The sequence below is a fragment of the Heterodontus francisci genome, chromosome 13, assembly GCF_036365525.1.
Source record: "Heterodontus francisci isolate sHetFra1 chromosome 13, sHetFra1.hap1, whole genome shotgun sequence".
In the NCBI taxonomy this organism is placed as follows: Eukaryota; Metazoa; Chordata; class Chondrichthyes; order Heterodontiformes; family Heterodontidae; genus Heterodontus; species Heterodontus francisci.
In genome coordinates this window covers 41,195,130-41,256,077 of record NC_090383.1, presented here as the reverse complement: position 1 = coordinate 41,256,077, position 60,948 = coordinate 41,195,130, and the positions used below count along the sequence as shown (strand labels likewise).

Sequence of the window (60,948 nt, the reverse complement as noted above, 5' to 3'; positions counted from 1 at the left end):
CGAAAACTCAAACTCACTGAAAATCTCCCAAACTCGACCGAAAACTCAAACTCATTCAAACTCTCTCAAACCCGCCCGAAAACTCAAACTCACTGAAAATCTCTCAAAATCGCCCAAAATCTCAAAATCATTCAAAATCTCCCAAACTTGCCGAAAAACTCAAACTCATTCAAACTCTCTCAAACCCGCCTGAAAACTCAAACCGAATCAAACTCACAGAAAATCTCTCAAAATCGCCGAAAACTTCAAACTCATTCAAACTCACTGAACCTCTCTCAAAATCGCCCAAAAACTCAACTCAATCAAACGCACTCAAAATCACAGCATCGTGATTTAGGATATAGCTTAAGTGGCACAGTGGCGCAGTGGTTAGTACCGCAGCCTCACAGCTCCAGCAACCCGGGTTCATTGCAGCAGCTTTTTCGGGAACAGAGAGTGCGAGCGAGTGAGCAGCTGGGAAGGTCAGCTTAAAGTAAACTTAATTTCTTTTTGTTTTCGGCGGAGACCGGGGGCTGCTGGGTAAGTGAAACCCTATATATTTGGGCCGTTTAAAATAACTTGCCTGTCATTGCAGCAGCTTTTTCGGGAGCAGAGAGTACGAGCGAGTGAGCAGCAGGGAAGGTCAGTTTAAAGTAAACTTAATTTCTTTTTGTTTTCGGCGGAGACCAGGGGGCTGCTGGGTAAGTAAAACCCTATATATTTGGGCCGTTTAAAATAACTTGCCTTTCATTGCAGCAGCTTTTTCGGGAGCAGAGAGTGCGAGCGAGTGAGCAGCTGGGAAGGTCAGTTTAAAGTAAACTTAATTACTTTTTGTTTTCCGCGGAGACCAGGGGTCTGCTGGGTAAGTAAAACCCTATATATTTGGGCCGTTTCTGAACCCGAGACACTACACCTGCAGTGTCTCCCACCCGCCCTCCTCCTCTAACCAAATAAAAAGGACTCGGTGGTGTGTAGATAAGGTAAGGTTTCTTCTATTTCTCTTTTTTTATCGTGTGATTGGTTAAAAACTTTTCGTTCCTTTTTCATTTAACTAAGTTTAAGCTTAAGATTTAAAATGGCAGGAGATCTCAGACCCGTGACATGCTCCTCTTGCTCAATGTGGGAGCTCAAGGACATGGCTGATGTCCCTGACTCCTTCACGTGCAGGAAGTGTGTCCAGCTGCAGCTCTTGTTAGACCGCATGACGCTTCTGGAGCTGCGGATGGACTCACTTTGGAGCATCCGCGATGCTGAGGAGGTAGTGGATAGCACGTTTAGCGAATTGGTCACACCGCAGATTAGGATTGTTGAGGGAGAAAGGGAATGGGTGACCAAAAGGCAGAGAAAGAGCAGGAAGGCAGCGCAGGTGTCCCCTGCGGTCATCTCCCTCCACAACAGGTATACCGTTTTGGATACTGTTGAGGGAGATGGCTCACCAGGGGAAGGCAGCAGCAGCCAGGTTCATGGCACTGTGGCTGGCTCTGCTGTTCAGAAGGGCGGGAAAAAGAGTGGAAGGGCTATAGTCATAGGGGATTCTATTGTAAGGGGAGTAGATAGGCGGTTCTGTGGTCGGAAACGAGACTCCCGAATGGTATGTTGCCTCCCAGGTGCACGGGTCAGGGATGTCTCAGATCGGCTGCAGAACATTCTGAAGGGGGAGGGTGAACAGCCAGTTGTCATTGTGCACATAGGCACCAATGATATAGGTAAAAAACGGGATGAGGTCCTACAAGCAGAATTTAGGGAGTTAGGAGCCAAGTTAAAAAGTAGGACCTCAGAGGTAGTAATCTCAGGATTGCTACCAGTGCCACGTGATAGTCAGAGTAGAAATGAAAGAATAGTCAGGAGGAATGCGTGGCTTGAGAGATGGTGCAGGAGGGAGGGGTTCAGATTTTTGGGACATTGGGACCGGTTCTGGGGGAGGTGGGACTATTACAAATTGGACGGTCTACACCTGGGCCGGACTGGAACCAATGTCCTTGGGGGTGCTTTTGCTAACGCTGTTGGGGAGGGTTTAAACTAATGTGGCAGGGGGATGGGAACCAAATGAGGTCAGTGGAGAGTAATGAGGTAGTAACTAAAGCCTGTAAGGAATTAGATAATGAAGTCAGCGTGACTAAGGGAAAGAATAGGCAGGGAGCAGATGATGAAAGCAAAGGGACTGGTGGTCTGAGGTGTATTTGTTTTAATGCAAGAAGTGTAGTAGGTAAGGCAGATGAACTTAGGGCTTGGATTAGTACCTGGGAGTATGATGTTATTGCTATTACTGAGACTTGGTTGAGGGAAGGGCATGATTGGCAACTAAATATCCCAGGATACCGATGCTTCAGGCGGGATAGAGAGGGAGGTAAAAGGGGTGGAGGAGTTGCATTACTGATCAAAGAGGATATCACAGCTGTGCTGAAGGAAGGCACTATGGAGGACTCGAGCTGTGAGGCAATCTGGGCAGAACTCAGAAATAGGAAGGGTGCGGTAACAATGTTGGGGCTGTACTACAGGCCTCCCAACAGTGAGCGTGAGATAGAGGTACAAATATGTAAACAGATTATGGAAAGATGTCGGAGCAGCAGGGTGGTGGTGATAAGAGATTTTAATTTTCCCAACATTGACTGGGATTCACTTAGTGTTAGAGGTCCAGATGGAGCAGAATTTGTAAGGAGCATCCAGGAGGGTTTTCTCGAGCAGTATGTAAATAGTTCTACTCGGGAAGGGGCCATACTGGACCTGGTGTTGGGGAATGAGCTGGGCCAGGTGGTTGACGTTTCAGTAGGGGACTACTTTGGGAATAGTGATCACAATTCCGTAAGTTTTAGAATACTCATGGACAAAGACAAGAGTGGTCCTAAAGGAAGAGTGCTAAATTGGGGGAAGGCCAACTATACCAAAATTCGGCAGGAGCTGGGGAATGTAGATTGGGAGCAGCTGTTTGAAGGTAAATCCACTTTTGATATGTGGGAGGCTTTTAAAGAGAGGTTGATTAGCGTGCAGGAGAGACATGTTCCTGTGAAAATGAGGGGTAGAAATGGCAAGATTAGGGAACCAAGGATGACAGGTGAAATTGTGAGACTAGCTAAGAGGAAAAAGGAAGCATACATAAGGTCTAGGCGGCTGAAGAAAGACGAAGCTTTGAAAGAATATCGGGATTGTAGGCGCAATCTGAAACTATGAATTAAGAGGGCTAAAAGGGGTCATGAAATATCTTTAGCAAACAGGGTTAAGGAAAATCCCAAAGCCTTTTATTCATATATAAGGAGCAAGAGCGTAACTGGAGAAAGGATTGGCCCACTCAAGGACAAAGGAGGAAAGTTATGCGTGGAGTCAGAGAAAATGGGTGAGATTCTAAACGAGTACTTTGCATCGGTATTCACCGAGGAGAGGGACATGATGGATGTTGAGGTTAGGGACAGATGTTTGATTACTCTCGGTCAAGTCGGAATAAGGAGGGAGGAGGTGTTGGGTATTCTAAAAGGCATTAAGGTGGACAAGTCCCCAGGTCCGGATGGGATCTATCCCAGGTTACTGTGGGAAGCGAGAGAGGAAATAGCTGGGGCCTTAACAGATATCTTTGCAACATCCTTAAACACGGGTGAGGTCCCGGAGGACTGGAGAATTGCTAATGTTGTCCCCTTGTTTAAGAAGGGTAGCAGGGATAATCCAGGTAATTATAGACCGGTGAGCCTGACGTCAGTGGTCGGGAAGCTGCTGGAGAAGATACTGAGGGATAGGATCTATTCCCGTTTGGAAGAAAATGGGCTTATCAGTGATAGGCAACATGGTTTTGTGCAGGGAAGGTCATGTCTTACCAACTTAATAGAATTCTTTGAGGAAGTGACAAAGTTGATTGATGAGGGAAGGGGTGTAGATGTCGTATACATGGACTTCAGTAAGGCGTTTGATAAGGTTCCCCATGGTAGGCTGATGGAGAAAGTGAAGGCGCATGGGGTCCAAGGTGTACTAGCTAGATGGATAAAGAACTGGCTGGGCAACAGAAGACAGAGAGTAGCAGTGGAAGGGAGTTTCTCAAAATGGAGACGTGTGACCAGTGGTGTTCCACAGGGATCCGTGCTGGGACCACTGTTGTTTGTGATATACATAAATGACTTGGAGGAAAGTATAGGTGGTCTGATTAGCAAGTTTGCAGACGACACTAAGATTGGTGGAGTCGCAGATAGTGAAGGGGGCTGTCAAAGAATACAGCAGAATATAGATAGACTGGAGAGTTGGGCAGAGAAATGGCAGATGGAGTTCAATCAGGGCAAATGCGAGGTGATGCATTTTGGAAGATCCAATTCAAGAGTGAACTATACAGTAAATGGAAAAGTCCTGGGGAAAATTGATGTACAGAGAGATTTGGGTGTTCAGGTCCATTGTTCCCTGAAGGTGGCAACGCAGGTCAATAGAGTGGTCAGGAAGACATACGGCATGCTTTCCTTCATCGGATGGGGTATTGAGTACAAGAGTTGGCAGGTCATGTTACAGTTGTATAGGACTTTGGTTCGGCCACATTTGGAATACTGCGTGCAGTTCTGGTCGCCACATTACCAAAAGGATGTGGATGCTTTGGAGAGGGTGCAGAGGAGGTTCACCAGGATGTTGCCTGGTATGGAGGGCGCTGGCTATGAAGATAGGTTGAGTAGATTAGGATTATTTTCATTAGAAAGACGGAGGTTGAGGGGGGACCTGATTGAGGTGTACAAAATCATGAGAGGTATAGACGGTGGATAGCAAGAAGCTTTTTCCCAGAGTGGGGGATTCAATTACAAGGGGACACGAGTTCAAAGTGAAAGGGGAAAAGTTTAGGGGGGATATGCGTGGAAAGTTCTTTACGCAGAGGGTGGTGGGTGCCTGGAACGCATTGCCAGTGGAGGTGGTAGACGCGGGCACGATAGCGTCTTTTAAGATGTATCTAGACAGATACATGAATGCGCCGGAAGTAAAGAGATACAGACCCTTAGAAAATAGGCTACAGGTTTAGATAGATCGGCATAGGCTTGGAGGGCCGAAGGGCCTGTTCCTGTGCTGTAATTGTCTTTGTTCTTTGTTCAATTCTGGGTACTGCCTTTATGGAGTTTGCAAGTTCTCCCCGTGTCTGCGTGGGTTTCCTCCGGGTGCTCCGGTTTCCTCCCACATGCCAAAGACTTGCAGGTTGATAGGTAAATTGGCCATTTAGAAATTGCCCCTAGTTTAGGTAGGTGGTAGGGAAATATAGGGACAGGTGGGGATGTGGGAGGAATATGGAATTCGTGTAGGATTAGTATAAATGGGTGGTTGATGGTCAGCACAGACTTCGTGGCCCGAAGGGCCTGTTTCAGTGCTGTATCTCTAAACTAAACAAAACTAGAGTGCTATTTGCTTTTGGACATACAGTAAGCTTTAGGATATGGAGTAAGCTTACAGTGCATTGTCCTTAAGTATAATGCTGCATCTGTTGGAGCTCAATACTTCAGCATATTGCTGAAGGTTATGGAGCATAGTGCTTTAGGATATTGCGTAAGCTTACATTGCATAGTCCTTCAGTATAATGGTGCATCAGATAGAGCACAATACTTCAGCATATTGCTGAAGGTTATGGAGCATAGTGCTTTAGGATATAGCGTAAGCTTACATTGCATAGTCCTTCAGTATAATGCTGCAGCTGCTAGAGCACAATGCTTCATCATTCAGCTGAAGTTTATAGAGCACAGTGGTTTAGGATATAGGGCCAGCGTAGCCCTTATGCCCAATCGCCCAAAAATTCAAACTCAATCAAATGCACTGAAAATCTCTCAAAATTGCCCAAAAATCAAACACGCTGAAAATCTCACAAAATCGCCGAGAAACCGAAATTTTTTCAAACTCCCTCAATCTCGCCCGAAAACTCAAACTCAATCAAACTCTCTCCAACTCGCCCGAAAACTCAAACTCATTCAAACTTACTGAAAATCTCTCAACTTGCCGAAAAACTCAAACTCAATCAAACTCACTCAAAATCTCTCAAACTCGCCCAAAAACTCAAACTCAATCAAACTCTCAAACTCACCAAAAAATTCAAACTCAGTCAAACTCACTGACAATCTCTCAAAATCGCCCAAAAACTCAAACTCAAGCTTACTGTGCACAGTCGTTCACTGTAATGGTGCAGCTGATAGAGCACAATGCTTCAGCATATTGCTGAAGCTAACAGAGCATCGTGATTTAGGATATAGCTTAAGCTTACAGTGCATTGTCCTTCAGTAAAATGCTACAGTTGATGGGACACAATCCTTCAGCATATTGCTGAAGCTTGTAGTGCTATTTGCTTTTGGACATACAGTAAGCTTACAGTGTATACTGCTTTCGGATTTGGAGTAAGCTTACAGTGCATCGTCCTTCAGTACAATGCTGCATATGTTAGAGCTCAATACTTCAGCATATTGCTGAAGGTTATGGAGCATAGTGCTTTAGGATATACAGTTTGCTTACAATGCATAGTCCTTCGGTATAATGGTGCATCATGTAGAGCACAATACTTCAGCATATTGCTGAAGGTTATGGAGCATAGTGCTTTAGGATATAACGTAAGCTTACATTGCATAGTCCTTCAGTATAATGCTGCAGCTGATAGAGCACAATGCTTCATCATATAGCTGAAGTTTAAAGAGCACAGTGGTTTAGGATATAGGGTCAGCATAGTCCTTATGCCCAATCGCCCAAAAATTCAACCTCAGTCAAACTCACTGAAAATCTCTCAACATCGCCGAAAAACTCAAACTCACTCAAAATATCTCAAGCTCGCCGAAAAACTCAAACTCATTCAAACTCTCTCAAACTCGCCCGAAAACTCAAACTCAATCAAACTCTTTCGAACTCGCCCGAAATGTCAAACTCAGTCATACTCACTCTAAACCTCTCAACTCGCCGAAAAACTCAAACTCATTCAAACTCTCTCAAAATTGCCTGACAACGCAAACACAATCAAACTCTCTCAAACGCGACCGAACACTCAAACTCATTCAAACTTTCTCAAACCCGCCCAAAAACTCAAACTGCATCAAACTCACAGAAAATCTCTCAACATCGCCGAAAAACTCAAACTCATTCAAACACTCTTAAAATCGCCCGAAAACTCAAACTCACTGAAAATCTCTCAAAATCGCCCAAATACTCAGGTGGGGATATGGCAGGAATATGGAATTAGTGTAGTTTACTTTAGTTTTAGAGATACAGCACTGAAACAGGTCCATCGGCCCACCGAATCTGTGCCGACCATCAACCACCCATCTATACTAATCCTACATTCCTACCACATCCCTACCTGTCCCTATATTTACCTACCACCTACCTATACTCGGGGCAATTGCTGAATGGCCAATTTACCTATCTTTGGCATGTGGGAGGAAACCGGAGCACCCGGAGGAAACCCACGCAGACACAGGGAGAACTTGCAAACTCCACACAGGCAGTACCCAGAATTGAACCCGGGTCGCTGGAGCTGTGAGGCTGCTGTATTTATACTGCCGCCCAGTATAAATGGGTGGTTGTTGGTCGGCACAGACTTGGTGGGCCGAAGGGCCTGTTTCAGTGCTGTATCTCTAAACTAAACTAAATTAAAATTGCCCAAAAACTCAAACTCATTCAAACTCTCTCAAAATCGCCCGAAAACTCAAACTCACTGAAAATCTCCCAAACTCGCCGAAAAACTCACTCATTCAAACTCTCTCAAACCCGCCCGAAAACTCAAACCGAATCAAACTCACTTAAAATCTCTCAAAATCGCCCGAAAACTCAAACTCACTGAACCTCTCTCAAAATCGCCCAAAACTCAAACTCATTCAAACTCTCTCAAAATCGCCCAAAATTTCAAAGTCATTCAAACTCACTCAAAATTGCCCAAAAACTCAAACTCAGTCACACTCACTGAAAATCTCTCAAAATCGCCCAAAAACTCAAACTCAATCAAACTCACTGAAAATCTCTCAAAATCGCCCAAAACTCAAACTCACGGAAAATCTCTCAAAATCCCCCAAAAACTCAAAATCACTGAAAATCTCTCAAAATCACCCAAAATTTCAAAGTCATTCAAACTCTCTCAAAATCGCCCAAAAACTCAAACTCAATCAAACTCACTGAACCTCTCTCAAAATCGCCCAAAAATCAAACTCACTGAAAATCACTCAAAATCCACCAAATACTCAGGTGGGGATGTGGCAGGAATATGGAATTAGTGTAGAACAAAGAACAAAGATAATTACAGCACAGTAACAGGCCCTTCGGCCCTCCAAGCCTGCGCCGATCCAGATCCTCTCTCTAAACATGTCGCCTATTTTCTAAGGTTCTGTATCTCTTTTCTTCCTGCCCATTCATGTATCTGTCTAGATACATCTTAAAAGACTCCATCGTGCCCGCATCTACCACCTCCGCTGGCAATGCGTTCCAGGTGCCCACCACCCTCTGCGTAAAGAACTTTCCACGCATATCCCCCCTAAACATTTCCCCTTTCACTTTGAACTCGTGTCCTCTAGTAATTGAAACCCCCACTCTGGGAAAAAGCCTCTTGCTATCCACCCTGTCTATACCTCTCATGATTTTGTACACCTCAATCAGGTCCCCCATCAACCTCCGTCTTTCTAATGAAAATAATCCTAATCTACTCAACCTCTCTTCATAGCTAGCGCCCTCCATACCAGGCAACATCCTGGTGAACCTCCTCTGCACCCTCTCCAAAGCATCCACATCCTTTTGATAATGTGGCGACCAGAACTGTACGCAGTATTCCAAATGTGGCCGAACCAAAGTCCTATACAACTGTAACATGACCTGCCAACTCTTGTACTCAATGCCCCGTCCGATGAAGGAAAGCATGCCGTATGCCTTCTTGACCACTCTATTGACCTGCGTTGCCACCTTCAGGGAACAGTGGACCTGAACACCCAAATCTCTCTGGACATCAATTTTCCCCAGGACTTTTCCATTTACTGTATAGTTCACTCTTGAATTGGATCTTCCAAAATGCATCACCTCGCATTTGCCCTGATTGAACTCCATCTGCCATTTCTCTGCCCAACTCTCCAATCTATCTATTTTCTGCTGTATTCTCTGACAGTCCCCTTCACTATCTGCTACTCCACCAATCTTAGTGTCGTCTGCAAACTTGCTAATCAGTCCACCTATACTTTCCTCCAAATCATTAATGTATATCACAAACAACAGTGGTCCCAGCACGGATCCCCAAAATCCACCAAATACTCAGGTGGGGGATGTGGCAGGAATATGGAATTAGTGTAGGATTAGTATAAATGGGTGGTCGATGGTCGGCACAGACTCAGTGGGCCGCAGGGCCTGTTTCAGTGCTGTATCTCTAAACTAAACTAAACTAAAATCGCCCAAAAACTCAAACTCATTCAAACTCTCTCAAAATCGCCCAAAAGGTCCAGCTCAATCAAACTCAATGAAAATCTCTCAAAATCCACCAAAATACTCAACCTCATTCAAACTCTCTCAATATCGTCCAAACTTCCTGCAAAAAAATCAAACTCACTGAAAATCTCTCAAAATTGCCCCAAAACGCAGTCATTCACACTCTGTCAAGACCGCCCAAAAACTCAATCTCATTCAAACTCTCTCAAACTCGGCCAAAATCGCACAAAAACCCAAACTCACTGAAATTCTTTCAAAATCGCCCGAAAATTCAAACTCATTCAAACACTCTCAAAATCGCCCAAGAAGTCAAACTCAATCAAACTCACTGAACCTCTCTTAAAATCGCCCAAAAATCAAACTCACTGAAAATCTCTCAAAATCGCCCAAAAACTCACTCATTCAAACTCTCTCAAAATCGCCCAAAATCTCAGAGTCATTCAAAATCACTCAAAATCGCCCAAAAACTCAAACTCACTGAAAATCTCTCAAAATCGCCCAAAATCTCAAAGTCATTCAAACTCTCTCAAAATCGCCCAAAAACTCAAACTGAATCAAACTCACTGAACCTCTCTCAAAATCGCCCAAAAATCAAACTCACTGAAAATCTCTCAAAATCCACCAAATACTCAGGTGGGGGATGTGGCAGGAATATGGAATTAGTGTAGGATTAGTATAAATGGGTGGTTGATGGTCGGCACAGACTCGGTGGGCTGAAGGGCCTGTTTCAGTGCTGTATCTCTCAAAAAAACTAAACTAAAATCGCCCAAAAACTCAAACTCATTCAAACACTCTCAAAATCGCCCAAAAGGTCCAGCTCAATCAAACTCAATGAAAATCTCTCAAAATCCACCAAAATACTCAACCTCATTCAAACTCTCTCAATATCGTCCAAAATTCCCGCAAAAAATCAAACTCACTGAAAATCTCTCAAAATTGCCCCAAAACGCAAAGTCATTAAACTCTCTCAAAATCGCCCAAATCTCAAACTCACGGAAAATCTCTCAAAAATGCCCAAAAACTCAAACTCATTCAAACTCTCTCAAAATCGCCCAAAAACTCAAACTCATTCAGAAGGATGTGGAAGCTTTGGAAAGGGTGCAGAGGAGATTTACTAGGATGTTGCCTGGTATGGAAGGAAGGTCTTACGAGGAAAGGCTGAGGGACTTGGGGTTGTTTTCGTTAGAGAGAAGGAGGAGGAGAGGTGACTTAATAGAGACATACAAGATAATCAGAGGGTTAGATAGGGTGGATAGTGAGAGTCTTTTTCCTCGGATGAGGATGGCAAACACGAGGGGACATAGCTTTAAGTTGAGGGGTGAAAGATATAGGACAGATGTCAGAGGTAGTTTCTTTACGCAGAGAGTAGTAGGGGCGTGGAACGCCCTGCCTGCAACAGTAGTAGACTCGCCAACTTTAAGGGCATTTAAGTGGTCATTGGATAGACATATGGATGTAAATGGAATATTGTAGGTCAGATGATCGGCGCAACATCGAGGGCCGAAGGGCCTGTACTGCGCTGTAATATTCTAAAAAAAAAAGTAGATGAGATTTTAATGCTGCAGAATGTATTCGAGTCTAATGATGTAGACTGGATTAGATTATAATCATGCATTGCGGATTGGTTTCCACTGACGGACAGTGGATTAAATTCTATTCATGCAGAACGGATTGGATGCTATTGATGCAGTCTGGATTTGATTGTAATGATGCAGAGAGGATTAGATTCTACTAATCCTAACAATAATTTCACAGTTTAAAAAAAAGTAAAATCCCATTTTGTATTCATGCCATATCCCCCCCCCCCCCCCCTAAATTTATGAACGTGTTGACTTTCACCCCAGGTAGTCAACACTGCCAAAACGAACCATTTTGGGGATTATTTTATGACCTCATGCTGCGAGTACAGAATTTTGCACACTAGTATCATATCAGAAATTATGGTGTGCGCTGATGCGATTTTCTGATCATTTCAATTAATGGTCGAAATCATGTGGATGCCTCCCGAAATATACAGGCAACGCATATTTGTATGCAATGTATCAGTTTGTCACCCCAATATTGTGTTGACTCAGTAGACTTTAGATTTTGACCAAATAACTAACATAATTATTTTTAATGGTTGTTGTTTGTTTCAGCCTGTTCACAGGATGACACGATACATGAAAATTGGTGGATTGGCTTTGGTTGTTCTCCTCGTCGTAGAGCAGGGTTTGCGTTCCATCCCTGAAGTGGAAGCTGCAGCACAGGGTAACTGTCACGTGGGGTCAAGAGGAACCAGCAATTAGTTGAATTTAAGACAACGTTTGAAGTCAAGATATGGTTCAAGATGCCAGGAAAGGAATCAAAAGAAAACGGACACTCATAAAACCCTGTAGCAAAAACAAATGATACTCAAAAGGCAAAATCTTAAACGTTGAATTCTGACCAGTTTCCATCTTCTGGCAATAGCAGCTTTAGGGCAGGTAACTAGCCAGATTTATGGAGGATCTTCTTTCGTGATGCTTACAATGAGCCAGAGGATATGCTTGTGTGTCATGTCTGATGTGTGACATCAACAGTATGACAGCATGCACCCCTTTTATCTATTATACACACAATTCCCATCTCGTACTCGCAGTCTCAGGTGGAATTTTTACCATTATTTTAAAGAGGAGGTATTCTTGTCTCCACACTTATTTTTCCCTGTTTCCTTCCCACAACATATCTTTCTCCGTCACTTCAACTTCCAATCTTACTACTTTTTGCTGATGTGAGGGCACAGTTCAAACTTACAGAACATCCTATTTGATCAAGACGAGGTGGCAAAGGAGCATCTTTGTTGACATGCACAAGGAAGTCTGATGAATGTGTGGACCAGCCTTCATTGGGTAATGGTGGGTCTGTGCCACTTGCCTCAAGTGCAGGAATCCACTGGATATCCTCCTTAACTTCTAGGTCTCACAGGCAAGAGGTAATTCCAAAACATATGGCGACCTTACCAATTGGAGCTGTTGCAAAATCAAAGTGAAACTCTCCTTGCTAGTAGGGGCTAAAAGGGGAATGTGTAAAAAAAGAAGAAAAGGCTAGATTAAACCAAAATGCAAAACAACACACTTAAACAAACGTAGCAGAAGGAAGCCGAAAAAGAAAAACTAAGTGCAAAAAACCCCACTGGACCCAGAAGTTTAAGGTGACAGGAAGAAAATTGTCCTGGCTATAAAGTTGGTAAGATATCATTCAACAGGTGCTGCAATACGGATGTTCCCAGGCTTGAAAACCTATCACCTTATTTCTATTATTTTTGACTGTTAATGAGGCTTGCACACTGTCGTTGCATGAACCTCTAGTTGTCCCAATGCAGCTTAGTTGGAAATTATTGCAGAACTTGGCCTTTATCACATCCCAATGCCTTTCTCCGCCCCCCACTTACCACCCCCAACCTTGACCTGCCTCTTTCCCTAACACACTTGGTACCAGTGCCTAGGAACCAAAAACACACCTTAACAGCTTAACTTGATATAGTTGTGACAGAGTTAGCTGATTTGCTTGAGGGAGAGACCAAGCTATAAATAGAATTACACACAATGTAGAGCACACAAAAAAAAAATCAGCATAACTGCGGCACAGTGGCGCAGTGGTTAGCACCGCAGCCTCACAGCTCCAGCGACCTGGGTTCAATTCTGGGTACTGCTGTGTGGAGTTTGCAAGTTCTCCCTGTGTCTGCGTGGGTTTTCTCCGGGTGCTCCGGTTTCCTCCCACAAGCCAAAAGACTTGCAGGTTGGTAGGTAAATTGGCCATTATAAATTGCCCCTAGTATAGGTAGGTGGTAGGGAAATATAGGGACAGGTGGGGATGTGGTAGGAATATGGGATTAGTGTAGGATTGGGAAAATGGGTGGTTGATGGTCGGCACAGACCCGGTGGGCCGAAGGGCCTGTTTCAGTGCTGTATCTCTAAATCTAAATCAAAAATCTAAACATAACTGGTCTATGTTGGTGTTTATGTTTCACATTGATACCCTCTCACCGTACTTCATCTAACAATATTTGAATATCTTTCTCTTCCTCCTGTTGTTATTCACCTTCCCCTTAAAGACATCGAAGCTATTCGCTTCCACTACTCCACATTGTAGCCACTCTCGAGGTAAAAATGTTCTTTATGGGATTTATTAATACTATTTTACATTGATGCAATTAATTAATTAGTTACTATCAATAGGGATTTTGAAATTCCCAACAAGTGAAAACATCTTATGCACATAAATCCTATCGAAATAGTTCAGAAATAAGAGAGCTCAGATAGGGGACAAATGCAAAGCCATCTAATATGGATTTTGAATGCATGTACTGTGAGTTGCAGGGACAAGTTGCCATGTGAGACTATGGTATTGTGGCAATAACAGATATCAGGCTCAAATAATGGGAGGAGTAGTTGCTTAATATTCTTAGTTACAAGGTATTCAGGTAAGATAGGGAAGGAGAGAAAGTAGGAGGTTGGACATTGGCAATATTGATCAAAGAAACTATTAGAGCAGCGGAGAGGGATGATGCAACTGAGGGGGCCAAAGACAGAGTCTAGTTGGTTAGGATGCATTTAACAAGTTGACAGGCCTCAAAACATAAAAGTCATCCAGTTCATATGGGATTCAGCAGAGCTAACCGTGTGATGTAAGGGTGGAAATTGTGGAGACACTGCCACAATGTTTAAATCATCTTTAGATAGGAGGTGGTGCTAGAGTATTGAATGATTCAAATACTGCACCCCTGTTTGAAAAGAGGTAGAAGGAGAAACCCATTCATTACAGGCCAATTAGCCTGACGTCAGTGGTGGGAAACTTTTAGAGACAATTGTCTGAACAAAGAACAGTACAGCACAGGAACAGGCCATTCAGCCCTCCAAGCCTGTGCCGATCTTGATGCCTGCCTAAACTAAAACCTTCTGCACTTCCGGGGTCCGTATCCCTCTATTCCCATCATATTCATGTATTTGTCAAGATGCCTCTTAAACGTCTCTATGGTACCTGCTTCCACCACCTCCCCCGGCAACAAGTTCCAGGCGCTCACCACCCTCTGTGTAAAGAACTTGCCTCGCACATCCCCTCTAAACTTTCCCCCTCTCACCTTAAACCTATGTCCCCTCGTAACTGACTCTTCCACGCTGGGAAAAAGCTTCTGACTATCCACTCTGTCCATGCCGCTTATAACTTTGTAAACCTCTATCATGTCGCCCCTCCACCTCCGTCGTTCCAGTGAAATCAATCCGAGTTTATCCAACCTCTCCTCATAGCTAATGCCATCCAGACCAGGCAACATCCTGGTAAACCTCTTCTGTACCCTCTCCAAAGCCTCCACGTCCCTCTGGTAGTGTGGCGACCAGAATTGCACACAATATTCTAAGTGTGGCCTAACTAAAGTTCTGTACAGCTGCAGCATGACTTGCCTATTTTTATACTCTATGCCCCGACCGATGAAGGCAAGCATGCGCATTCCTTCTTGACTACCTTATCCACCTGCATTGCCACTTTCAGTGACCTGTGGACCTGTACGCCCAGATCTCTCTGCCTTTCAATACCACGAAGGGTCCTGCCATTTACTGTATACTTCCCACCTGCATTAGACCTTCCAAAATGCATTACCTCACATTTGTCCGGATTAAACTCCATCTGCCATTTCTCCGCCCAAGTCTCCAACCAATCTATATCCTGCTGTATCCTCTGACAATCCTCATCACTGTCCGCAACTCCACCAACCTTTGTGTCGTCCACAAACTTACTAATCAGACCAGCGACATTTTCCTCCAAATCATTTATATATACTACAAACAGCAAAGGTCCCACCACTGATCCCTGCGGAACACCACTAGTCACATCCCTCCATTCAGAAAAGCACCCTTCCACTGCTACCCTCTGTCTTCCATGACCGAGCCAGTTCTGTATCCATCTTGCCAGCTCCCCTCTGATCCCGTGTGACTTCACCTTTTGTACCAGTCTGCCATGAGGGACCTTGTCAAAGGCTTTACTGAAGTCCATATAGATAACATCCACTGCCCTTCCTTCATCAATCATCTTCGTCACTTCCTCAAAAAACTAGATCAAATTAGTGAGACAGGACCTCCCCTTCACAAAACCATGCTGCCTCTTGCTAATAAGTCCATTTGTTTCCAAATGGGAGTAAATCCTGTCCCGAAGAATCCTCTCTAATAATTTCCCTACCACTGACGTTAGGCTCACCGGCCTATAATTTCCTGGATTATCCTTGCTACCTTTCTTAAACAAAGGAACAACATTGGCTATTCTCCAGTCATCTGGGACCTCACCTGTAGCCAATGAGGATGCAAAGATTTCTGTCATGCCTCAGCAATTTCTTCCCTTGCCTCCCTCAGTATTCTGGGGTAGATCCCATCAGGCCCTGGGGACTTATCTACCTTAATGCTTTGCAAGACACCCAACACCTCCTTTTTGATAATGAGATGACTGAGACTATCTACCCTCCCTTACCTAGGCTCATCATCCACCAAGTCCTTCTCCTTGGTGAATACTGATGCAAAGTACTCATTTAGTACCTCGCCCATTTCCTCTGGCTCCACCCATAGATTCCCTTCTCTGTCCTTGAGTGTGCCAACCCTTTCCCTGGTTACCCTCTTGCTCTTTCTATATGTATAAAAAGCCTTGGGATTTTCCTTAATCCTGTTTGCCAATGACTTCTCATAACCCCTTTCAGCCCTCCTGACCCCTTGCTTAAGGTCCGTCCTACTGTCTTCTTTTCCTTAAGGGATTCGTCTGTTCCTAGCCTTCCAGCCCTTATGAATGCTTCCTTTTTTTTTTGACGAGGCTCACAATATCCCGTGTTATCCAAGGTTCCCGAAACTTGCCAAACTTGTCTGTCTTCCTCAAAGGAACATGCTGGTCCTGGATTCTAATCAATTGACGTTTGAAAGACTCCCACTTGTCAGATGTTGATTTACCCTCAAATAGCTGCCCCCAATCTAAATTCTTCAGTTCCTACCTAATATTGTTATCATTAGCCTTCCCCCAATTTAGCACTTTCACCCGAGGACTACTCTTATCCTTATCCACAAGTACCTTAAAACTTATGGAATTATGGTCATTGTTCCCAAAATGCTCCCCTACTGAAACTTCGACCACCTGGCCGGGCTTATTCCCCAATACCAGGTCCAGTACGGCCCCATCCCGAGTTGGACTATCTACGTATTGTTTCAAGAAGCCCTCCTGGATGCTCCTTACAAATTCTGCCCCATCGAAGCCCCTAGCACTAAGTGAGTCCCAGTCAATATAGGGGAAGTTAAAATCACCCACCACTACAACCCTGTTACCTTTTCATCTTTCCAAAATCTGTCTACATATCTGCTCCTTTACCTCCCGCTGGCTGTTGGGAGGCCTGTAGTAAACCCCCAACATCATGACTGCACCTTTCCTATTCCTGAGCTCCACCCATATTGCCTCGCTGCACAACTCCTCCGAGGTGTCCTCCCGCAGTACAGTTGTGATATTCTCCTTAACCAGTAATGCAACTCCCCCACCCCTTTAACATCCCCCTTTATCCCGCCTGAAGCTTCTAAATCCTGGAACATTTAGCTGCCAATCCTGTCCTTCCCTCAACCAAGTCTCTGTAATAGCAACAACAGTGTAGTTCCAAGTACTAATCCAAGCTCTAAGTTCATCTGCCTTACCTGTTATACTCTTCGAATTGAAACAAATGCACTTCAGACCACCAGTCCTGCTGTGCTCTGCAACATCTCCCTGCCTGCCTCTTAGTCTTACTGGCCTTATTTGTTAGTTCCCCCTCATTTATTTCACTTGCTGTCCTACTGCTCTGGTTCCCACCCCCCTGCCACATTAGTTTAAACCCTCCCGAGTGACGCTAGCAAACCTCGCAGTCTGGGACAAAATGAATTGGTATTTAGGAAAGTATGGGCTAATAAATTAAAGTCAGTGCAGATTTGTTAATTTGATTTGGCTTGCTGATGAAGCAACAGAATGTGCTATAATTGATGTTGATGGCAATGCAATTGATGCATATATAGACTTTGAAAAGGCATTTGATAAAGTACCACACAATAGGCTTGTTTGCAAAACTAAAGCCCATTGGATAAAAGGACAGTGACAGCATTGATACAAAATTTATAAAGGGACAGAAGACAGACAGTAGGTTGTTTTTCAGGCTGTAGGTAAGTGTAGAATGGTGTTCCCCGGGGTTGACATTAAGACCTATACTCTTTATGATATATGTTAAGGACCTGGACGTGGGTATATAAAATTCCAAAGTTTGCAACTGATAGGAAACTCAGAAATGTTGTTCGCAGTAAGAAGGATAATAAAAAGCTTCAGGAGGACAGAGACAAATTGGTGAATTACGCAGATACATGGCAGATGAAATGTCATGCAGAAAATGTGAAGTGATACATAATTAGTAGAAATAATGAGCTGCAATATGAACTAAATAGCACAATTTTAAAGATGGTGGAGGAACAGAGAGACTGGGGTACAGGGATGTGTATGCATACATATCTTTGAAGTTGAGAAAGCTTTTTAAAAAAGCAACATACAGGATCCATGGCTTCATTAATAGAGGAATAGATACAAAAGCAAGGAAGTTGTGCTAAACCTATGTAAAACATTGGTTCGGCCTCAGCTGCAGTATCAAAGTCAATGCTGTACACCACACTTTAAGAAGGATGTCACGACCTTGGAGGAGGTTCAGAACAGCTTTATTAGAATGGTGCCAGGGATGAGGGACTTCAGTTATGTTAAGAGTCTGGAGAAGTTGGAGGTAGTTCTCCTTTGAGCAGAGAAGGTTAAACAGGTGTTCAAAAATCATGAAGGATTTGATAGAGTAAGGAAGCAAAAACTGTTTCCAGTGGCAGAAGGATCAGCAACCCGAAGGACACAAATTTAGGGTGCTTGGAAAAAGACCAGAAGCAACATGAGGAAACTTTTTTTTAAACAGCAAATTGTTGTGATCTGGAATGCATTGCCCGAAAGGGTGGTGAAAGCACATTCAATAATAACATTCAAAAGGAAGCTGGAAAAATATTCAAATGGTCAACGATTTACAGGGCTATAGCGAAAGAGCAGGGGAGTGAGATCAACTGAATAGCGCTACCAAAAAGTCGGCACTTTTGGGCCGAATGACCAACTTCTGTGATGGATCATTTTATGATTCTAAACACATTTTTTAATTTTAAAGACTGCTATGACATAATTTCTTTGCCTTTTCTTTCCAGAGAAAAGAACCCCAGCCTGTTCAAGATTTCAGGATAGGTTACAACCTTTCAGTTGTGGTATCAACTCTGTAAATTGCTTTTGCACCTTTTCCCGTACCCCTATATCCTCTTTTTTAGGATGGAGGCCAGAACTTTACACATTAGTCTACCCAAAGTTTAACAGTACTTCTTGCTTATCAATTTCACTGGAAATGAACCCTAATGCCTTGTTTGTATTTTTATGGCCTTGCTAACTTATGTTGCTACTTTTAATGATTGTGATTGTGAACTTCTTGATCCCTTGGCTCCCCTACCCCATTTAGTTTAGAGAGATACAGCACTGAAACAGGCCCTTTGGCCCACCGAGTCTGTGCCGACCCATTTATACTAATCCTACACTAATCCCATATTCCTATCACATCCCCACCTGTCCCTATATTTCCCTACCACCTACCTATACTAGGGGCAATTTATAATGGCCAATTAACCTATCAACCTGCAAGTCTTTGGCATGTGGGAGGAAACCGGAGCACCCGGAGGAAACCCACGCAGACACAGGGAGAAATTGCAAACTCCGCACAGGCAGTACCCAGAATCGAACCCGGGTCCCTGGAGCTGTGAGGCTGCGGTGCTAACCACTGCGTGGTTAGCTTCCTATTTTCCAAGGAGATCATGGCTTCCTTACGCCTACCAAAGTTCTCAACCTCACACTTAAATTCAATTCAAATACAAGTATCATGTGAGATTTGTTCAAGTACATGTGTTCAAATTTGGTCGCCAGCTTTTCCTTTCATAAAACCAAAATATAGGTACAGTGCTCAGCTCACTTTCCTTTTCACCAAAAGGCTTCAAAGAGAGAGAGAGAGAGAAACTATAATTCATAGTGCCTATTGAATGTCTGGAACCAATGCTTTTGGCTGTTGAGATTCATGTGGTTGATGTTCCCCCCCATCATTTTCCTGGGACATGCTTTGCTCCAGCCCTAATTTGACAAGTATAATAGAACAAGAACAAAGAAAATTACAGCACAGGAACAGGCCCTTCGGCCCTCCAAGCCTGCGCCAATCCAGATCCTCTATCTAAACATGTCGCCTATTTTCTAAGGGTCTCTATCTCTTTGCTTCCTGCCCATTCATGTATCTGTTTAGATCAGAATTAGAATTAGAACATTACAGCGCAGTACAGGCCCTTCGGCCCTCGATGTTGCGCCGACCTGTGAAACCATCTGACCTACACTATTCCATTTTCATCCATATGTCTATCCAATGACCACTTAAATGCCCTTAAAGTTGGCGAGTCGACGACTGTTGCAGGCAGGGCGTTCCACGCCCCTACTACTCTCTGAGTAAAGAAACTACCTCTAACATCTGTCCTATATCTATCACCCCTCAACTTAAAGCTATGTCCCCTCGTGTTTGCCATCACCATCCGAGGAAAAAGACTCTCACTATCTAACCCTCTGATTATCTTATATGTCTCTATTAAGTCACCTCTCCTCCTCCTCCTCTCCAACGAAAACAACCTCAAGTCCCTCAGCCTTTCCTCGTAAGACCTTCCCTCCATACCAGGCAACATCCTAGTAAGTCTCCTCTGCACCCTTTCCAAAGCTTCCACATCCTTCCTATAATGCGGTGACCAGAACTGCACGCAATACTCCAGGTGCGGTCTCACCAGAGTTTTGTACAGCTGCAGCATGACCTCGTGGCTCCGGAACGCGATCCCCCTACTAATAAAAGCTAACACACCATATGCCTTCTTAACAGCCCTATTAACCTGGGTAGCAACTTTCAGGGATTTATGTACCTGGACACCAAGATCTCTCTGTTCATCTACACTACCAAGAATCTTCCCATTAGCCCAGTACTCTGCATTCCTGTTACTCCTTCCAAAGTGAATCACCTCACACTTTTCCGCATTAAACTCCATTTGCCATCTCTCAGCCCAGCTCTGCAGCCTATCTATGTCCCTCTGTACCCTACAACATCCTTCGGCACTATCCACAACTCCACCGACCTTAGTGTCATCCGCAAATTTACTAACCCACCCTTCTACACCCTTTTCCAGGTCATTTATAAAAATGACAAACAGCAGTGGCCCAGAAACAGATCCTTGCGGTACACCACTAGTAACTAAACTCCAGGATGAACATTTGCCATCAACCACCACCCTCTGTCTTCTTTCAGCGAGCCAATTTCTGATTCAAAGCTCTAAATCACCTTCAACCCCATACTTCCGTATTTTCTGCAATAGCCTACCGTGGGGAACCTTATCAAACACCTTACTGAAATCCATATACACCACATCCACTGCTTTACCCTCATCCACCTGTTTGGTCACCTTCTCGAAAAACTCAATAAGGTTTGTGAGGCATGACCCACCCTTCACAAAACCATGCTGACTATCGCTAATGAACTTATTCTTTTCAAGATGATTATAAATCCTGTCTCTTATAACCTTTTCCAGCATTTTACCCACAACCGAAGTAAGGCTCACAGGTCTATAATTACCAGGGCTGTCTCTACTCCCCTTCTTGAACAAGGGGACAACATTTGCTATCCTCCAGTCTTCCGGCACTATTCCTGTCAGTATTCTCCTCGACAACATTTTCTTTCTCTACTGTAAATACTGACGGAAAATATTCATTTAACGCTTCCCCTATCTCCTTTGATTCCACACACAACTTCCCACTACTATCCTTGATTGGCCCTAATCTAACTCTAGTCATTCTTTTATTCCTGATATACCTATAGAAAGCCTTAGAGTTTTCCTGATCCTATCCGCCAATGACTTCTCGTGTCCTCTCCTTGCTCTTAGCTCTCCCTTTAGATCCTTCCTGGCTAGCTTGTAACTCTCAAGCGCCCTAACTGAGCCTTCACGTCTCATCCTAACATAAGCCTTCTTCTTCCTCTTGACAAGCGCTTCAACTTCTTCGGTAAACCATGGCTCCCTCGCTCGACAACTTCCTCCCTGCCTGACAGGTACATACTTATCAAGGACACACAGTAGCTGCTCCTTAAATAAGCTCCACATTTCGATTGTTCCCATCCCCTGCAATTTCCTTCCCCATCCTACGCATCCTAAATCTTGCCTAATCGCATCATAATTTCCTTTCCCCCAGCTATAATTCTTGCCCTGCGGTATATACCTGTCCCTGCCCATTGCTAAGGTAAACCTAACCGAATTGTGATCACTATCACCAAAGTGCTCACCTACATCTAAATCTAACACCTGGCCGGGTTCATTACCCAGTACCAAATCCAATGTGGCATCGCCCCTGGTTGCCACACCCCCCCTCTTTTACCATCTTCTCTGTTCTTACTGAAACATCTAAATCCCGGAACCTGCAACATCCATTCCTGCCCCTGCTCTACCCATGTCTCCGAAATGGCCACTACATCGAGATCCCAGGTACCAACCCATGCTGCAACCTCACCCACCTTATTCCGGATGCTCCTGGCGTTGAAGTAGACACACTTTAAAGCAGGTTCTTGCTTGCCAGTGCCCTCTTGCGTCCTTGTAACCTTATCCCTGACCTCGCTACTCTCAACATCCTGTACACTGGAACGACAATTTAGGTTCCCATTCCCCTGCTGAATTAGTTTAAACCCCCCCGAAGAGCACTAGCAAATCTCCCCCCCAGGATATTGGTACCCCTCTGGTTCAGGTGAAGACCATCCTGTTTGTAGAGGTCCCACCGACCCCAGAAAGAGCCCCAATTATCCAGGAAACCAAAACCCTCCCTCCTGCACCATCCCTGCAGCCACGTGTTCAACTCCTCTCTCTCCCTATTCCTCGCTTCGCTATCACATGGCACGGGCAACAACCCAGAGATAACAACTCTGTTTGTTCTCGCTCTAAGTTTCCACCCGAGCTCCCTGAATTTCTGTTTTAAATCCCCATCTCTCTTCCTAACTATGTCGTTGGTGCCTATGCGGACCACGACTTGGGGCTGCTCCCCCTCCCCGCTAAGGATACCAAAAACACGATCCGAGACATCACGAACCCTGGCACCTGGGAGGCAACACACCAACCGTGAGTCTCTCTCGTTCCCACAGAACCTCTTATCTGTTCCCCTAACTATGGAGTCCCCAATGACTAATGCTCTGCTCCTCTTCCCCCTTCCCTTCTGAGCAACAGGGACAGACTCTGTGCCAGATCCCTGTACCCCATTGCTTCCCCCTGGTAAGTCGTCCCCCACAACAGTATCCAAAACGGTATACCTGTTGTTGAGGGAAACGGCCACAGGGGATCCCTGCACTGCCTGCTGGTTCCCTCTCCTTCCCCTGACGGTAACCCATCTACCTACTTCTTTTACCTGAGGTGTGACTACGTCCCCATAACTCCTCTCAATAACCTCCTCCGCCTCCCGAATGATCCGAAGTTCATCCAGCTCCAGCTCCAGTTCCCTAACGCGGTTCTCGAGGAGTTGGAGTTGGGTGCACTTCCCGCAGATGCAGTCAGCAGGGACACTCTTGGCGACCCTTACCTCCCACATTCTGCAGGAGGAACATACATCTTAAAAGACGCTATTGTGTCCGCGTCTACCACCTCCGCTGGCAACGCGTTCCAGGCACCCACCACCCTCTGCGTAAAGAACTTTCCACGCATATCCCCCCTAAACCTTGCCCCTCTCACTTTGAACTCGTGGCCCCTCGTATTTGAATCCCCCACTCTGGGAAAAAGCTTCTTGCTATCCACCCTGTCTATACCTCTCATGATTTTGTACACCTCAATCAGGTCCCCCCTCAACCTCCGTCTTTCTAATGAAAATAATCCTAATCTACTCAACCTCTCTTCATAGCTAGCGCCCTCCAGACCAGGCAACATCCTGGTGAACCTCCTCTGCACCCTCTCCAAAGCATCCACATCCTTTTGGTAATGTGGCGACCAGAACTGCACGCAGTATTCCAAATGTGGCCGAACCAAAGTCTTATACAACTGTAAACATGACCTGCCAACCCTTGTACTCAATACCCCGTCCGATGAAGGAAAGCATGCCGTATGCCTTCTTGACCACTCTATTGACCTGCGTTGCCACCTTCAGGGAACAATGGACCTGAACACCCAAATCTCTCTGTACATCAATTTTCCCCAGGACTTTTCCATTTACTGTATAGTTCACTCTTGAATTGGATCTTCCAAAATGCATCACCTCGCATTTGCCCTGATTGAACTCCATCTGCCATTTCTCCGCCCAACTCTCCAATCTATCTGTATTCTGCTGTATTCTTTGACAGCCCCCTTCACTATCTGCTACTCCACCAATCTTAGTGTCATCTGCAAACTTGCTAATCGGACCACCTATACTTTCCTCCAAATCATTTATGTATGTCACAAACAACAGTGGTCCCAGCACGGATCCCTGTGGAACACCACTGGTCACACGTCTCCATTTTGAGAAACTCCCTTCCACTGCTACTCTCTGTCTCCTCTTGCCCAGCCAGTTCTTTATCCATCTCGCTAGTACACCTTGGACCCCATGCGACTTCACTTTCTTCATCAGCCTACCATGGGGAACCTTATCAAACGCCTTACTGAAGTCCATGTATATGACATCTACTTTGTCACTTCCTCAAAGAATTCTATTATGTTGGTAAGACATGACCTTCCCTGCACAAAACCATGTTGCCTATCACTGATAAGCCCATTTTCTTCCAAATGGGAATAGATCCTATGTCTATGCCACTTTCAGTGTCAATATCTTCCAGCATTTAACATTTTAAAATCATTCCAATCCTTATTGGAAAATCACTTACCTTAATTTCTTATATAATTTCGCAGTGGATGAAGCTTCTCTTCAGGACGAAAAAGTCGGAAAACGGACCCCTATTCCCAACCTGTTATGCCTCCGCTTGCGGGGAATCCAAAACCAGGGATCATAAATATAAGATGGCGAGTAAATCCAATAAGGAATCAAGAGAAACTCCTTTATCCAGAGTGTGGAATTTGCTACCATGTGGAGTATTTGAGGGAGTAGCATAATTGCATTTAAGATAAAGCTGATCAGTTTTTTTCAGGAGAATGGAAAGATGGCTATGCAGATAACGTTAAATGAAAAAGAGACTTGATTGAAGCATAAAAACTGGCTTAAACCAATTGGGCCAAATGACATGTTTCTGCGTTGAAAATGCTATGTAATCTAAGTAATGTATATTTGCAGCTTTACTCATGGCGCTTGGGGTCTGCTACTTAAGCTCAATCATAGGGCCCATTATGGCTCTCTCCATAGTAAAAGTATAACCTGAATTCACTTCTGCGAGGACCCAATGCGAACAAACATGTTCTGCGACTGTGCACTTATTAAGCAATGCTTAACAAACTCTCTTGGGAATGGATGGAAAGACTATAAGATTAAACCAAATGTCATTGACATGACCATAACAGACTTGATGGCACACTTACATAAATGTTTAGAGAGAAACAGATAATTTTCACACTGTCTTTTCATGTAGTCTGTGCCACATCCAATATTTGCAAGAATGACCCAATCTGTTGTTTCTCTGTTTCTCTGTGAAGGATGTCCAGACTGTAGATTGAAGGAGAATACACGTTTCACAAGAACAGGTGTGCCCATCTTCCAGTGTAAAGGCTGTTGTTTCTCCCGTGCTTATCCCACACCAATGCGATCCAAGAAAACGATGCTGGTTCCCAAGAATATCACTTCAGAGGCAACATGCTGCGTAGCTAAATTATTTTCCAGGGTAAGATTTTTGGATGCAGTTTTGGATGATACTAAATAAAATATATTTGAGGGATAGTTTTCCCTAGTATGGACCCTCAATAAACAGAAACACAAAATGGAGATAAGTATTTGCTTTACATGGAGTAATGAAAATGTCTGAGGAATACTTTATTAAATCAAGTACATGAGACAATAAAACATAATCCCATAGATGCAGTATATAGGAGACATGGATATCAATAATTTTTTTTTTATTCAGTCATGGGATGTGGGCGTCACTGGCTGTGCCAGAATTTATTGCCCATCCCTAATTGCCCTTGAGAAGGTGGTGGTGAGCTGCCTTCTTGAACCGCTGCAGTCCATTTGGGGTAGGTAGACCCACAGTGCTGTTAGGAAGGGAGTTCCAGGATTTTGACCCAGCAACAGTGAAGGAACGGATTTATAGTTCCAAGTCAGGATGGTGTGTGACTTGAGGGGAACTTGCAGGTGGTGTTCCCATGTATTTGCTGCCCTTGTCCTAGTTGGTAGAGGTCGCGGGTTTGGAAGGTGCTGTGAGCTTTGGTGCATTGCTGCAGTGCATCTTGTAGATGGTGCACACTGCTGCCAATGTGCATCGGTGGTGGAGGGAGTGAATGTTTGTAGATGGGGTGCCAATCAAGTGGGCTACTTTGTCCTTGATGGTGTCGAGCTTCTTGAGTGTTGTTGGAGCTGCACCCATCCAGGCAAGTGGAGAGTATTCCATCACACTCCTGACTTAGTTTTTTTAGTTTAGTTTAGAGATACAGCACTGAAACAGGCCCTTCGGCCCACAGAGTCTGTGCCGACCATCAACCACCCATTTATACGAATCCTACACTAATCCCATATTCCTACCACATCCCCACCTGTCCCTATATTTCCCTACCACCGACCTATACTAGGGGCAATTTATAATGGCCAATTTACCTACCAATCTGCAAGTCTTTTGGCTTGTGGGAGGAAACCGGAACACCCGGAGAAAACCCACGCAGACACAGGGAGAACTTGCAAACTCCACACAGGCAGTACCCAGAATTGAATCTGGGTCGCTGGAGCTGTGAGGCTGCAGTGCTAACCACTGCGCCACTGTGCCGCCCAAGACTTGTGCCTTGGAGATGGTGGACAGGCTTTGGGGAGTCAGGAGGTGAGTTACTCGCCTCAGGATTCCTAGCCTCTGACCTGCTCTTGTAGCCACAGTAATTATATGGCTACTCCACTTCAGTTTCTGGTCAATGGTAGCCCCTAGGATGTTGATAGTGGGGGATTCAGCGATGATAATGCCGTTGAATGTCAAGGGAGATGGTTCGATTCTCTCTTGTTGGAGATGGTCATTGCCTGGCACTTGTGTGGCGCGAATGTTACTTGCCACTTATCAGTCCAAGCCTGGATATTGTCCAGGTCTTGCTGCATTTCTACACGGACTGCTTCAGTATCTGAGAAGTCACGAATGGTGCTGAACATTGTGCAATCATCAGTGAACATCGCCACTTCTGACCTGATGATTGAAGGAAGGTCATTGATGAAGCAGCTGAAGATGGTTGGGCCTCGGACACTACCCTGAGGAACTCCTGCAGTGATGTCCTGGAGCTCAGATGATTGACCTCCAACAACCACAACCATCTTCCTTTGCGTTAGGTATGACTCCAGCCGGCGGAGGGTTTTCCCCCTGATTCCCATTGACCTCAGTTTTTCTAGGGCTCCTTGATGCCATACTCGGTCAAATGCTGCCTTGATGTCAAGGGCAGTCACTCTCACCTCACCTCTTGAGATCAACTCTTTTGTCCATGTTTCAACCAAGGCTGTAATGAGGTCAGGAGCTGAGTGGCCCTGGTGGAACCCAAACTGAGCATCACTGAGCAGGCTATTGCTAAGCAAGTGCTGCTTGATGGCACTGTTGATGACACCTTCCATCACTTTACTGATGATTGAGAGTAGGCTGATGGGGCGGTAATTGGCCGGGTTGGACTTGTCATGCTTTTTGCGTACAGGACATACCTGGGCAATTTTCCACATTGCAGGGTAGATGCCACTGTTGTAGCTGTACTGGAGCAGCTTGGCGAGGGGTGCGGCATGTTCTGGAGCACAGGTCTTCAGTACGATTGCTGGAATATTGTCAGGGCCCATAGCTTTTGCAGTATCCAGTGCCTTCAGTCGTTCCGTGATATCATGCGATGTGAATCGAATTGGCTGAAGTCTGGCATCTGTGATGCTGGGGCTTCAGGAGGAGGCCGAGATGGATCATCAACTCGGCATTTCTGGTTGAAGATTGTTGCAAATGCTTCAGCCTTATCTTTCGCACAGATGTGCTGGGCTCCCCCATCATTGAGGATGGGGATATTAGTGGAGCCACCTCCTCCAGTTAGCTGTTTAATTGTCCACCACCATTCATGGCTGGATGTGGCAGGACTGCAGAGCTTAGATCTGATCCGTTGGTTGTGGGATCGCTTAGCTCCGTCTATCGCATGCTGTTTACGCAGTTTGGCATGCAAGTATTCCTGGGTTGTTGCTTCACCAGGTTGACACCTCATTTTGAGGTATGCCTGGTGCTGCACCTGGCATGCCCTCCTGCACTCTTCATTGAACCAGGGTTGGTCACCTGGCTTGATGGTAATGGTAGAGTGGGGGATATGCCGGGCCACGAGGTTACAGATTGTAGATGAGTACAATTCTGCTGCTGCTGATGGCCCACAGCGCCTCATGGATGCCCAGTTTTGCATTGCTTGATCTGTTCGAACTCAATCCCATTTAACACGGTGATAGTGCCACACAACATGATGGACGGTATCCTCAATGTGAACATAGAACACAGAACAGTACAGCACAGTACAGGCCCTTCGGCCCACGATGTTGTGCCGAACCTTTAACCTACTCTAAGATCAAACTAACTACCTACCCTTCATTCCACTATCATCCATGTACCTATCCAAGAAGGCGGGACGTTGTCTCCACAAGGACTGTGCGGTGATCAATCCTGCCATTACTGTCATGGACAGAAGCATCTGTGGCAGGCAGATTGGTGAGGACGAGGTCAAGTATGTTTTCCCTCTTGTTGGTTCCCTCACCACCTGCCGCAGACCCAGTCTAGCAGCTATGTCCTTTGGGACTCGGCCAGCTCAGTCAGTAGTGGTGCTACCGAGCCACTTTTGGTGCTGGACATTGAAGTCCCCCACCCAGAGTACATTTTGTGCCGTTGCCACCCTCAGTGCTTCCTCCAAGTGGTGTTCAACATGGTGGAGTACTGAGTCATCAGCTGAGGGAGGGCAATAGGTTTTTTTAGATTAGAGATACAGCACTGAAACAGGCCCTTCGGCTCACCGCGTCTGTGCCGACCATCAACCACCCATTTATACTAATCCTACACTAATCCCATATTCCTACCAAACATCCCCACCTGTCCCTGTATTTCCCTACCACCTACCTATACTAATGACAATTAATCATGGCCAATTTACCTACCAACCTGCAAGTCTTTTGGCTTGTGGGAGGAAACCGGAGCACCCGGAGAAAACCCACGCAGACACAGGGAGAACTTGCAAACTCCACACAGGCAGTACCCAGAATCGAACCCGGGTCCCTGGAGCTGTGAGGCTGCGGTGCTAACCACTGCGCCACTGTGGCGCCCAGGTGGTAATCAGTAGGAGGTTACCTTGCCCATGTTTGACCTGATGCCCTGAGACTTCATGGGGTCCGGAGTCGATGTTGAGGACTCCTAGGGCAACTCCGTCCCTACTGTATACCACTGTGCCACCACCTCTGGTGAGTCTGTCCTGCCGGTGGGACAGGACATACCCGGGGATGGTGATGGCAGTGTCTGGGACATTGTCTGTAAGGTATGATTCCGTGAGTATGACTGTGTCAGGCTGTTGCTTGACTAGTCTGTGGGACAGCTCTCCCAACTTTGGCACAAGCCCCCGGATGTTAGTAAGGAGGACTTTGCAGGGTCAACAGGGCTGGGTTTGCCCTTGCCGTTTCCGGTGGCTAGGTCGATGCCGGGTGGTCCGTCTGGTTTCATTCCTTTTTATAGACTTTGTAGCGGTTAGATACAACTGAGTGGTTTGCTAGGCCATTTCAGAGGGCATGTAAGAGTTAACCACATTGCTGTGGGTCAGGAGTCACACGTAGGCCAGACCAGGTAAGGACAGCAGATTTCTTTCCCTGAAGAACATTAGTGAACCAGATGGGTTTTTACAACAATCGACAATGGTTTCATGGCCATCATTAGACTAGCTTTTAATTCCAGAATTATTAATTACATTGAAATTCCACCTTTTGCTGTGGTGGGATTCGAACCCATGTCCCCAGAGAAATACCCTGGGTCTCTGGGTTACTAGACCAGTGATAATACCACTACGTCACCGCCTACCCATATAATGGTCACATTCTTCATGGTCTGTATTTTCGGCCTATGCTAGTTTCAGAATAGATTGAAGAACTCCCACCTGAGCTTTTGGGTGTTGGATTCTAATACTTTTCATCATCTAAATTTGGTTATAATTCCAGCATTGACCAGCAGCTCCATTAGGACTTCAAGTCATCCAATCCAACATTAGTTCTCTCATGTACGTCGGCTCCATCCCTCTCCCTGGCAACAGCTTGAGATTAAGTCAGTCTATACGGAAGCTTGGTGTCACATTTGACCCCAAGATGAGCTTCCAACCTTATATTCATGCCATCATTAAGACCACCTATTTCCACCTCTGAAACTTCGCTGACATTTGCCCCTGTCTCAGCTCATCTGCTGCTGAAACCCTCATTCATGTCTTGATGTCTCTAGAATTGACTATTCCAATGCACTCTTGGCTGGTCTCCTGCATTCTATGCTCCATAAACTTGAGGTCATCTAAAACTTTGCTGCCTATGTCTTAACTAGTACAAAGTCCCATTCCACGATCAGCCCTGTGCTTGCTGACCTACATTCTCAAGCAATGCCTTGATTTTAAACGTTTCATCCTTGTTTTCAAATCCCTCCATGGCCTCACCCCTTCCTATCTTTGTTATCTCGTCCAGCCCCACAACGCATCCAAATATCTGCATGGCTCTAATTCTGGCTTCTTGTGCATCCCTGATTTTAATCGCTCCACCATTGGTGACTGCACCTTCAGTTGCCCAGGCCTCAAGCTCTGGAATATCCTCACTACACCTCTCTGCCTCTCCACCTCGTTTTCCTCCTTTCAGACACTCCTTAAAACCTACCTCTTTGACCAAGCTTTTGGTCATCTGACCTAATATCTTCTTTTGTGGCTCAGTGTCACACTTTTTTTGTAATACTCCTGTGAAGTGACTTGTAATGTTTAATTATGTTAAAGGCACTATACAAATATAAGTTGTTGTTGTGAAGTAGCACATGTGTGGAGTAGATGTCAGCATTACTACCTTGTGTAGTTCCTATTAATGCAGCTGCTGTTATCCTTTCTTGTGTCTGCTCATTATGTTTTGTCTCTTAGAATCTTTATTGCAAAGGGAATGTAATCACAACTACCTACATTGGCTTTTTCACACTTCCCTCCTTCTTTCTTCTTCTTTAGCCTCCTTGTCCCGAGAGACAATGGGTAAGCGCTTGGAGGTGGTCAGTGGTTTGTGAAGCAGCGCCTGGAGTGGCTATGAAGGCCAATTCTAGAGTGACAGACTCTTCCACAGGTGCTGCAGATAAAATTGGTTGTCGGGGCTGTTACACAGTTGGCTCTCCCCTTGCGCTTGTGTCTTTTTTCCTGCCAACTGCTAAGTCTCTTCGACTCGCCACTCTTTAGCCCTGCTTTTATTGCTGCCCGCCAGCTCTGGCCCGCCAGCTCTGGCGATCGTTGGCAACTGACTCCCATGACTTATGATCAATGTCACAGGACGTCATGTCGCGTTTGCAGACGTCTTTAAAGTGGAGACATGGATGGCCAGTGGGTCTGATACCAGTGAGCTTGCTGTACAATGTGTCCTTGGGGATACTGCCATCTTCCATGCGGCTCACATGGCCAAGCCATCTCAAGCGCCGCTGGCTCAGTAGGGTGTATATGCTGGGGATTATTGCTATTACTGAGACTTGGTTGAGGGATATCCCAGGATATCGATGCTTCCGGTGGGATAGAGAGGGAGGTAAAAGGGGTGGAGGAGTTGCAGTACTGGTCAAAGAGGATATCACAGCTGTGCTGAAGGAGGGCACTATGGAGGACTCGAGCAGTGAGGCAATATGGGCAGAACTCAGAAATAGGAAGGGTGCGGTAACAATGTTGGGGCTGTACTACAGGCCTCCCAACAGCGAGCGTGAGATAGAGGTACAAATATGTAAACAGATTATGGAAAGATGTAGGAGCAACAGGGTGGTGGTGATAGGAGATTTTAATTTTCCCAACATTGACTGGGATTCACTTAGTGTTCGAGGTCCAGATGGAGTAGAATTTGTAAGGAGCATCCAGGAGGGTTTTCTAGAGCAGTATGTAAATAGTCCAACTCGGGAAGGGGCCATACTGGACCTGGTGTTGGGGAATGAGCCCGGCCAGGTGGTTGAAGTTTCAGTCGGGGACTACTTTGGGAATAGTGATCACAATTCCGTAAGTTTTAGAATACTCATGGACAAAGACGAGAGTGGTCCCAAAGGAAGAGTGCTAAATTGGGGGAAGGCCAACTATACCAAAATTCGGCAGGAGCTGGGGAATGTAGATTGGGAGCAGCTGTTTGAAGGTAAATCCACATTTGATATGTGGGAGGCTTTTAAAGAGAGGTTGATTAGCGTGCAGGAGAGACATGTTCCTGTGAAAATGAGGGATAGAAATGGCAAGATTAGGGAACCATGGATGACAGGTGAAATTGTGAGACTAGCTAAGAGGAAAAAGGAAGCATACATAAGGTCTAGGAGGCTGAAGGAAGACGAAGCTTTGAAAGAATATCGGGAATGTAGGACCAATCTGAAACGAGGAATTAAGAGGGCTAAAAGGGGTCATGAAATATCTTTAGCAAACAGGGTTAAGGAAAATCCCAAAGCCTTTTCTTCATCTATAAGGAGCAAGAGGGTAACGAGAGAAAGGATTGGCCCACTCAAGGACAAAGGAGGAAAGTTATGCGTGGAGTCAGAGAAAATGGGTGAGATTCTAAACGAGTACTTTGCATCGGTATTCACCGAGGAGAGGGACTTGACGGATGTTGAGGTTAGGGACAGATGTTTGATTACTCGAGGTCAAGTCGGCATAAGGAGGGAGGAAGTGTTGGGTATTCTAAAAGGCATTAAGGTGGACAAGTCCCCAGGTCCGGATGGGATCTATCCCAGGTTACTGTGGGAAGCGAGAGAGGAAATAGCTGGGGCCTTAACAGATATCTTTGCAGCATCCTTAAACACGGGTGAGGTCCCGGAGGACTGGAGAATTGCTAATGTTGTCCCCTTGTTTAAGAAGGGTAGCAGGGAAAATCCAGGTAATTATAGACCGGTGAGCCTGACGTCAGTGGTCGGGAAGCTGCTGGAGAAGATACTGAGGGATAGGATCTATTCCCATTTGGAAGGAAATGGGCTTATCAGTGATAGGCAACATGGTTTTGTGCAGGGAAGGTCATGTCTTACCAACTTAATAGAATTCTTTGAGGAAGTGACAAAGTTGATTGATGAGGGAAGGGCTGTAGATGTCACATACATGGACTTCAGTAAGGCGTTTGATAAGGTTCCCCATGGTAGGCTGATGAAGAAAGTGAAGTCGCATGGGGTCCAGGGTGTACTAGCTAGATGGATAAAGAACGGGCTGGGCAAGAGGAGACAGAGAGTAGCAGTGGAAGGGAGTTTCTCAAAATGGAGACGTGTAACCAGTGGTGTTCCACAGGGATCCGTGCTGGGACCACTGTTGTTTGTGATATACATAAATGATTTGGAGGAAAGTATAGGTGGTCTGATTAGCAAGTTTGCAGACGACACTAAGATTGGTGGAGTAGCAGATAGTGAAGGGGACTGTCAGAGAATACAGCAGAATATAAATAGATTGGAGAGTTGGGCAGAAAAATGGCAGATGGAGTTCAATCAGGGCAAATGCGAGGTGTTGCATTTTGGAAGATCCAATTCAAGAGTGAATTATACAATAAATGGAAAAGTCCTGGGGAAAATTGATGTACAGAGAGATTTGGGTGTTCAGGTCCATTGTTCCCTGAAGGTGGCAACGCAGGTCAATAGAGTGGTCAAGAAGGCATACGGCATGCTTTCCTTCATCGGATGGGGTATTGAGTACAAGGGTTGGCAGGTCATGTTACAGTTGTATAAGACTTTGGTTCGGCCACATTTGGAATACTGCGTGCAGTTCTGGTCGCCACATTACCAAAAGGATGTGGATGCTTTGGAGAGGGTGCAGAGGAGGTTCACCAGGATGTTGCCTGGTATGGAGGGTGCTAGCTATGAAGAGAGGTTGAGCAGATTAGGATTATTTTCATTAGAAAGACGGAGGTTGAGAGGGGGACCTGATTGAGGTGTACAAAATCATGAGAGGTATAGACAGGGTGGATGGGAAGAAGCTTTTTCCCAGAGTGGGGGATTCAATTACTAGGGGTCACGAGTTCAAAGTGAGAGGGGAAAAGTTTAGGGGGGATATGCGTGGAAAGTTCTTTACGCAGAGGGTGGTGGGTGCCTGGAACGCGTTGCCAGCGGAGGTGGTAGACGCGGGCACGATAGCGTCTTTTAAGATGTATCTAGACAGATACATGAATGGGCGGGAAGCAAAGAGATACAGACCCTTAGAAAATTGGCGACATGTTTAGATAGAGGATCTGGATCGGCGCAGGCTTGGAGGGCCGAAGGGCCTGTTCCTGTGCTGTAATTTTCTTTGTTCTTCTTTGTTCTTTGATGTTGGCCACCTCGAGGACTTCTGTGTTGGAAATATGGTCCTGCCACCTGATGCCAAGGATTCTCTGGAGGCAGCGAAGATGGAATGAATTGCGATGTCGCTCTTGGCTGACATACGTTGTCCAGGCCTCACTGCCGTAGAGCAAGGTACTGAGGACACAGGCTTGATGCACTCAGACTTTTGTGTTCCGTGTCAGTGCGCCATTTACGCACATTCTCTTGGCCAGTCTGGACATAGCAGTGGAAGCCTTTCCCATGTGCTTGTTGATTTCTGCATTGAGAGACAGGTGATAGTTGAGCCTAGGTAGGTGAACTCTTGAACCACTTCCAGAGCGTGGTCGCCGATATTGATGGATGGAGCATTTCTGACGTCCTGTCCCATGATGTTTGTTTTCTTGAGGCTGATGCTTTGGCCAAATTCGTTGCAGGCAGCCGCAATCCTGTCGATGAGTCTCTGCAGACACTCTTCAGTGTGAGATGTTAATGCAGCATCGTCAGCAAAGAGGAGTTCCCTGATTTGGACTTTCCGTACTTTGGTCGTTGCTCTTAGGCGGGCAAGGTTGAACAACCTGCCACCTGATCTTGTGTGGATGAAAATTCCTTCTTCTGAAGACTTGTGAGAGCAGCAGGGAGAAGAAGATCCCAAACAGTGTAGGTGCAAGAACACAGCCCTGTTTCACGCCACTCAGGATAGGAAAAGGGTCTGATGAGGCTATGCTGAATTGTGCCTTTCATATTGTCATGGAATGAGGTGATGATACTTAGTAGCTTTGGTGGACATCCGATCTTTTCTAGTAGTCTGAAGAGACCATGTCTGCTGACGAGGTCAAAGGCTTTGGTGAGATCAATGAAAGCAACGTAGAGGGACATCTGTTGTTCACGGTATTTCTCCTGAAGGGAGAACAGCATGTCAATGGTGGATCTCTCTGCTAGAAAGCCACACTGTGCCTCAGGGTAGACACGGTCAGCCAGCTTCTGATGCCTGTTTAAAGTGACTCGAGTGAAGACTTTCCCCACTATGCTGATCAGTGAGATTCCACGGTAATTGTTGCAGTCACCACGGTCACCCTTGTTTTTATAGAGTGTGATGATTTTGGCATTGTGCATGTCCTGTGGTACTGCTCCCTCATCCCAGCACAGGCAAAGCAGTTTGTGCAGTGCTGAAAGTATAGCAGGCTTAGCACTCTTTCAGGGGTAATGCCATCCTTCCCAGGGGCTTTTCCGCTGGCTGGAGAATCAATGGCATCACTGAGTTCCGATTTTGTTGGCTGTATGTCGAGCTCATCCATGACTGGCAGAGACTGGGCTGCATTGAGGGCAGTCTCAGTGACAACATTTTCCCTGGAGTATAGTTCTCGGTAGTGCTCCACCCAGTGGTCCATTTGCTTCTGTTGGTCAGTGATTGTGTCCCTGATTTAGATTTGAGGAGGGGGGTGGCGATCTTCTTGATGGTTAGCCCAAAAGCTCTCTTAATGCAATCATACATTCCTCTGATGTTTCCGGTGTCAGAGGCCCGCTGAATATGACTGCATAGGTGTTGCCAATAGTCATTTGAGCAGCACCTGGCTGTTGTTTGTGCAGCGCTTCTGGCTGCTTTAAGTGCTACGGATGTGAACTCGCTGGGGGGCTTTCTTGTAGTTCAGCAGTGCAATGCTCCTCGCGGCTATGACAGGTTCCAGCTCTTCAAAGTGAGATTGAAACCAGTCTGCATTCCGCTTCACACGTTTGCCAAAGGTGGTCATTGCTGAGTCATTGATGGCGTCTCTGATGTGGGCCCACTTGGTCTCTGCATCCCCTGTAGGAGTGTTTTGAAAAGCTTTTTCAAGTGAATTTAGAAACTTATGTAACAGCTGTGGATGAGAAATTCTGCCAGTGTTGATGCGTAGGCGGCTCTTCTGCTTGGAGTGATGCAGCTTCTTTGGTTTGAGTCTAACCTTGCTGCACACCAGGGAGTGGTCGGTGTCACAGTCTGCACTGTGGAAGCTGCGTGTGATTTGAACGCTTCCCTCCACTGCTATGATAAAAAGCTTGTCTGGAACCGTTCTTTGTCACTCTAACATACTTTAAACACTCAAAATTATATTCTATATAATGCCAATTGGCTTATTGTATTTAATAATCTACATTTGATTACCCTTACAATAGGGGTATAAAATTATCGGGTTGATTCCGTGATGGTGCTCTACTTCAGTAAGGCTCCAAGTCAGGAGCAAAACTTTGCATTTTGTAGCTCCTTTGATGCCAGATTAATAGGAGTACAACACATGACTTATATATAGTTTATGGCTGGAATTTTACATTGGGCGGCTGGCCCCGCCTACCGGCCGAAAAATTGGGGGCAACCTGCTTCTGCTGGGCATGGTGAGCAATGCCGGGCTTTTTCACTCCCCATGCCCTTAATTGACTTTGGGCAGGACTTCCACCTCCGTGAGACAGGAAGTCCTGCCTAATGGAGCTGTCGGCCAATTAGTGGGCAGGCAGCTCTTCATTGCAGCAGCTCCATTGGGAGTGGTGGCCAATGCTGCAACTACACCCAGCCATCGCAAGCAAAGGTGACAGGCGGTCCCGGTAGGAAGCTAAGTTTCTGGGGCTTCTCAGGGAACAATCGGCCAGCCCTGGCGAGGGCAAGGTGTGTCAGTTAGGGGGCAGAGGGAGTGTTCTGCGATGGGAGTGGCTTTGGGGGCAGCCCTCCATGGTACACAGGGTGCTCGATCAGGTGGGCCCCCCCATCCCACAAGAAGGCCAGCAGCTTTTACCTGGTGATGCTCTTGGGCCCTTTGCTATCCGCCCATCGAGGGTAAAGTACCTGCAGCAATGGGAGGAGGCCCTTAAGCGGCAGTTAATTGTCCACTTAAGGGCTTTGATTGGCCTGGGGCAGGTGGACCGTTTCACGCTACCGCCACCCATATAAAATAGCAGTGGGTGCGGGAGGGGGTCTGGAATGGCTACCCCTGCCTCCCACTCACTTTTAAGCTCACCAGCCCACTCATTGAAGGACCATAAAATTCAGGCCTATAACTGTCCTGCTGACTGAATGCAATGCTCTTGTCTGATATTGAACCTTATAGACTGGAAGTTCATTACTCATTCTGTGCTGAGCTTGCTGATCCTAGTGATTAGAATGCCACCAGGTGCCAATAAGGTAAGAAAGGGAAAAATCATCCCGGTTTGTAACTGATCCCAGGAATTTCCATGGCATTTTACGGCCAATTTTGAAGTGTAGCTACTGTAGTAATGCAGGAAATGTGGTAGCCAATTTGCGCATAGTAAGCTCCCACAAGCCGTGATGTGATAACGATCAGATGAAAATCTGTTGTTTTTAGTGATGTTGGTTGAGAGATACATATTGTCCGGGACAACAGACAGGACTCCCCTTCTCTTCATCGAAATTATGCCATGGAATCATTTACTTCCACCTGAGAGGATAGGTGGGCTCTTGGTTTAATATCTCAGTTTTAAAAAATGCTACCGATGACAGTACTACACACACTCACTGTTGCATTAAAGCGTTAGCTTAGATTTTGTGCTCACATCTCTGGAATGGGATTTGAACCCACAGCCAACATCAGCATGCAGTATGCTATAAACCAAGCTAAGCAATCCACAGCCAATGGATCAGATCAAAGCTGTGCAGCCCTTCTCTGGAAGAGGATGCACAAACATCCCCATCCCCAATCTTGGCAGAGCCCAGCACATAAGTGCAAAAGACAAAGCTGAAGCATTTGCAACCATCTTCAGCCAAAACTTCTCACTGGATGATCTAGCACAACCTCCACCTGAGATCCATTGCATCACAGATGCTAACCTTCAGACAATTCAATTCACTCCAAGTGATATCAAGAAACGGCTGAAGGTACTGGATACAGCAAAAACTATGGGCCATGATAACATCTCGGCTGTTGTACTGAAGACTTGTGCTCCAGAATTAGCCACTCCCCTAGTCAAGCAGTTCAACTACAACAAAAAGACTGGGATCTACCCGGCAATGTGGAAATTTGCCCACTTAGGTCAATTTCTGCCCCATTTGTCTATTCCCAATCATCAGTAAAGTGATGGAAGGTGTCACTGACATTGCACTTATGCAGCAACAACCTGTTCACTGATGCTCAGTTTGGGTTCCACCAGGGCGTCTCAACTCCAGACCTCATAACAGCCTTTGTCCAAGCATGGACAAAAGAGCTGAATTCAAGAGGTGAGGTGAGAATGACTGCCCTTGACATCAAGGCAGCAGTTGACCCAGTGTGGCAGTAAAGTACCTCAGTAAATTTGAAGTCACTGGGAATCGGGGGGAAACTCTCCACTGGTTGGAGCCATATCTTGCACAAATCCAGATGACTATAGTTGCTGCAAGACAATCATCACCAGGCCATCACTGCCAGATTTGACAAAAACCTGAAATGATTGCAACACCACTCACCGCATGGATTCATTCTCACTCCGAAGAGAAGATAGATAGAAAACTACAGGGTAACAGGTGTTCAGAGTTCAGGTTGCAAAAGTTTGTTGTTCTCGGAATAACCTGAGTGATCATCCTTGGACGGTGAATTTCTAAACTGTCAGGCCTATTTTCTGGTGGTCTGGTAATCACTGTGCAGTTGCAGTCTCCTGGCTTTCTTTGGTTGAAGATGGTGCTGATGTCTTAGATCAATTCTCACCAGTAGAAAAGTCATTTTTGCAAAGGCACTCACTTGTCTTAGCTATAGCTAGGACACAACTTGTCTCAAATGGGGTCAACTGGAATGGCTGGAATCAATCTCTCTCTCTTAGCCTTGCTGGAATTCAAAATGGTTTTTTTGTTTTTGGTACTGTGAGAGCTGAGGATAGACAAGACTGATGTTGTCTCTCATGCTGTCCTGTAAAGACTCCCCTTTGTTCCTCAAAACGATCACCTTTTAAGGTGAATTTTTGCAAGGGTTGTCTTCGCCATGTGACTTCAGGCTTCAGTCCTAGCTAGCCTTGATGATGGCCCCATTCTGAGGAGTTGAGAGTGGTTCACACTCCATTATAATGGAGAGGAAAAGTCTGAGAAAGGTGTTTGTGTTTGAGTTTAGCTCACATCCCAGTGTGATTATCTGTCGCATTTCCGTGCAGATGGAGCTTAATTGGTTTTCAGGCTTAGTGGACATAGAGATGTGGATTTGATTGCAAGAAATGCTGAGGGTCATGTGTTTTGTCCTCCATTTTGTTGCTAACAAATGTACTAGTCTCTTTAAAGTTGTTCCAATTTTTAATAACTCTTCAATTTGGTGCTATATTTTCACCACTGCATTTCTCGCAGCTCAAAACTGGGCATCTGTAAGGTGTTGTGGGCCATCAGCAGCAGCAGAATTGTACTGAACCACAATCTGTAACCTCATGGCTCGCATATCCTTCTCTCTACCATTACCATCAAGCCAGGTGATCAACCCCGGTTCACTGAGTAGTATAGGATAACATGACAGGACAATACCAGGTATACCTTAAAATGAAGTGTCAACCTGGTGAAGCCACAATACCAGATTAAATGCATACTTAACAGATGAACAGCATGCTACAGACAGAGTTAAGTGATCCCAGAATTAATAAATCAGATTAAAGCTGTGCAGTCCTGCCACATCCAGTCGTGAATTCTGGTGGACAATTAAACAAGTAACTGGAGTAGGAGGCTGCACAAACATGCTGAACCTCAATGATGGTGAAGCCCAGCACGTAAGTGCAAACGTCAGAAATGTTGAGTGGATGATCCATCTCAGCCTCCTCCTGAGGTTCACAATATCACATATACCCAGTCTTCAGACAATTCAATTCTCTCCACGTGATATCAAGAAATGACTGAAGGCACGGATACGACAAAGCCCTGACAACATCTCGCCTGTAGTACTGAAGACTTATGCTCCAGAACTAGCTGCACCCCAAGTCAAGCTGTTTCAGTACAGCTACAATACTGACATCTACCTGACAATATGGAAAATTGCCCAGGTATGTCCTCTCCACAAAAAGTAGGGGAAATCCAATCCAGCCAATTACCACCCCATCAGTCTACGCTCAATCATCAGCAAAGTGATACAAGATGTCATCGACAGTGCAAAACAAATGGCGTTTACTCAGTAATAACCTGCTCACTGATGCTCAATTTGGGTTCTGCCAGGGCCACTCAGCTCCAAACCTCATTTAAGCCTTCATTGAAACATAGACCAAAGAGCTGAATTCCAGAGGTGCAGTGAGAGTGACTGCACTGACATCAAGAAGCCTGAGTAAAATTGAAGTGAATGGAAATTAGCGGGAAAACTCTCCTCTGGTTGGAGTTATACGTAGCACAAAGGAAGATGGTTGTGGTGTTTGGAGGCCAATCATCTCAGCCCAAGGGCATTGCTGCAGGAGTTCCTTAGGGTAGTGTCCTAATCCTAACTAACTTCAGCTGCTTCCTCAATGACCTTCCCTCCAGCATGTGGTCAGAAATGGGGAGGTTCACCGATGATTGCACAATGTTTAGTACCATTGGCAATTCCTCAGATACTGAAGCTGTCCGTGTCCACATGCAGCAGGATCTGTACAACATAGAGTTGTGCTGATAAGTGGCAAGTAACATTCGCACCACGCAAGTGCCAGGCAATGACTACCTCCAACAATAGAGAATCCAACCATCTCCCCATGTCATTCAATGGCATTGCCATTGTTGAATCTTCCACCATCAACATCCTGGGGCTCAGCAATGACCAGAAACTGAAGTGGAACAGCCATATCAATACTGTAGCTGCAAGACCATGTCAGAGGCTGGGAATTCTGGGCAAGTAACTCGCCTCTTGACTCCTCAAAACCTGTCTACCATCTACAAGGCACAAGTAAGAAATATGATAAAACATTTTCCACTTGCCTGGATCAGTGCAGCTCCAACAGCACTTAAAAAACTCAACACCATCCAAGATAAAGGTGCCCACTTGATTGTCACCCCATTTACAACCTTAAAAATTCACCCCAACACCACCACTGCGTAGTGGCAGCCGTATGTACCATCCACAAGATGAACTGCAGCAACTCATCAAGGCTCCTTCAACAACACCTTCCAAATCCATGAGCTCTAACCACCTTGAAAAACAAGGGTGGTAGACACCGGGGAAGTACAAGTTCCCCACAGTCACGCACCATCCTGACTTGAAATTTTACCGCCAGTCCTTCACTGTTGCTGGGTGAAAATCCTGAAACTACCTCCCTAATAGCTTTGTGGGTGTACGAAGGCCACATGGACTGCAGCGGTTCAGGAAGGTAACTCACTACCACCTTCTCCAGCACAATTAGTGATGGGCTATAACTTCCAGCGCCACTCACATCTCCAGAATGAATAAATAAAAAAAGATCCACCATCCCCTCTTCCTCGTTATACCCACCACTTCTTCCTCCACCTTCTCCTCAACATCCTCCACCTTTTCTTCAATAGCCACCACTTCCACAATCACCTCCTCCTCAACTTTCATAGCCTCCTCCTCCACCATCTCCTCCTCTTCTTTCTCAATATCCATCACCTCCTCAACACTCACTATCTCCTCCTCCTTAACATCCACCACCTCCTTCTCTGCCTCCCGCTCAACATCTTCTACCTCTTTCTCAACATCAACAACCTCCTCCTCCTTAACATCCACCACCTCCCTCCTCTTTAAGGTTCTCCACCTTCTCCAGACCGCATGGATCGGCTGGAGCGGCAACTGGATGCACTTAGGAGCATGCAGGTGGCGGAAAGCGTCATAGACAGGAGTTTTAGAGAAGTGGTTACACCCAAGGTGCAGGCAGATAGATGGGTGACCGCTAGAAGGGGCAAGCAGTCAGTGCAGGAATCCCCTGTGACTGTCCCCCTCTAACAAGTATACCGTTTTGGATACTGTTGGGGGGGGGGGTGGCCTATCAGGGGAAAACAGCAGCAGCCAGAGCAGTGGCACCACGGCTGGCACTGTTGCTCAGCAGGGAGGGACAAAGCACAGAAGAGCAATAGTTATAGGGGACTCTATAGTCAGAGGCACAGATAGGCGCTTCTGTGGACGTGAAAGAGACTCCAGGATGGTATGCTGCCTCCCTGGTGCCCGGGTCAAGGATGTCTCTGAATGGACAGGGGGCATTCTGAAGGGGGAGGGTGAACAGCCAGAGGTTGTGGTACACATCGGTACCAACGACATAGGCAGGAAGAGTGATGAGGTCCTGCAGGGGGAGTTTAGGGAGTTAGGTAGTAAGCTAAAAAACAGGACATCAAGGGTTGTAATCTCTCGATTACTCCCTGTGCCACGTGCCAGTGAGGCTAGAAATAGGAAGATAGTGCAGCTAAACACGTGGCTGAGCTGGTGTAGAAGGGAGGGTTTCAGATATCTGGACCATTGGGCTCTCTTCAGTGACAGATGGGACCTGTACAAGAAGGACAGGCTGCATCTAAACTGGAGGGGCACTAATATCCTGGCTGCAAGGTTTGCTAGCGTCACTCGGGAGGGTTTAATCTAGTGTGGCAGGGGGGTGGGAACCAGAGCAGTAGGACAGCTAGTGAAGTAAATGAGGAGGACATAGTAAATAAGGCCAGTAGGACTAAGAGGAAGAGCAGGCAGGGAGATGTTGCTGAGCACAGCGGGACTGGTGGTCTGAAGTGCATTTGTTTCAATGCGAGAAGTATAACAGTTAAGGCAGATGAACTTAGAGCTTGGATTAGTACTTGGAAATATGATGTTGTTGCTATTACAGAGACTTGGTTGAGGGAAGGGCAGGATTGGCAGCTAAATGTTCCAGGCTTTAGAAGCTTCAGGCGGGATAGAGGGGGATGTAAAAGGGGTGGGGGAGTTGCATTACTGGTTAAGGAGAATATCACAGCTGTACTGCGGGAGGACACCTCAGGTGCAGTCACGATGTTGGGGCTTTACTACAGGCCTCCCAACAGCCAGCGGGAGGTAGAGGAGCAGATATGTAGACAGATTTTGGAAAGATGTAAAGGTAACAGGGTTGTGGCGGTGGGTGATTTTAACTTCCCCTATATTGACTGGGACTCACTTAGTGCTAGGGGCTTGGATGGGGCAGAATTTGTGAGGAGCATCCAGGAGGGCTTCTTGAAACAGTATGTAGATAGTCCAACTCGGGATGGGGCCATTCTGGACCTGGTATTGGGGAATCAGCCCAGCCAGGTGGTCGAAGTTTCAGTGGGGGAGCATTTCGGGAGCAGTGACCATAATTCCATAAGTTTTAAGGTACTTGTGGATAAGGATAAGAGTATTCCTCGGGTGAAGGTGCTAAATTGTGGGAAGGCTAATTATAACATTATGAGGCAGGAACTGAAGAATTTAGATTGGGGGCGGCTATTTGAGGGTAAATCAACATCTGACGTGGGAGTCTTTCAAACGTCAGCTGATTAGAATCCAGGACCAGCATGTTCCTGTGAGGAAGAAAGACAAGTTTGGCAAGTTTCGGCAACCTTGGCTAACACGGGATATTGTGAGCCTAGTCAAAAAGAAAAAGGAAGCATTTGTAAGGGCTAGAACGCTTGGAACAGATGAAGCACTTGAGGAATATAAAGACAGTAGGAAGGAACTTAAGCAAGGAGTTAGGAGGGCTGAAAGGGGTCATGAAAAGTCATTGGCAAACAGGATTAAGGAAAATCCCAAGGCTTTTTATACATATAGAAAGAGCAAGAGGGTAACCAGGGAAAGGGTTGGCCCACTCAAGGACAGAGATGGGACTCTATGTGTGGAGCCAGAGGAAATGGGCGAGGTGCTAAATGAGTACTTTGCATCAGTATTCACCAAAGAGAAGGACTTGGTGGATGATGAGCCTACTGAAGGGAGTGCAGATAGTCCCAGTCATCTCATTATCAAAAAGGAGGAGGTGTTGGGTGTCTTGCAAAGCATTAAGGTAGATAAGTCCCCAGGGCCTGATGGGATCTACCCGAGAATACTGAGGGAGGCAAGGGAAGAAATTGCTGGGGCCTTGACAGAAATCTTTGCATCCTCATTGGCTGCAGGTGAGGTCCCAGAGGACTGGAGAATAGCCAATATTGTTCCTTTGTTTAAGAAGGGTGGCAAGGATAATCCAGGAAATTATAGGCCAGTGAGCCTTACACCAGTGGTAGGGAAACTATTAGAGAGGATTATTCGGGACAGGATTTACTCCCATTTGGAAGCAAACGAACTTATTAGCGAGAGACAGCATGGTTTTGTGAAGGGGAGGTCGTGTCTTACTAATTTGATTGAGTTTTTTGAGAAAGTGACGAAGATGATTGATGAAGGAAGGGCAGTGGATGTTATCCATATGGACTTTAGTAAAGCCTTTGACAAGGTCCCGCATTGCAGACTGGTACAAAAGGTGAAGTCACACGGGATCAGAGGTGAGCTGGCAAGATGGATACAGAACTGGCTCGGTCATAGAAGACAGAGGGTATCAGTGGATGGGTGTTTTTCTGAATGGACGAATGTGACTAGTGGTGTTCCGCAGGGATCAGTGCTGGGACCTTTGCTGTTTGTAGTATATATAAATGATTTGGAGGAAAATGTAGCTGGTCTGATTAGTAAATTTGCGGACGACACAAAGGTTGGTGGAGTTGCGGATAATGATGAGGATTGTCAGAGGATACAGCAGGATATAGATCGGTTGGAGACTTGGGCGGAGAAATGGCAGATGGAGTTTAATCCGGACAAATGTGAGGTAATGCATTTTGGAAGGTCTAATGCAGGTGGGAGGCATACAGTAAATGGCAGAACCCTTAGGAGTATTGACAGGCAGAGAGATCTGGGCGTACAGGTCCACAGGTCATTGAAAGTGGCAACGCAGGTGGATAAGGTAGTCAAGAAGGCATACGGCATGCTTGCCTTCATCGGTCGGGGCATGGAGTATAAAAATAGGCAAGTCATGTTGCAGCTGTACAGAACCTTAGTTAGGTCACACTTAGAATATTGTGTGCAATTCTGGTCGCCACACTGCCAGAAGGACGTGGAGGCTTTGGAGAGGGTACAGAGGAGGTTTACCAGGATGTTGCCTGGTCTGGAGGGCATTAGCTATGAGGAGAGGTTGGAACGACGGAGGTGGAGGGACGACATGATCGAGGTTTACAAAGTTATAAGCGGCATGGGCAGAGTGGATAGTCAGAAGCTTTTTCCCAGGGTGGAAGAGTCAGTTACGAGGGGACATAGGTTTAAGGTGCGAGGGGCAAAGTTTAGAGGGGATGTGCGAGGCAAGTTTTTTTACACAGAGGAACTTGCTGCCAGGGGAGGTGTTGGAAGCAGATACGATAGCGACGTTTAAGAGACATCTTGACAAATACACGAATAGGAAGGGAATAGAGGGATATGGGCCCCGAAAGTGCAGAAGTTGTTAGTTTAGGCAGGGATCAAGATCGGCGCAGGCTTGGGGGGCCGAATGGCCTGTTCCTGTGCTGTACTGTTCTTTGTTCTTTGTTCTCCTCAACACCAATCACCTCCACCTCAAATTCTCCCATCTCCACTTCTCAACTTACATGACTCCCAATTTCTCTGTGAGATCTAGCACCTCCTCCTCACCCTGTTGCTTACCCTTCTCCCCCTCCTCCCATGTGACTATTTGTTCAATTGCCAGTTCAAGCCCACCTGCCAGTTCAGGCTTGCCTCCACGTCTTTTATATTTGTTAATAGGATCTTGCTTTGCTGGCAGGCCTAGCATTTATTTCCCATCCTAATGGCCCTTGAGAAGGTGGTAGTGAAATGCCTTCTCGAACTGCTCCAGTCTGTGTGATCTAGGTCCACCCACAGTGCTGTTAGGGAATCAAGATGGTATGTGATTTGGAAGGGAAGTTGCAGCTGTCCTTGTTCTTCTAGGCAGAAAAGGTCCTGGGTTTGGAAAGTGCTGTTGAAGGAGACCTGGCCAGTTGCTTCAGTGCATCTTGTCGATAGCACACACTGCAGCCACACTATGCAAGCGGTGAAGGGAGTGAATTTTTAAGGCGGTGGATGGGGTGCCAAACAAACGGGGTGATGTCATGGCTGGAGCCAAGCTTCTTGAGTGTTGTTGGAGTGGCACTCATTCAGGTGCATGCAGAGTATTCCATCACACTCTTAACATGTGCATTGTAGATGGTGGAAAGACTCTGGGAAGTCAGGAATTTAGTTACTTTCTGCAGAATATCCAAAGTCTAACCTGCTCTTGTAGCTACAATATTTATATAGCTGGTTCAGTTCAGTTTCTGGTCAGTGGTAACCCCCAGGATGTTGATAGTGGGAGATTCAGCGAATTTCAAGAGGAGATGGTTAGACTCTCTTTGTGAAGATGATCATTGCCTGGCACTTGTGTGGTGTGAATGTTACTTTCCACTTATCAGCCCTAACCTGAAAGTTGTCTCGGACTTACTCCATGCAGTCATGGACTGCTTCATAGAACATAGAACAGTACAGCACAGTACAGGCCCTTCGGCCCACGATGTTGTGCCGAACCTTTAACCTACTCTAAGATCAAACTAACTACCTACCCTTCATTCTACTATCATCCATGTACCTATCCAAGAGTCGCTTAAGTGCCCCTAAAGTATCTGCTTCTACTACCACTGCTGGCAGCGCATTCCACGCACCCACCACTCTCTGTGTAAAGAACCTACCTCTGACATCTCCCTGAAACCTTCCTCCAATCACCTTAAAATTATGCCCCCTGGTGATAGCCCTTTCCACCCTGGGAAAAAGTCTCTGACTATCCACTCTATCTCTGCTGTAATAAAAACAAGAAATGCTGGAACCACTCTGCAGGTCTGGCAGCATCTGTGAAAAGAGAAACAGAGTTAACGTTTCGGGTCAATGACCCTTCTTCGGAACTGACAAATAGTAGAAAAGTCACAGGTTATAAGCAAGTGAGGTGGGGGTGGGGCAAGAGATAACAAAGGAGGTCGAGATTGGACCAGGCCACATAGCTGACCAAAAGGTCACGGAGCAAAGGCAAACAATATGTTAATGGTGTGTTGAAAGACAAAGCATTAGTACAGATTCGGTGTTAATACACTGAATATTGAACAGCAGCAAGTGAAAACCTGAAAAAAAACAGTGGGTGAGCAAACTGAACAAACTAAGATGAAATGAAATAAATGCAAAAAAAGATTGTAAAAAAGAATGTAAAAACAAGGAAGAAAAAATAACTAAAAATGAAAATAAAATGGGGGGCTGTCATGCTCTGAAATTATTGAACTCAATGTTCAGTCCGGCAGGCTGTAGTGTGCCTAATCGGTAGATGAGGCACTCTATCTATGCCTCTCATCATCTTGTACCCCTCTATCAAGTCACCTCTCATCCTTCTTCGCTCCAATGAGAAAAGCCCTAGCTCCCTCAATCTTTCTTCATAGGACATGCCCTCCAGTCCAGGCAGCATCCTGGTAAATCTCCTCTGCACCCTCTCTAAAGCTTCCACATCCTTCCTATAATGAGGCGACCAGAACTGAACACAATATTCCAAGTGTGGTCGAACCAGGACCTTATAGAGCTGCAGCATAACCTCGCGGCTCTTGAACTCAATCCCCCTGTTAATGAAAGCCAACACACCATACGCCTTCTTAACAACCCTATCAACTTGGGTGGCAACTTTGAGCGATCTATGGACATGGACCCCAAGATCCCTCTGTTCCTCCACACTACCAAGAATCCTGTCTTTAAGCCTGTATTCCGCATTCAAATTCGACCTTCCAAAATGAATCACTTCACACTTTTCCAGGTTGAACTCCATCTGCCACTTCTCAGCCCAGCTCTGCATCCTGTCAATGTCCCATTGCAACCTACGACAGCCTTCCACACTATCCACAACTCCAGTAACCTTCGTGTCATCGGCAAACTTGCTAACCCAGCCTTCCACTTCCTCATCCAAGTCATTTATAAAAATCACAAAGAGGAGAGGTCCCAGAACAGATCCTTGTGGAACACCACTCGTCACCGAGCTCCATGCTGAATACTTTCCATCTACTACCACCCTCTGACTTCTATGGGCCAGCCAATTTTGTATCCAGACAGCCAACTTTCCCTGAATCCCATGCCTCCTTACTTTCTGAATGAGCCTACCATGGGGAACATTATCAAACGCCTTGCTAAAATCCATATACACCACATCCACTGCTCTTCCTTCATCAATGTGTTTTGTCACATCTTCAAAGAATTCAATAAGGCTTGTGAGGCATGACCTGCCCCTCACAAAGCCATGCTGACTGTCTCTAATCAAACCATGCTTTTCCAAATAATCATAAATTCTGTCTCTCAGAATCCTCTCCAATAATTTGCCCACTACCAACGTAAGACTGACTGGTCTATAATTCCCAGGGTTATCCCTATTCCCTTTCTTGAACAAGGGAACAACATTCGCCACCCTCCAATCATCCGGTACTACTCCAGTGGACAGTGAAGACGCAAAGATCATCGCCAAAGGTGCAGCAATCTCTTCCCTCGCTTCCTGTAATATCCTTGGGTAATAATATCATTATCTGAGGAATTGCAAAAGGTAGTGAACACTGTGAAATCATCAGTGAACATCCCCAATTCTGATTTCACGTTAAAGGAAGCTCATTGATAAAGCAGCTGAAAATGGTTGAGCCTAGGACACGACCCTAAGGAACTCCTGCAGTGAAGTCCCAGGTCAGAAACGATTGGCCTCCATAACAACCACAAACATTTTTCTTTGTGCTAGGTATGATTCCAACCCTGATTTCCAATGACTTCAATTTTGCTTGGGCTCCTTGGTATCATACTCAGTCAAATGCTGCCTTGATGTTCAGGGCTCACCTCACCTCCTCTCACTTCACCTCCTGTTAGGTATGCTGCAACATAAACTGGTAGGATTGCTGCCATGGAGTGGTACCCACCTACATACAGTTCAGCAGGCATGAGGAGGAGTTGAAGGTTAGCCTATTCTGCCCCTTGCCTGCAGACTTATGTCTGCACCTTGGATTTCCTTTCAATTCATTTTTGCCTGCCATTTCTTAGCTGCCTTTCCTTTCAGTTTTGATCCATGTTTCCAATGGATTGAGGTGCCTTTTGACCTTTTCTTAAAGCTATAAGAATTTATATCGCTGCATTTCACCCCTCCCCTTCAATTGCCATTAAACTTGACTGGCAGACTTTTCCACGTTCCAGCCAATAGTGAGCTCCCGACACCCATTTAAACATGCAACTTGAACTGTGAATAGTTATGTAAACTGACCCACGGAAATTGGCTGCTGCTGGGATTTGCATCAGTTCTTAAGTATTTTGAAATGTCTCACACATGACATAACACCTCATGTGGTCTTCGGTGATTACTTACTTTCTGCTTACATCACCAACTCTTGTTGTAATGTGTGTCAACATTGTACTAGCGAATTCGGGTGAAATCTGCTCATGAGCGATACTTTCAAATGGTCACATGAACAATCATAAGACCTCCTGTTTGTGATACTTTCCTGATGGAAAATTTAGTTTATCCAGGAAGCAATTGTGCCCCGCAGACCAGGAAGATCCGAGGTCAGTATTGAATCACCGTTATGGTAGGGAAGATACAAATAGCTTCAGTGTTCTGTGTTCGGGAGGGTGGTGAAGCAGGTTTTCTACTCCTGATTGCTGTCCAGTGCATCCTGCTGAAAATCTACTGGCTGGATTTTCAGAGCCCGCCGCTGATCTCAGCGACTAGCTCAAAAGATAACAGCCAGACCGGGCTGGCTGCACACCAAAGAGCCGCCGCGATCTTTCGCACCACGACCATTTAAATAGCCGGGGCGGCCTGTCCCCGCCAGTCTCGTGGCGGGGGCGGCTGTCCCTCCCCGGCAAAGGCGTTAGCTGCATGTGCGCAGGCCTGGCGCCGCTTTTAAAGGGCACCTAATTTAAATTATTAAGACAGACCCCTCAAAATTAAGTAAAGAAATTCCTAACGCCCCTTTCCCAACCCCCCCCCCCCCCCAGCCAATAACAATGATTATTTGACCTTTCCCTCCAAAAACACTTACCTTTAACATCTGACCTTTGTCCCAAAAATGCACAAAATACAATCTTTTCCACCATCTTCTACACTCATTTGACCCCATCCCACGCCCTACACTAACAAACCTACCTCACCAGTGCGGTGTTGCATTTCTCAGACAGTGATCTGAAGGCACGGGAGTACTGGCTGCCATGGCGAAGATAACAGTGGGCCCTCAAGACTGCAGGGATGTCTATTTAAATGTATTCATTTTATTGATTTGAACATGTTAATTGGGGTCCCGTCGTCTGCCATGGAGCCTCACTGCCGCCGAGAGGATCGGGCTGGGCCCTCCAGATGTTGAGGTCTGTGGCAGGCCTTATGTGGAGCCATCTTCAGGCTGCACTCCAGCATGGAACCCAATGCCTGGGGAGAACAAAATCCAGCTCTACGGGCTGAATTTTATTCGGGCGCCGCGCTGCACGGAGGTGCCCTTTTAACTCAGTGGGGGCTCATTAGAGTCACGATGCCGAGCTGCCCTCCCCATATACTGTGGGAGAGATCATTCGGTGCAGTGAGAGAGTTTTTGACAGTTGTGCAGCAGGTGCTGGGGCCCTATTCTAACTTCCTGAGAGCTGTCGAAGAATACTTATGTGACTGCTGAAGAGTGGGGCTGCTGTGAATCTGCAAAAATGCAGAAAGAGCAGCAGAAATCCAAGTTGACAGACCTGAAGTTTAATTCAGCTTCTCTCTCCCCAGATGCTGCCTGACCTGCTGAGTGACCCCAGCACTTTATGCTTTGCTGCCACCTGCTGTGTCCTAGTGCCCTGTCAAGTTGTGATCCTCTTCTTCCACTCAAGTGTAACATTCCGTCTTGTAGGCATGCCGCACCTGGGTGAATAATCTTAAATTTGCACATTTCAGGACGTGAGACTTCAACAGACAATATAAGTTGTTACAAAGGTTTCCCCGAGAACACGCTGACACAAATGGAAATGCACGGGTGACACAGCAATGTAAATACGTCTTGCACTAAATGTTCCTTACCAACATGTGCGTCCTTTTCTCTGTGTGAATAGTGTGTGCCAGCATGTAGCGCCAATGTCACATCCCTTTGCACCATTGGCCCTTTAGGAGAGCCAATGTATCAAATAACATCAATGCCATGTCACCATTGCTAATATGCATCTCCACGGATGCAGTGACATGGACATTGATTCAGTCAGCTGCTGCCTCCAATGGTTAACACAGGGATGCTGCAGATGTGGACTGGTTCACAGCAGGTGAGCGAGGGTGATGTGTGGCTTTCAGAACTCATGTTGGTTCCTATGGAGCAGGCAGCCTTTGCCTGATAAGCCACTTCCATACATCCCTAGCTCACTGCTAGCCTGGGTGCCATCTGCCCTCCCATGCATCTTTCATGCAGATCCTCAGCATCTGCACAGTCCGAGGAGGAATCCTGTTGATGTCTCTCCTCATTATGCCAGACCTGGCCCCGATTGGATGCGTAGTGGTGCAGAGCAGCAAAGAAAGGATCTGGCTTTTTTGGCCCATAGTGCAGGGCATCACCCTATCCATACAGGCATTGGAGCTGCTCTTTCAGCATGCTGATCTCCTGCTCAAAGGTGGCTCATGTAGCTTCGTGGCTGGTATTGCATTTCTCCTCTGCAGCAGTGGTGGGGTCTCTGGTGTCAGGAGCCACGTCTACAAAGGATAGCTCTTATCTCCAAGAAGCCACGCCTCCATCTGAGCCAATTCAGTGAACAGCAGTGGCAGCCAGGACTGGCGCAAGACCCAGGTGTCATGGCGGCTGCCTGAGAAGCAGTCTGTGGTGATCACATACCAGCTTCACCTAGATTGAGAGGGCTCCCTTAATGGTGACACCTGCAGGTGGTAGCCTTCTGGGAGGCCTGATGGCCACATGAGTGCAGTCTATGAACATTACAACCTATGATGCCAGAACCAATGGCCCTCTGGGCCTGACTGTGAGGGTCCATCCTGAAGGTGCAGGACATTGGTGACCTCCCTAATGCAGGGGTGCACTGCTGACTGTGTGACCCCACAAAGGTGGGCCCCTAAAATGTTGCAAAGGCATCAGGCTTGAAAACCACTGCCACTATGAGGAACAAAGGCATGGGATGTCCACCAGAGCCCAAAGGCTGCTGGTCATCCTTGAACAGGGCACAGAGACGTGTCATAACCTTCTCTCCATGCACAATCGCCTCTGTCACTTGTGTTCTGACACCCAATGGCATGTCATGTGGCGCCTGTTGATGCACGGCAAACATAATGGTGGGCACCCCTTGGGGGCTGCTGCTCATGACCGGGGGCCTCGATGTGAATCGTACCTGCCTGTTGATGTTGCCTCTGGTGCATATGGATCCTCACGAGCCAAGGATGACACAATGTAGGATGAGCCATACCTATTTCCATGTGATAAATAAAGTTGAACCCTTCATGTATTCGAAGACTCCTTACAGGGCAGGGATTGATGTTGATGGGTATATCAGCTGCTTTCCTGGATCAACTATGTGATGTGCCATGGCATTGCCCATCTTGGCCAACACGCAGAGTGGTACAGCAGAATCACAGAATCACAGAATAATACCGTGCAGAAGAGGCCCTTCAGCCCATCGAGTCTGCACCGATGCATCAAAGACACCTGACCTGTCTACCCAATCCCATTTGCCAGCACTTGGCCCATAGCCTTGAATGTTATGACGTGCCAAGTGCTCATCAGGTACTTTTTAAAGGATGTGAGGCAACCCGCCTCTACCACCCTCCCAGGCAGTGCATTCCAGACCGTCACCACCCTCCAGGTAAAAAAGTTCTTCCTCAAATCCCCCTTAAACCGCCTGCCCCTCACCTTAAACTTGTGACCCCTCGTAACTGACCCTTCAACTAAGGGGAACATTTGCTCTCTATCCACCCTGTCCATGCCCCTCATAATCTTGTACACCTCGATCAGGTCACCCCTCAGTCTTCTCTGCTCCAGTGAAAACAACCCAAGCCTATCCAACCTCACTTCATAGCTTAAATGTTCCATCCCAGGCAACATCCTGGTGAACCTCCTCTGCACCCCCTCCAGTGCAATCACATCCTTCCTATAATGTGGCGACCAGAATTGCACACAGTACTCCAGCTGTGGCCTTACAAAGCTCTATACAATTCCAACATGACCTCCCTGCTTTTGTAATCTACGCCTCGATTGATAAAGGCGTGTCCCATATGCCTTTTTCACCACCTTATTAACCTGCCCTTCTGCCTTCAGAGATCTATGGACAAACATGCCAAGGTCCCTTTGTTCCTCGGAACTTCCCAGTGTCAGGCCATTCATTGAATACTTCCGTGTCACATTACTCCTTCCAAAGTGTATCACCTCACACTTTTCAGGGTTAAATTCCATCTGCCACTTTTCTGCCCTTTTGACCATCCCGTCTATATCTTCCTGTGACCCAAGACACTCAACCTCACTGTTAACCACCAGGCCAATCTTTGTGTCATTCGCGAACTTACTGATCCTATCCCCCACATAGTCATCTATGTCATTTATATAAATTACAAACAATAGGGGGCCCAGCACAGATCCCTGTGGTATGCCACTGGACACTGACGTCCAGTCACTAAAACAGCCATCTGTCATCACTCTCTGTCTCCTACAGCTAAGCCAATTTTGAATACACCTTATCAAGTTACCCTGTATCCCATGTGCATTTGCTTTCTTGATAAGTCTCCCACGTGGGACCTTGTCAAAGGCTTTGCTGAAATCCATGTAAACTACATTAACTGCACTACCCTCAGCTACACACCTGGTCACATGCTCAAAACATTCAGTCAAATTTGTTAGGCATGACATCCCTCTGACAAAGCCATGCTGACTATTCCTAATCAAATTTTGCCTCTTCAAGTGGAGATAGATTCTCCCCTTCAGAATTTTCTCCAATAGTTTCCCGACCACTGACGTGAGACTCACTGGTCTCCAGACCTGGAGATTTGTCCACTTTTAAGCCTTCCAAAACCTCCAATACCTTGTCACTCCCTATGACAATTTGCTCAAGAGCCTCACAGTCTCTCTCTCCGTGATCCATATCTACATCCTCATTCTGTTGTGTGAAGACAGATGTGAAGTATTCGTTCGACACCCTACCAATGTCCTCTGGCTCCACCCACAGATTTCCCCCTTGGTCCCTAATGGGTCCTACTCTTTCCCTGGTTATCCTCTTCCCATTGATATACTTATAGAATATCTTGGGATTTTCCCTACTTTTACCAGCCAGAGCTTTCTCATATCTCCTCTTTGCTCTCCTAATTGCCTTCTTAAGCTCCATGCTGCACTTTCTGTACTCCACTAATACTTCCGTTGATTTTCTGTCCTTGTATTTGCTAAATGCCTCTCTTTTTTACCAGCTGAATCGATTGCCCCCACATCCATATAAGCTTAATGCTCCTGCCCTTTCTGGCACCTCCACACACACAGAGTGCCTAGTGTGCCATTGCTCACTCATAAACATGAACAAACACAGAGCCTACACTGTGAACAGAGGGATCCTTCATGCCAGCTGAGATTTCCCTCCAGTAATCCCAGACCCCTTTCCTTTAAGAATGCAAAGTGAAACCCCTGTGTATCCCGCTCTCCAGCACCCCCTTCCAGTATGTAGAGTGAGACCCCTATAATCCCCCCTCCCTCCTCCCTTTAAGAATTCAGAGTGTGACACCTGAAAAGAAACTTACCTTCTGCAATGAAGCCTTCTGCCTCTGTGGTCCTGCCGGCTCTTCCAATCGTGAACAGGATGGCATGTGACGGCCGCCTGTTCATTGAAAAATCAGGAAATGTCAATGGAGAGGCGGCGGGCTGCATAATCAGCAAAGGTAAGTACCATTTACCATATGCTAATTGTGGTGCCGCCGCCGTGCCGGTGTGGGGGCGGGAGCAATATGGGGCGCACCGAGGTCCCCCTGCTGCTGGTAATTTGCGGTGGCGAGGGGCCATTAAAAGTTAGCCCTACATGTGTAGATCCTACATGACAATAGAAGAAGGCGTTAGCTGTTGCCCCCCGGTAGGAGGGGCGGCGGGGGTGGGGGTTAGGGTCGTAAAATTGAGTTGGAGCCGGGTGGTGACGTTATTGGCCCTTTCCCGCCCTGCTGCAAATTTACGAGGGGTTGGTGAGAATGTTCTCTGCAGTTTAATAGCTTGCTTACAACCCATTGTCAAGGCTCACATATGAATGCTTATGAGTGAGGTTCTGGAAGAGGAGGGTGCAACCATTGATTGATGAAAATGGGTGAAGTTCATTAACTGGTCCAAGGAATTGTGTCTGTATGTTGAATGTCACTGTGACACTATTATTTCTTAATATTTTTAGGTGACGTTAATGGGAAACCTGAAGATCGAAAATCACACAGAATGTCACTGTAGTACCTGCTACTATCACAAGTCCTAAGTTGCAAAATAAAAACCTGAGAAAAGGAAGTATATAAAAGTGTATGTGTTCTTCATTGCTTCATGTAAGTGGTTGCACAATGTAACTTTATGCATTTAAACTGTGTACTGCTTGGCAACTGATATGCTATAACAAATAAATTTACCTTCTCAGATTCAACTTGTGTGCAACTTAAGGTTCATTTCACAATATCAGCAGGCAACTAAGTTGCTTTGTTTCAATTAAACTGTTTATGCTTGAGAAACTGTGGTTTTATTTTAAGTTAAGACAAAAAATTATACTTCAGACATAAAAACAGAAAACGTTAGAAATATTCGATAGGTCAGGCAGGAGCTGCAGAGACAGAAACAGAGGCTGGAATTTTATGCCCCCCTGAAGGAGCGGGTTTGTGGCGGGCCTGGGGGTTAGGGTCGTAAAACTGAGTTAGAGTCAGGCGGTGCTGTTCCCAGAGCTTTCCCGCCCTGCTGCAAATTGAGGGGTTGGCGAGAAATGGCATGCCTGCCTCAGGTCAATCAAGGCCCTTAGGTGGCCAATTAACTGCCACTTAAGGGCCTCCTCCCGCTGCCCTGTGCCTCTAAGCATAGTTTACCCTTTTTGTCCCTAATGGGCCCCACTCCACCTCTTCGCTTACTATTTCCATGGTGGTAGAAGATTTCTGGGTTTTCTTTTAGGGTGGCTGACTTTCGAATCTCATTCTCTCTTTGCCAGTCTTATTTTCCTCTTCGCCACCCCGCTCAACCTATTCTATTTGACTCTCCAGTTCTCACTTGAAAAATTCACCTGACATGCATCATACACCCTCTTTTTTGTTTCATCATAATCTCTATCTCCTTCATCGTCCACAGAGCCCTGTTTTTGGTTCTCCTGCTTTTCGCCCCAATGCGAATATAACTCTCCTGTAGCTGACACATCTGTTCCTTATAGATAACCCATTGTTTTTCCTGTCAGTCTCAGCTAGATCAGCTCCATTGCAATGCAATTAGCCTTCTTACAATCTAGACATTGTACCTGATATCCTTTCTTGCTTTTCTGCATTACGGGTGACACGGTGATCACTCTTACCTAATTGTTCCACCACAGACACTTGGTCCACTTGGCCCACCTCATTTCACAGCACCAGATCCATGCAGGACTCACAATGACATTTACAGAAATGCCTGTCTGTCCCCCTAATCATGGAATACCCAATAACAACTTCATTTCTACTATTTGCTGTTGCCTCAAGTGTGGTCCTTTGCCCATTAGTGGTCTACAGTGCATTCCTTCCAGGCGTTATCACTCCCAGCAGTCTCCAATGCTGAACATCGATTGGAGTGTGGCACACACGCCAAAGACTCCTGTCCACAAGCCTATGTCTACAATTTCCTGATAAGCATACCAAAAAGCGAAGCTCCCTGGCAGTGATGTAAATTCGGATAATTCCTCTAGTCCAAAGAATTGGGAGGACCCTGAAAGGTAATAGCTCATCTTTGAAGATTTCTACCAGATCATACAACAGGGGGCACTCCAAAGCAGTTGGTGAGGCAAAATATTTCTGTTTTGGGCCAGTATTTCAGATAAAAAGATTTAGCCTCATGAAATTAAATGAAATGAAATGTGTTGTTGTTATGCAGGGCCCCACCCACCAAGAATGAGCCACATTAATTTTGCCACATGAACATCGATTTTTAAAAAAACTGTTACTAGAGTAAAGAAAGAACTTGCTTTTTAAAAGAAAGCAAGACCAGACCCTTGACAGTAAAGACATTTTCATATTTACAGACTGTGCTTAAAAGGGACAAAAGACCATTTCCTGACACATTCAATCCACAATGGACTTTTGATTACCAGACATTGAGGGTGGAGGAGCTCGCATTCCAGGTTGACTGCTCAGGGGGCCGAATACACAAATGGACGTGGTCACACCACCCCTAGGCACATGACTAATCTGCTGGGCAACCTGAGTTTTTTGAATTGGCACTTGCCACAGAGTTTTTGAAGGCAGAAATCAGTTGCTCCTGAACTGACAAGACTGGCTAGCTTGCCACAGCCTCTCCTGTCTGCTTTCATTTCTTTTTCACAGAACTGAAAACCACTGAAGACATATGAACCCCAAGAGAGAAAAGTCTCCTACAGTGAACAAGGTTTAAAAAGAATACTAGGCCCCAACAAAAAGCAAGATCTACCTACAAGCAAGAACTACAGCAAGCTCAAAGCACAGTAACAAAAAAAAACCCTTTTCAGAGATTGCTTCAAACTTCTCTACTATTTTTCTTCTGCTCTTTTCTGTCTCTATTTGCATGCGTGTATTGTTACAACCAACCACTCCAATCAAAGCCCCCAATCAAGGTATATAATTCTGATTGCGGTGGGAGAAAAGCACTGATAATTCAATCCTATCACTCCACAGATCACCTAACATATCATTTAAAGCTTTCCAAATTAAAGTCAGACCCAGCCAATCTTTATCCTTGGATACTTCGTCCTACATTGTAGTTACTTTTAGGGGACCTGTAGACCACTTCCACTAGTGACTTCTTTCCCTACTATTCCTCATCTCCAACCAAACCACACCTTGATCCCCTGAACCAAGGTCATCTCTAGCTATTGCACCAATGCCATCCTTGATTAACAGTGCTACCCCTCCACCTTTACCTAGTTTCCTATTATTCTTGAATGTTGAGGACACAATCCTCGTCATCCTGCAGCCATACCTCCGGAATGGCTATCAGATCGGATATATTTACTTCAATGTGTGCTATCAGTTCATCTACCTTGCTGTAAATGCTACGTACATTCAGATACAGAGCCTTTATTTTAACTTCCCTGCTTCTGTACTTTATGCCTCTATATATGAAACACAAGATCGTATACGCTTTTCGAACCACACTCTCAATATGTCCTGCCCTTTCAAAGATCAGTGCACATGCACATGCCACCGCCCCCCCCCCCCCGCCCCCCCCACCCCACAGGTCCCTCTGTTACTGCACACTCTTTAGGACTGTGCAATTTACCTTCTGGAGCGGAGAGCAGTCCGACCTGTGCGAAAACAAAACTGAATCGGGAGGGGATAAGTCCAATGCGAGGCTCGGGGCCTTCACTTACCTTCAGGAGTAGACAGCAGTCGGACCTCTTCCAACCCGCTGGAGTTTGAAAAAAAAAAGCCAAACAGTAACATCACAGAAAAGCTGCAAGGTGATTGGTTGCTGAGTCACTGCTGTGAGGGAATAGCTGTGAATAGCTGGGTAAGTCTCGAAGGTAAGAAAGGTTTACAGTTTATTTAATATATAGTAAGTAGTGTTTTTTTTTTAGGAAGTTCTATAGTAATGAGGACCAAGGAAGAAGGGCCCTAGAGTAACTGATGTTATTTGACATTAAGATCCTCCAAAAGGTTAATTTGATGGGTTAAGTCATTGCAGGAGAGCTCAAAGCGTGGTGTGATCCTCGTGCTCCATGTCAGAAGCCGGGAACATTTCTAGGGACCGGGATGTGTGCAGGAAGTGTCTCTGGAAGCCTGGATTTTGGAGCTGGAGCAGCAGCTGGGGACACTGTGGAGCATCCACGAGGTGGACAGTTTTGTGGACAGCACGTATAGAGAGGTGGTCACACCGCAGGCTCAGACTCCACTGGCAGCAAGGGAATGGGTGACCAGGCACAGCAAGAGGACTAGGTAGGCAGTTCAGGAATCTCCTGTGGCTAAACCCCTGCAACACAGATATAGTGCTTTGGATACTGTTGGGGGGAATGGCCTCTCAGGGGATAGCAGCAACAGTCCAATTTGTTGCATCACGGTTGGCTCTGCTGCACAGGGGAGGAGTAAAAAGTGTGGGAATGCAATAGTTATCGGGGATTGAATTATAAGGGGAATAGACAGGCGTTTCTGTGGTCGCAAAAGAGACTCCAGGATGGTATGTTGCCTCCCTGGTGCCAGGGTCAAGGATGACTCAGAGCAGTTAAGGACATTATGAAGGGGGAGGGTGAACAGCCAGTGTTGTGGTACACATTGGTACAAACGACATAGGTAAAAAAAAGGATGACGTCCTAAAAAGCAGAATATAGGGAGCTCGGAAGTACGTTGAAAAGTAAGATCTCAAAGGTAGTGATCTCAGGATTACTACCAGTGCCACGTGCTAGTCAGAGTAGAAATAGCAGGATATATTAGCTGAAGAGATGATGTGAGGGGGAGGGTTTTAGATTCCTGGGACATTGGGGGAGGTGGGACTAGTACAAACTGGATGGGTTACAACTGGGTAGGACTGGGACTGATGTCCTTGGGGGGAGTATTTGCGAGAGTGGTTGGGGAGGGTTTAAACTATAATGGCAGGGGGATAGGAACCTTTGCAAGGAGTCAGAGGAGAGGGGATCAAAGACAAGAACAAAAGACAGTAAGGGGAATAAGAAAAGTGATAGGCAGAGAAATCAAGGACCAGAATGAAACAGGCCACCGTGAAAAATAGTGGGAAGGGGGAAAGTAATGTTAAAAAGACAAGTCTTAAAGCTTTGTGCCTTAACACATGGAGCATTCGCAATAAAGTGGATGAATTAATCACGCAAATAGATGTAAACAGGTATGATATAGTCAGGATTACGGAGACATGGCTGCAAAGTGACCAGGGATGGGAAATGAACATTCAGGAGTATTCAGTATTTAGGAAGGACAGACAAAAGGCAAAAAGGAGTTGAGTTTCATTGCTGGTTAAAGAGGAAGTTAATGCAATAGTGAGGAAAGATATTAGCTCTGACGATGTGGAATCTGTATGGGTAGAGCTGAGAAACACTAAGGAGCAAAAAAGGTTAGTGGGGATTGTATATAGACCCCCAAACTGTAGTGATGATGTTGGGAATGGCATTAAACAGGAAAGTAGAGATGCATGCAATAAAGGAACATCTGTAATTATGGGTGCCTTTAATCTGGGCAAATCAAATTAGTCACAATACCGTAGAGGAGGAATTCTTGAAGTGTATACGGGATGGTTTTCTGGACCATTACGTTGAGGAACCAACTAGAGAACAGGCCATCCTAGACTGGGTATTGTGTAATGAGAGAGGAATAATTGACAATCTAGTGGTGCGAGACCCCTTAGGGATGAGCGACCATAACATGATGGAATACTGCCTGTGTGGAGTTTGCAAGTTCTCCCTGTGTCTGCGTGGGTTTCCTCCGGGTGTTCCGGTTTCCTCCCACATGCCAAAGACTTGCAGGTTGATCGGAAAATTGGCCATTAGCAATTGCCCCTAGTATAGGTAGGTGGTAGGGAAATATAGGGACAGGTGGGGATGTGGTAGGAATATGGAATTAGTGTAGGATTAGTATAAATGGGTGGTTGATGGTTGGCACAGACTCTGTGGGCCGAAGGGCCTGTTTCAGTGCTGTATCTCTAAACTCTAAACTTCATCAAGATGGTGAGTGACGTAGTTGATTCTGAGACTAGGGTCCTGAATCTTCATAAAGAAAACTGCGAAGATATGAGGAGCGAGTTGGCTATGACGGATTAGGAAACATTACAAAGAACAAACAAAGAACAAAGAACAGTACAGCACAGCAACAGGCCATTTGGCCCTCCAAGCCTGCGCCGATCTTGATGCTTGCCTAAACTAAAACCTTCTGCA

The 60,948-nt window shown here is 46.0% G+C and overlaps 1 protein-coding gene across 2 annotated transcripts; it reads left to right on the top strand.

The window, feature by feature from the left end:
• The first annotated feature begins 571 nt into the window (after positions 1-571).
• On the top strand, positions 572-55,518 carry cga (glycoprotein hormones, alpha polypeptide). 2 transcript variants are annotated; one of them, XM_068045787.1, is made up of 4 exons: positions 572-621; positions 11,493-11,604; positions 25,074-25,258; positions 55,282-55,518. In XM_068045787.1, the coding sequence occupies exons 2-4, from the start codon at positions 11,505-11,507 to the stop codon at positions 55,357-55,359; spliced, it is 363 nt and encodes a 120-aa protein (XP_067901888.1). In that variant the 5' UTR covers positions 572-621; positions 11,493-11,504; the 3' UTR covers positions 55,360-55,518. The 2 variants fall into 2 exon arrangements, 1 of the variants encoding a protein (XP_067901888.1); XR_010976298.1 differs by lacking the exons at positions 572-621; positions 11,493-11,604; positions 25,074-25,258 and adding an exon at positions 49,267-49,485 and having other exon boundaries at positions 55,282-55,369.
• The last annotated feature ends 5,430 nt before the right edge of the window (positions 55,519-60,948 follow it).

Excerpts from the sequence above, each read along its gene's own strand:
- cga (XM_068045787.1), top strand. The coding sequence starts at position 11,505 with ATGACACGATACATGAAAATTGGTGGATTGGCTTTGGTTGTTCTCCTC. Across the intron at positions 11,605-25,073 it reads AGTGGAAGCTGCAGCACAGG|GATGTCCAGACTGTAGATTG; the intron begins GTAACTGTCACG and ends TTCTCTGTGAAG. Across the intron at positions 25,259-55,281 it reads TAGCTAAATTATTTTCCAGG|GTGACGTTAATGGGAAACCT; the intron begins GTAAGATTTTTG and ends TAATATTTTTAG.